At 31.6% G+C, this 71,196-nt stretch overlaps 8 protein-coding genes across 10 annotated transcripts; 2 read left to right on the forward strand and 6 right to left on the reverse strand.

Moving 5' to 3' along the window:
• Positions 1 to 2,494: 2,494 nt before the first annotated feature.
• LOC105777008 (eukaryotic translation initiation factor 3 subunit F) lies at positions 2,495 to 5,751 on the reverse strand. Its single transcript, XM_012600038.2, has 6 exons — positions 5,444 to 5,751; positions 4,392 to 4,471; positions 3,926 to 4,155; positions 3,038 to 3,159; positions 2,842 to 2,955; positions 2,495 to 2,736 (listed from the first exon to the last, which is right to left on the reverse strand). The coding sequence occupies exons 1-6, from the start codon at positions 5,666 to 5,668 to the stop codon at positions 2,647 to 2,649; spliced, it is 861 nt and encodes a 286-aa protein (XP_012455492.1). The 5' UTR covers positions 5,669 to 5,751; the 3' UTR covers positions 2,495 to 2,646.
• A 7,912-nt stretch (positions 5,752 to 13,663) lies between these two features.
• LOC105777007 (probable aquaporin PIP-type 7a) lies at positions 13,664 to 15,038 on the forward strand. The gene is made up of 4 exons (XM_012600037.2): positions 13,664 to 14,082; positions 14,171 to 14,469; positions 14,552 to 14,692; positions 14,783 to 15,038. Exons 1-4 carry the CDS (start codon positions 13,749 to 13,751, stop codon positions 14,873 to 14,875), a joined length of 867 nt encoding a protein of 288 aa, XP_012455491.1. The 5' UTR covers positions 13,664 to 13,748; the 3' UTR covers positions 14,876 to 15,038.
• Positions 15,039 to 17,792: 2,754 nt separating this feature from the next.
• Positions 17,793 to 19,161, reverse strand: LOC105777110 (probable aquaporin PIP-type 7a). Its single transcript, XM_012600175.2, has 4 exons — positions 18,736 to 19,161; positions 18,349 to 18,647; positions 18,126 to 18,266; positions 17,793 to 18,035 (listed from the first exon to the last, which is right to left on the reverse strand). The coding sequence occupies exons 1-4, from the start codon at positions 19,067 to 19,069 to the stop codon at positions 17,943 to 17,945; spliced, it is 867 nt and encodes a 288-aa protein (XP_012455629.1). The 5' UTR covers positions 19,070 to 19,161; the 3' UTR covers positions 17,793 to 17,942.
• Positions 19,162 to 26,681: 7,520 nt separating this feature from the next.
• Positions 26,682 to 28,079, reverse strand: LOC128031857 (probable aquaporin PIP-type 7a). Of its 2 annotated transcripts, none has more exons than XM_052621797.1 (4): positions 27,660 to 28,079; positions 27,268 to 27,566; positions 27,043 to 27,187; positions 26,682 to 26,958 (listed from the first exon to the last, which is right to left on the reverse strand). In XM_052621797.1, the coding sequence occupies exons 1-4, from the start codon at positions 27,991 to 27,993 to the stop codon at positions 26,822 to 26,824; spliced, it is 915 nt and encodes a 304-aa protein (XP_052477757.1). In that variant the 5' UTR covers positions 27,994 to 28,079; the 3' UTR covers positions 26,682 to 26,821. The 2 variants fall into 2 exon arrangements, with proteins under 2 accessions (XP_052477757.1, XP_012455628.1); XM_012600174.2 differs by having other exon boundaries at positions 27,047 to 27,187; positions 27,660 to 28,075.
• Positions 28,080 to 33,651: 5,572 nt separating this feature from the next.
• On the reverse strand, positions 33,652 to 34,978 carry LOC105775065 (uncharacterized). The gene is made up of 2 exons (XM_012597605.2): positions 33,966 to 34,978; positions 33,652 to 33,877 (listed from the first exon to the last, which is right to left on the reverse strand). The coding sequence occupies exons 1-2, from the start codon at positions 34,976 to 34,978 to the stop codon at positions 33,652 to 33,654; spliced, it is 1,239 nt and encodes a 412-aa protein (XP_012453059.1).
• A 4,485-nt stretch (positions 34,979 to 39,463) lies between these two features.
• Positions 39,464 to 41,150, reverse strand: LOC105777989 (nematode resistance protein-like HSPRO2). Its single transcript, XM_012601527.2, has one exon. The coding sequence runs from the start codon at positions 41,070 to 41,072 to the stop codon at positions 39,651 to 39,653; it is 1,422 nt and encodes a 473-aa protein (XP_012456981.1). The 5' UTR covers positions 41,073 to 41,150; the 3' UTR covers positions 39,464 to 39,650.
• An 11,724-nt stretch (positions 41,151 to 52,874) lies between these two features.
• On the reverse strand, positions 52,875 to 55,366 carry LOC105777176 (60S acidic ribosomal protein P0). The gene is made up of 5 exons (XM_012600286.2): positions 54,973 to 55,366; positions 54,804 to 54,872; positions 53,742 to 53,840; positions 53,259 to 53,651; positions 52,875 to 53,175 (listed from the first exon to the last, which is right to left on the reverse strand). Exons 1-5 carry the CDS (start codon positions 55,228 to 55,230, stop codon positions 53,029 to 53,031), a joined length of 966 nt encoding a protein of 321 aa, XP_012455740.1. The 5' UTR covers positions 55,231 to 55,366; the 3' UTR covers positions 52,875 to 53,028.
• A 1,672-nt stretch (positions 55,367 to 57,038) lies between these two features.
• Positions 57,039 to 59,524, forward strand: LOC105778028 (syntaxin-31). 2 transcript variants are annotated; one of them, XR_008189909.1, is made up of 7 exons: positions 57,039 to 57,400; positions 57,633 to 57,883; positions 57,969 to 58,114; positions 58,420 to 58,458; positions 58,733 to 58,930; positions 59,081 to 59,299; positions 59,383 to 59,524. XR_008189909.1 is itself a non-coding variant. In XM_012601579.2 (6 exons), the coding sequence occupies exons 1-6, from the start codon at positions 57,169 to 57,171 to the stop codon at positions 59,238 to 59,240; spliced, it is 1,026 nt and encodes a 341-aa protein (XP_012457033.1). In that variant the 5' UTR covers positions 57,039 to 57,168; the 3' UTR covers positions 59,241 to 59,524. The 2 variants fall into 2 exon arrangements, 1 of the variants encoding a protein (XP_012457033.1); XM_012601579.2 differs by having other exon boundaries at positions 59,081 to 59,524.
• Positions 59,525 to 71,196: the final 11,672 nt, after the last annotated feature.

The following is a 71,196-nucleotide window of genomic DNA, read 5'->3' on the forward strand; positions in this document are numbered from 1 at the left end:
GCCAAAGGAGTGAGATTGGAAAAAGAGCCAAAAAATGTATGGCATGAATGTCGGGTATTGATGTACTCTGATCCTAAGCAAGTAAATCCAACCTCCAAAGACAAAATGGGTCTAAAAAGAAAATGTTAATCAGTGAGAAACTTAACCCTATACCCCTAAACCTAAACCTAAACCCTATAAGCCCTATAAAGAGAGATTTTACGTAGATACAGAAAAGAGCAATCGAGGGTGGGGGTGGGGGGGCACGCGTGAAATCTAGGTCATCCCCGAACCCAAGTTTTTTGCCACTTCTTTAAATTTTGTTTTGGCATTTTTCAATTGTCTCCACTCATGTTTGTCGGTAAATACATGAATGAGTTCTTCCTCCCCCCACTAAAAGGAAGATTGTATTTTGGAAGATGATTAAAAAGGTGATTTCAAGTAAAAGACAAAAAAGAAGTGGGTTGATCAATCTGATATCAGGCAGTGTAATCAGGGGCAAAAAGAAAACATTTTATATATATTGGGTTAATTGCGCTACAAGTCCTCAATTGGCTTAGATTTCAAACTAGTTCAAAAACTTCAAAATGTTCGAATTGAGTTCTAAAAGTATCAGTAATGTTGAGTTGTGCATATTTAAAGCAAGCAGGTCAAATAGGGAAAACGTTAGGGGGCGAGCAAGGACCTCCCTCCAAAATGGTAAAATTTAGTCCTTTTAAATCATGCTTAATACAATGATATAATTGTAGTTTGACCTCCTCAAAAAATTATAATTCAATTTTATCAGCTCCTAAAAGAAAATTGTATACACGAGTGTGTCTAACTTTTAATGATATTATATGTTTTTTTAACATGTCAAATATAAGTTATCTGTATAGCAAGTAAACACATGATTACAATTTGATCCGCATGTTTTAAAAATACTTCATGTCAAATCCGAACCGGAATTCAATGCCTAAACTACCCGATAGAGTGATGCAATAGCTTGGCTGATATGATATTGAATTTTGAGGACTCAATTAAGATGCTTTGAAGTTTAGGGGACAGTTTAGAATTTGGGTCATAATTTGGGGACGTTCAGTGAATTAACCCATAGATGTTTACGCGTGTGTATTTTATTGTAGTTGATCACCCAATCATGGAAAGGAAGCATTGTTGTAAAGCAATAACAAAGCTTAAATGGTGGAAATGAATGTGTAATGGGGACATAGGTAAACATGGGATGTTGATGATGACCATTTACAAGACAACTCCCCCCATGCTTCTTTTTTTAGCTCGAGGCCTTGTTTCATGGATTTAAGTGCTCTTTTCTATTTTTTTGGGTTGGTCATCGAGCACTTTAGGAGAGTAGATATGGCGTGGGATGAATCAAAAGGCAAAGTATGGTTAATTTGTTTGTTTGTTGAAACTTTCCATCTATAATTGAGCTAAGTGATCATATATTATTAGGTTATGCTATTTACAAATTATTCAAAAATAACGGTTAAATTTAATCTAACATTTAAAAATTTTATTTTTAATTCTCTAAAATAACTCACGCACCATTAACAAGAACAAATCACTATCACGCATACACATCATAAACAAATAATTCTATGATTCCAACCCATGATATAAAATGCCAAATGAATATATATGACTAACAAACCAAACATTAAGGTTGTTTTGTTGAGCATTATCCACCCATCCATCGTTATCCAAATTTAATCACTCATCCATCATTATTTTATTCTCAAGATATGACTAAAATATATTATTCATGTAATCTTAAATTTAGATGTTGAAAATAAATTATAATCAAGTATAATTTTTTTTAAAAAGTGCAAAACAGGACAACTGGCCCATGAAAAAATTGCAATTATTAAACTTGAACTCATCTTGAATTCCCAGTGATTTATATCATGTTTATATCAACTTAAGGTTTGGTTTAATAATTAGGGTGTTCACCCCACGTCATGGATTCGTATTTAATTTAATAGTCATTGGCTACAACTCATATCATGAATTCGAGTTGCAATATATAAACAGTGATTTGTTCTTGTCAAAAGCACGTAAATTGCAAGAAAACCATCCAAACATATTTGTATAATTATCGATTGAGTTTTAACTCAATTGAGTTACCTTAAAACGTATTATTTTTCTATTTAAAAATTAAATAAATATAATAAATATCTATAATAAGATTAATGTTAAAATATATATTTACGTAATCATAATACGTTCATAATTAATTAATGCAATAAATGTTTATAATTCTTCATTAAGAAAATTGTCATTCCATTTCATTTTGTCATAATCGAAACATGCCTAATTATTTTTCTAAGTCCAGTTCATGTAATATTTTCATCTATTTTAATATTTTTATATCCATTTTACAATTCACACTTGAAATTCGTGATTGCATCTTCCAACAATAAATAGTATCTGATAAGAAACTTTTTAGTTCAGGCTTAAAAAGATTATCCCATTTTGGGATGAACAGATAACTTTACAGCAAATACTAAACAAAGAGGAATTAAAAAACAATATATGGTAAATTAGACTCACTGAAACAAAGGTTATTCGTTAAAGGAAAAGAAGCATCTTGGCAAAACTACAGGCTATTAGTTAAAAATAAATCAAAAACTGAAAATGCCAGATCCAAAAATTAATCACTTGGAAGTAAGTTTACAGAATCTGAGCTGCCGTGTTCAACTTTTCGGCTAACCCGAGTTGAGTTCTAGCGATGCTCGATAAGTATAGTAACAGCAATTGATCCTGCATGAGAGGGCAAGAGTCGCAAGAATTAGAGTCAAACATCATTTCGAGACCATTAACAATGACTTTACCGGCATTGCACTGAAATTTGGAACTTGAACTTACCTGTAGGCTATCATTCATGAGTTTATCGAAAGCTGGGGGAGATAGTTTAGGTAAGGAAGCTACTGTTTCTGCTATAAATCTACCTATGTTGTTATCGGCTGGAACACGGCCTTCCTGAGAATGAAACAAAACCAACATTATATATAAGACAGCAGTTGAAAATAAGGTAATGAAGATGGAGAAATGTTTTACGTACCACAACATCATCAACGTATTTGTAGACATCGTCTATCAAAGCCAATAGCCTTCCCATTGTGACTTCCATTCCTTCCAAATCATTTGGAAGTTTGTCGACCGCTGTTTTCTTGAGAATGTCAACTGTTTTTACAATGAATTAATTTAATTAGATTGTCAACACAAAATTGTTGATGTTACATTGCACCAAGATTACTCAACAAGTAACATATACACATTCCTCTTCACTGAACACACACTAGAGGGTAAAAGTACCTTAGAGGCCAATGTACTAAGAGTTATATTGCATTTTGCTTCCTTTACATAAAAAATGGACAAATTAGTCCCTATACATTAAATCAAAAAAATAAACTTGGTCATTTCTGTTGTTAAAAACAAGCATGGCTGACAAAATAACAAGACAATTACACGTGACGTGCCACGTGTACCTCATTCTGAGGTATATGGACCAATTTTTAACTGTAGAAATAGATGGAATTTTTAATACAATGACCAGGTTGCTTTTTAATCTAATGTATAGGGACTACTTTTCCTATTTTTTGAGTAGAAAGGGTGAAATACAATCTGACTCCTAGTATAAGAGCCTCCATGATGCTTTTACCCACCCTAGAGTTGAAGAAATGTCTAACTTCTGGTACCGAGGCAATTTAGTTATCATTCTAAACACCCAAAGAGAAAAAAACAACATAATTCGAATCACCTGACTGATCTCAAACATTAGGCACTCCATTGCCAATTGCATCCACAAACATTCTTAAACATGCATTGAGCTAGGGGTGAAAATGTGCTCAAGTGAACATGCATGTGTTTGTGTTTTGTTAAGAGAAAGAGAGGACAATATATTAATGGAAATAAGGTTGTATATATAATATGGTTTGCGTATACATACATCCAACTCGCTCAGCTTCAACCATACATAGATCAAGAGGAATTTCTTGAAATTGAGCAGCAAGTTGTCGGTCTCCAAGAGCTAAATTGACAGAAACGAAAGCCTTTACGGTACCCTCTCCATTCCTAAACCCCGTATCCACCGTCAAATGAATAGGGTTAGGTACTTCTCTAGAATAAAAATCTTGGATCAATGCACTGCCCCCTGTGACTCCTAGCCCGGTAGAATACCTGCGAAGTTCGACAGAATCAAAGGCTAAGTTGGTACTAGGATGGAAATATGCATACTAGCATAAGATAGTCAATAAGTTCAACTGTGACAGTGTAAGATAGAACAGATAGAAGAGACGATTTTAATACTAGTATTACATTTGCACAAAACATAAAAGACTGATGAGCATCAACAACTATTAATTTTTACTTTTCCAAGAGAAAACAATAAAACTCAGTAGAACTATGAGAATTACCATCCAACAATCACTTCTTTGGGATTCACTTTTTGGTGGGAGACTAACATATTATGATGGTATTCAATATCCAAAGCAACCTGCAGCCATACCAAACTGAAATTACCAAAAGCAATTAAAAAGAAGAAAACTCAACTGAGTTATGCCACTAAAAACACATAACCTTTAGTATTACTTAGGCTTTGTTTACCATTGAGGTTGAAAAGCACTTTTCAACACAATCCTTGATTTTAAACTGAGATTTGAATCCAAGCCAAAAAAGACAACTTTTAGCTTTTGGCTTTCAGATAAGTGCTTTTCAATGAAGTTACCTTTTTATCCCCCATTAAATCTTCTACTTTACAATGTTATGTCTAAAATTGACAGTTTTATCTTCTCAAAAGCACTTTTTGACAGCAATGGTAAACATTATCAAACATTTCAAAAGCACTTTTCAACCTAAATGGTAAACTAGCGCTTAAAAGACTTGAGAGTTAACATAACCATACCACATCACTAAGAAAAAGTGAGCAATGAATAACATGAATACAAACCAAACAAGCAGATTACCAAATGTAAAAGATTCTAACTTCATCAGTCAGCAAATGCTAAGACATAATAACTTAACACTTTGATTTCGGTACAAGACCCACCACTTTCAATCCACTAAACCCGAATTCATAACACCATAGAATGAAAACCTAGCTGGAAATTTCAATTTTACAAAGCCTTCATATTATTTATGAAATTATTTCAATCCAAAGTAATTCATACTGCAATTGAAGCCTATCCTTGATCATTCATATTTCTAATAATATTAAGTATTAAGAAACAAATTCAATGTACAAAGAACAATTAAAAAGTTAAATACATTAAACTCTTATAATTCACTTAACAATACCTCAATATTTGCACCATCAATCTGTTGTTCTTTTCCTAAATTTCAGCATATTGTTCTAACAATAATACCTAATAATGAGATAAAACATCCACATTCACTCACAAGCTAAACAGATCTTAAGCCAAATTAATCTAAAAAATATACAATTTTTCAACGGAAAAATTCAAGAGACCTGTTCAGCGGACTCCGTGTGAGGAACTGCATAGGAGTTACGGATATCGACGGTGCCATCAGGGAGGACGGAGCCCAGGAGCGTGCCGATGACGCGCTCGGCTTGGTCGGGACGCCTGACGTAGCAATCGCAGATGTTAAATATGACGAGAGGGTGAACTTTCGCTGACAGGCTCGCCGATGACGGTGAGTTAAACTGCAAAACGGTGCGATCGCCGGCCGCCATATTTTCTCTCCGATCTTCTACTTACGGTTTCAGTGGAAGATGAGCAAAGAATTTAGGGTTTTGGATTAGAATTTTAATATAATTTGTATACCTTAGCCGAATTTTGGTCCCTTTTATATTGGCCAAATAATAGGCCTAATATTATCCATCTCAGCCCAATTATAACCCATTCTCCGGCCCAAATGTTATTGAAAATATAAGGGTAAACTGCACCCAAGGTCCACTAAACTATTAGTAAGTTTACGTTTTGATCACTCAACTTCAAAAGGTTATAAAATAATCACTGAACTATTAGAAAGTTTTTATTTAAGTCACTGAGCTGTTAAGTTTTTTTTATATAAATTTGGTTAGCAAGCTTCGAGCGATTATTCGATTATCAGTATGGTGGATCACTATCCATTAATAAGTAGAAGTACATACCTTAGATCCAAGTCAATCTGACAATCAGTGCTGAAAATCAAAGAAAAAATTTATTCGAATTTTAGCCCGTAGATTCATGACGTTTAAATTTGTTTCATAAAAAGAAAACTAAACTGTAGAAGATAAGAGGAATGAGAGATTTTGATTGATACAGGTGGTGTGAACAGAAAAGGCTATACAAAACAATTTTAACAACCCAATGGCTTAAATGAAAACTTTGAATAGTTTAGTGACTATTTTGTAACTTTTTGAAGTTGAGTGACCAAAATGTAAGCTTACTAATAGTTTAGTGACCTTAAATGTAATTTGCCCAGAATGTAATTTGAGTAAAATTTTATAATTTAAAATTTAAATTGAATAGTGGCAAAGAATGTAACACCCCAAAACCCTTCTCTGTCACCAGATTAGGGTTACGAGCATTACCGTACAATTGGAACATTTATAATTAATTTCATTCAAAAATCATAAAATAACTTAAACCATTCCTACATAGACATATCATCCCTAAATCGAGCGGTCGAGGCTCTAAAAATACTTTAGAAAGAAATCGGGACCAATTTGAAATAATTTGGAAAGCCTAGGAAAAATTCACACAACATGAAATTAAGGGTCACATGGCGGTGTAGCTAGGCTGTGTGCCTCACAGGCCGAGACTCACGCCCATGTCTTAGGCCATGTAACCTTCGAACTAGGGACACATGACCGTGTCTCAACTTGTGTCCTCACCCGTGTAACTCACTGAGTAAGGTCATACGGCCATGTCACACGCTCGTGTGCCAGGCCGTGTAACTCTCGAAATAGTCTCACACGCCCGTGTGTTAGGCCATGTAACTAATTGACTTGCACCTTAAGCATTCAACAAGTGACATACGACTGTGTCGCCAAACTGTGTGTCCCACACGACCGAGTCATACGCCCGTGTGGACCTAAAATGTACCTTAAACAACAAGTTTACCATTTCAAGCTTACTTGGGCCTTAAGCAATTCAAATATCAATCATTTAACCTATTCAAAATACGATTAAACATGCTCAAAACATGCCAGAACAACCATCCTAAGTGCCTAACCAATGTACCCTCATTGGTACCACATCTTATATCATCAAAACACATCAACAATGCATCATCCAAATCAAAGTTTAAAGTATGTCAAAATCACTCAATTTAGCCTAACATAAAGCTACTTAAGACATCAAGTTTTAAGTTTCATACACATATCAAGCCTTTGGTCAAAACACATACTAACATTTAGCTTCAAATATAAACATATACTTATAACTCAAATTACATCACATTCACAAAACAACTAACAACCAAAGACACCTTAGGTACATGCCATTACAAAATTAAACATCACCTCACTTGAGCTTGGGATTGTTGTTGGATGCTGAGTTAGCGATAAAAAAAGAGTACCTAACCTGCGCATGGAAAACAAAACCGCATGCTGAGTAAAACTCAGTGATATTCCTATAATCCGAACATTTCAAGACATAATATGATACATGAATGCTCAAATTGAATTATATCATCATACTACTATCTAAACATACAATTACAAGATATCGCCATTTCAATTTCATGCATTTCATCACATGATTTCATGCTATACTAAATTTTCACAAGTATTCACATTTAGTTGGTTTGAACAAATATATCAATTCACATCACTTGCTATATAAATAGCTTTGCATAGATCAATCAACAATTTTACTTATATTATGACACAAACCAATCCACATTAAACAACTTCACTTATTCGAATAACCACAAGTATATCTAAAGCATTTGAATTTATTTCACAACTTTAATAATCTAACTCAAGAATATATCATATCTTCTAATGAATAAATATATATAAGTAAATATAATTATTCCTTAGTAATACCTATAACCAACCTTCTTCAATGGTTTATATAACCTTGATGTATAGTTCAATCGATACATGACACCCACTGCCTAGCGGATAAATCACGGAAGAGTTTGCGCCCAGCGTTAGTCAGATAAACCGACAAATGTGTGCCCAGCACTAGTCAGATAAACTGACGGAAGTTGCGCCCAACGCTGGTCAGATAAACCAACGAATAAATAGTGAGCCCAGCTCTAGTTGGACATACCAACGATATTTGCGCCCAGCGCTAGTCGGATAAACCGACGAATAAATAATTATCTATTTATTTTCAATTTCCTTATTCATTAATTAACATCATCATTCAAATATGAACATAAGATTGTATATCGAGTATTTGAATAACATCTAATTATCAATTAAATAAATGATTAATAAAAAGATTAAGTTCGAGACTACGGACTTACCAAAATACGACAGATGCTACGAATCGAAGACGTCTACTTAGTGATCTTTTCCTTGCCACGGTTGATACCCGATCTATTCTTCTCTTTATCAAATTAACAAATTAATTCCACTATTTAATTTGAACACCATACTTGTTTTTAATTAAATCAATTAACCTTAGATCATAATTTATACTTTTACCCTCAACAATTGACATTTACTCAACTTAATCATTAACACAAAAGAAATTAATTTGATTGCATCTTCATCTAATTTCCATAACCAACCACATATACATAAAATTTATAACAATCCCTAAATTTTTTTAATTTTATAACTTAACACCATGCTAGTTTAATTTATAGCATTTAACTCCCTGAAAGCTAATACTAATAAAACTCATAATACAAAATATTTTACTTGCTCACTAAACTTAGTAATTCAACTCAAATTTCCAGCACAAAGAACAATCCACCAAAACAGTCCCTAGAGTTCACAAAAGTTAACAATTTAACCCCTAATTCTATCAAAACAACTTCAAACATTAGAGTTTTTCAACAATGGCAACTTGCACAAATATCATAATTTCTCTAAATTTCCACATAGTTAATCTACTACATGATTTTAAACTTCAAAAATGAAACTTAAAGGCCGAATGGTGCTAACCTTTTTCTTCTCCCAATCGGCATGCAAAAGAGATGAAGCTTTAATTTTGTTTCTCTTTCCTTTTTCTTTCCTCACTACACTATTTGTTTCTTTTCTTTTATTCATATTTTTATTTCATTTTCATTTTTATTATAACTTGACACATATAATACTTACAATATTTACTAAAACCGTCCACCATCACACACTTATATAAATAATGGCTTATTTATTTAATAAGTCCCTTAATATAGATTCACCTTATCATTTAGTTTTAATTCTTACTTTTATCACTTATTTGATTTAGTCCCTTTACTTTAATTAAACATTCTTTCGTCAAAATTACATAGCCAAAAATTTAATTCACTTCTAATATAACTCCGTAAATATTTAGTGAAAATATTTACGAGTCCAGTTCAGGGAAACCATCGACTTTTGAACCAATATACTTGTACCTTGTCTAACTTTCTAATAATTAAAATTATTAGATCAACCTCAATATAATACTGCAATACCTTCGAATTATGAATAAATAATATCCACTAATTCTATCTTCGGAAAATAATATTCCGAAACCACCGTTTTTGACTCCACTAACTTTTAGGTCGTTACAAAAAAAAAACTTGTATTGCATTGATGTTAAGTCATCATTCTTCTGTTGTGTGTTGAAAAAATATTTAGTATTTAAATTTGTTTATAATTATATGTGTGAAAATCATTGTAATTAGATAAATACCATTTACACCTCTTAGCATTTTTTTGAAGTAATTAGATCGGGGTATAAGTGTGGAGAATAGTATTTAAATGGTTAGCTAATAAATCGGTATGAATCAATTGAACTGGCTAAGAGACTTGCTGAATCAACGATTCAATAATATTTTTTAAATATATTTTTATTTTTATGATTTTTAATTGAATCGATGAACCGATAATTTGACTTGTTCGATCACTAATCCAGTTCTAAAAACATTGATTAAAATTTCTGTCGTTTCCATTTGCGTGCATACCCTAATCTCCTTCTTTTTCATTTTTTAAGATTTTCACTGACTTGAATCATGCACATTACACTTTTAAGAAAAGAATTTAGATTTAAATTTCAGTGACGACATTATTAGAAGAAATAATTACGAATTTAATAAAATAATCTTTATAAACTATAAAAACAGACATGAATAATATCTTAACCATACCTAAATTTTATATAATGATGCCTCTAACCTAAAGGTTGTGCCAGCTTATATATATAAAATGATGAAAGCTAAAATATTATGAATTTGATTAATATGTTACAGTAGATGCCCATTATTTTATGTTATCCTTTATGTCATTACAATGACATAAACTATTTAAATAAATGGGATTAGGTTAAATAATTAAATATTAATCCCCAATTAGTCCATCATTATCTTCCAAAACCGATCTAGCCTGGATTATATATTGCCATCTTTTCTGCATTGTTTTGGCACGTTTAGGTCAAAATCATTAGCTCATATGATCACGTAAACAACAAAAAAATTTGTTAATTTTGATAAGAGCATCATGAAAATTTTTATATGACGAGTTAAATTATATTTTATCTCATTTATTTTTAGAAAATGGGTAAATTAATTCATATATGTTAAATCAAAGAGTAAATTGATTATTTCTGTTAAAAATTTCATCTATTTTTACTGTTAAAATCCGGTCTCTGTATGTCTACATGAGGAACACATGGCACGCCATGCGTCACTGTTTTGTTATTTTGTTAGCCATGCCGGTTTTTAACGGTAAAAATGAATAAAATTTTCAATAGAAATGATCAATTTGCTCTTTGATCTAATGTATAATGAATAATTTTCCTATTTTTTAATAAAGAGGGCAAAATACAGTTTAACACCCAATAAATGAGCTTCTATGATTTTTTACCATTAATTAAATAACCAGGTAAAATTTGATCCGTGAACAACCCTAGGGTGGTAAAAGTGGTAAAAGTATTAACATCGAAGGAGCTGGAAGTATATTTTTAATTAGAGACGTAGATTTGAATTGAGTTAAATGAGGTTTCAAAATTTTTAGATTATTTTGAGTTGATTAATTTTGAGTTTAGATTGTTTTAAGTTGAAGTTATTTTGAGTTCAGATTATTTTGGTCGGGTCATTATAAATTCAAATAGTTTTGAGTTAAGATTGTTTCAAGCAGTAAGGATGACAATTCAGATTGCAGATTTGGATATATGTAGATATTTAATCCCTTTTTTGTAAACTCGGATATTACAATTCAGATTTTAAAATTATTATCCACTTTAAATTCAAAACAGATGGGATAGATACCTATATATCCATTATTGAATCCACAGTGCTTATTTTAATAATGGTTGTGAATTTGGATATTTGAATCCATTGGTTATACAAAATATTTATAATTTTGATTATATATATAAATTTTGGGCAAACTACACCTAAAGTCACTAAAGTAATAGTAAGTTTACATTTTGATCAATTAAATTTAAAAAGTTACAAGATGGCCACTTAATGATTCAAAAGTTTTAATTTAAGTCACTAAACTATTTGAAATTTTTTATTCAAGTCATAGGATTGTTAAGCGTTTTTAAAAAATGTCTGACTAGTGAGTTCCAAGCGATAATTCGATGATTGGTACAGTTGGATCAATACCAATTGAGGAGTAGAAGAACATACCATAGGTTTAAGTTGATCTAACGGTCAATGTTGGAGATCAAAGAAGAAAATTCTTTAGATTTTGGTTTGCAGATTCGTAACGTTCAGAGTTGTTTCATGAAAAAAGAAATTGAATTGTAGAAGAGAACGGGAAAGATAGCTCTTAATTAGTGCAAACAATACGAATAGAGAAAGCCATACACCAACAAATTTAAACAATCCAATGACTTAAATGAAAACTTTCAAATAGTTCAACGACCATTTTGTAACTTTTTGAAGTTGAGTGTTCTAAACGAAAATTTTATTTTTTTGCTCAGTAATAATAATATATTTAGAAGCTACTTAAATGTAAACTCACTAATAGTTTAGTTATCTTGGGTGTAATTTACCCAAAAGTTTTAATAGATTCAAAATTAGATTTTTATATCGAAAAATTCGAGATTCGAGTGTTTAGACTATTTCAAATTTAGATTGTTGCAAGGTTGAGATGTTTTGAGTTCGACTTAATTTGGATTTGAGTAAATTGATGTTCAAATTAAGCATATTTAATTTTTATGATTAAATAAATTGAATTAAATTTGAATTTGATTTTATCGAATGGGATGTTGGAATTTTCAAATTACTAACAAGAAATTAAGGAAGGTGGTGAAATGAAAAAGACATAGGACAAAATCATAGCCACAAAAAGAGGAGTCAAATCGAAAATAGATGCCACTGCTTCACCACCCCCACGAGCTAACCATGGCGATTTCAACACAGCCGAAAAACTTGACCATCTTTCAATGGAACTATAATCGCAATCGTCCTACTCTCACCATTGTTCACGTCTCAATTATTGTCCTTAACATTTTCACCTGTCTCCCCAATCCCATGGTAATGCTGCGAAGGAAAACACACACACACACACACAAGGCTTTTATTACCTATAGTTTATTTACTGTAAATGCATTTCTTCACTAAACAGAATATATAAGTATTGTTTTTTCCTTTGGTATAATAGCAAATTTAATGCTTAATGCTTATATATTTGTTTAATTTAGTCTTTTTTAAATCAACAAATTTAACCTTTAAAGTTTATACATTCAGCCAATTTAGTCCTAGTTCTAAAACCCCAAAAACAGTTATAAATAAAATTTTATTTAAAAAAGTATATATTATAAAATTTTATAATTGACCAAATTGATAGAATATGTAAACAATGAGAGTTAATCTATCAATTTTTAAAAATTAGGACTAAGTTAATAAAATATGTAAATATTTGAGATTAAATTTACTACATTAGCAACAAAAATAACGTCAACATTTTAACGATATAGAGTGATTAGAATTTGAAATTGACTAAGCAGAGATGAAATTATCAAAATAAAAAATTTCGATAACCAAAATAGGAACATCTACTTCAAATAACCTAAATACAACTTTCTTTATTTTAGCCGAAACCAAGGTATTTATTTTCACTAACATTGACTAATTCATCCGTCGTGGATATTTTTTTAAAAATAAACCAATAAATATTCATTCCATGAACAAAGATAAAAGATAGTGAGTAATGATTTTACCATATAGTGTTTAAACACAGCTAACTTAAACTTTATTGTAAGTTTCCAATTTTGACATGATTTTTATTCAAGCTTTCACCATTTTTAAACACACAAAAAACACTGTCCAATCATTTACCCTTCCCTCAGTCTGGCAATGGGGCGGTAGCTATAAAAATCGTCAGCTCACAAATTTGTGGCCAAATTTAAGCCAACTAAACAAAGGTGTCTCACTAGCCACCCCACCATTGTCTCATTCCCATATAATAAGCACTCCAATGAAGTTTATTCATGTCATTTTCCCTTAAACAAAAAAAAATGCCAGAAAACAATTGGTCGGCCATAATTCATTATATTTAAATATCCCCAAAAATTAAAATTTCAACAATTAATTTATTCATTTATACTCATCCTTCTTCCTATATAAAAAACACCCCATTAACTCACAAAAACCATAGAGAATTTGGTTTCTTTTAGCTTACAGCTTCCATTGTTTTTCAGTAGTGAAGAGCTAAAAAAGAAGGGAAATCAATGGAGGGGAAAGAAGAAGATGTTAGATTGGGAGCCAACAAGTTCCCAGAGAGGCAACCTATTGGGACAGCAGCTCAGTCCCAAGATGATAAGGATTACACTGAGCCACCACCAGCACCCTTGTTTGAGCCTAGTGAGTTGACCTCATGGTCTTTTTACCGAGCTGGAATCGCTGAGTTCGTTGCTACTTTCCTTTTCTTGTATATCTCGGTATTGACCGTGATGGGAGTTGTTAAGGACAAAACCAAGTGTACAACTGTTGGGATTCAAGGGATTGCATGGGCTTTTGGTGGTATGATCTTTGCTCTTGTTTACTGCACTGCTGGTATCTCAGGTAACTATATGATCTTCTTTATCCCTTGTTTGTTTCTCCAGAAAATGATAGAAAAGTTTAGTATTGATGAGTTATGGTGGTGTTGTAGGTGGTCATATCAATCCAGCGGTGACATTTGGGCTGTTCTTGGGTAGGAAATTGTCGTTGACAAGGGCAATATACTACATGGTGATGCAGTGCTTGGGAGCCATATGTGGGGCTGGTGTGGTTAAAGGGTTCATGGGGAAGACAAGGTATGGTGCTTTGGGTGGTGGAGCTAACTCTGTGAATCATGGCTACACCAAGGGAGATGGGCTTGGTGCTGAAATTGTTGGCACCTTTGTGCTTGTTTACACTGTGTTCTCAGCCACTGATGCCAAGCGCAGTGCCAGAGACTCTCACGTCCCTGTAAGTTCAATTTTCTTCAATTGAATCATTCGATTGTCTAAACCATATATGAGATTTTTAACCATAACCATGTGTTTGGTAGATTCTGGCACCATTGCCAATTGGGTTCGCAGTGTTCTTGGTGCACTTAGCCACCATCCCAATCACAGGAACCGGTATTAACCCAGCTCGTAGTCTTGGTGCAGCCATCATTTTCAACAAGGACAAGGGCTGGGATGACCATGTAAGCCCCAATTCTTTCGCCATCTTCACTATTATTTTTTTCTAACTATGAATGATATACTTATCTACTTTGGGTCATGTTTTGCTGCAGTGGATTTTCTGGGTGGGTCCATTCATAGGAGCAGCACTAGCAGCACTCTACCACGTTGTTGTGATCAGAGCCATTCCTTTCAAGTCAAAATGATCAAAATCAACGGTCCATATGATCATATGATCTCAACAAAATGAAAAATTTCACCCATGCACCCTTTCAGTTTGTGTATTTCCCATTTTATCCTTTTGTTTTTGCATGCCCTTTGTGATTTTGTATATGTAAGAATGTGTGTAATATATATTATTTACTTCAATGGGGGGAGAGCCTTTGTGTCCTTTTTTTACTTGTTTTTTTTTTTAAGCTAAAAAAAGGAGAGGGTGTTGATTGCAAATATTGGACCCATTTGTAATTTGCATGGCTATGATTTGTGAAAACAAATATCATTTTCATAATAACACCGACCAATACCTACTTTCAATGGCTATGACTTGGCATGATTTGTGTGTTTCTTGTATTATATTTGCTGCACTGAGGTGTGATAATGATATAATTATATGGTAATAATTGAGATAAGGAAAGGGACTGCTTTGCTATATTTTTTATATAAAAATATTGTCACTATTTTCTTGGTTAAGATTGTTAATAGTCATATCAATTTTATAAGTAAATCAAATCATTATATCAAATACATTTGTTCTTAAAAGTGATAATCACTTGAACAAACTGCATTTTTCACATAATTTTCATTTTTATTAATTTGGTATTTAAATTTTTAAAATATTATGCAAATTGCCCCAAAACATTAACAGTATTATATTTTATGAGAGGCATAAATAATTAATGTATGACCAATATGTGACAGATGATGTGAAATTTAATGGTAAAAATGATTACATTTGTTTGGAGTTTCTTTTGTTTAGCTAAAAGCACGCTTAAAATTTACTTTTCGTAGGGGTTAAGATTATTTTGATGGTTAATGACACGGACGCTCAAAATACATTTCATAGAGTCACCCCACCTAAGCATGTTGATACAAGAAAAATTATTAAGTAGGTCTTTCTTACCACGTCAACCATGTTCCCATCCAATTATTTAATGTCACATAAAAATATTTTTCGTTGGTACAATGTACTAGTGTACCTAAACCCCAATAGTAACTCGGCATGTGGTGTCTTGGAATTAAGGGAACTCATGTATAAAAGCTAAGGCCCTAACTAGCATAACTAGAGAGGCAAGCAACCTAACACTAAAAACCTATTTGCCAAAATCCTCACCTCTGACTTGAAGGATGTGATTGGTTGGATGGAAAAATGGAAGGTCGGGAGGATGAAGTGGAAAAGTGAAAAGAAAATAAATTTTAAGTGTGCAGAGTAAGAGGAAAGAAAATAGAAAAGATGATCATTTTCCAAATTAGAAAAATGAAAGGAGAGAAAATAAGAAAGATGTGAATGTTAGTTCAAAATTATGCATTTTTCGAATCTTTTATTTTTTTTTCTAACTCTACCAAGCAACGGAAAGAAAGAAATTTTTCCTACCAAGCACACCAATTGAAAGAAAATTTATGCTTTTCATCCTTTTAGCTTTCTACCACTTCAATTTTCCATCCTTCTAAGTTTCTTTTTACCCTACCAAGTAAAGCCTGAGCTAAATACATCCAACCGCCATACGACTCTTCTGTCGATCCCGTGAACCGTTTTGAACCACTGTAGCCTCCTCTGTGCATAAACAAGTGTGATAATATTTCAATGGTAGTATGATACATATTATTTTTTTCAAGGAAATTTTATTTATAAATAAGAGTTCTTATTTCAAACATATTCAAACATAACTGATAAAAAGTATTACATGAGACACTAAAATATGATATCAAATGTATAAATATATTATCTTAAAATAAAATATAATTTTTGGAAGAAAAAAAACCATGTCTATAATTTTGGTCCAATCAATTTGATTAAAAATATATTAAAAATAAAAAATTCAATAAAAATAATAAATCCGATTCAATTGGGTTTTTAGCCGGTTCAACTAATCAGTACCGATTTCTGATTTAATGGATTCTGTTGGGAAAGCTGCTGCTACTCGTTCCATGTCCTGTTATAACAAAATTGTTTCTCTACTTGAGTCATCGACTTAGGCTTTGAATAGGTTTTGTTTGTGTTGAGTTCAATCCATTTGAATATGACATATTTGACAAAACTAGAAGCATGGGTTGACTAGGGTGCTAAGACTTCCAACCCAACCGCTTGAAATGATTGGATAAGTATGAAAGTTTTATTATTAAAATGCTATTTTTTAGATAAATATTAGATTTATTCAAGAGAATTTCTAAACAGTTGGAAGATAGATTTATGAAGACTTTATGTGATAAATACTCAAGATAATTAATATGATAATTTTAGGTTATAAATAGGAGTTTAAAGCCTATCAAAATGTTGTTGATTGACCACTTGAAAAGGCCTATAAATAGTCTGTTTTGTGCACATATTTAGGAGTGTCATTGTTGATAGCTATGAATAAGCTCGTAAATTATGGGATAATTTCAGGTTTTTGGGTGAGTGACTTGTGACAATTGAGACCTTAATTACTTTTTTGTGTAATGATAAATTGGACTTAAGCTAATAAGTAATCTGGACGATTGTTGAATAAAATCATGCACTAGGCAATACTATACAAATGTAGGAGCATTGTGTCTGAATTGCGTTAACAAATATCAGTTGTGTCGATTTTTTTCTGCTCTTAATTTTTATGCTGCCTATTTTCATTTTAATTATTTTTTTAAGTTCAAAACCATTCTTCGAACCAATACTCCGATTACTTTCCAATTTGACCAGTTGGTTTAATCGGTTCAAACATCCTTGGCCCTGGTATAATAATGGGGATATTTGCATGGCATTGTTCTCCCACATGAAATTAAATTTTCAAAAGAGTTGTGTGACAGCCATTGAATTGCTAAAGCTCAAAGGTGTTCCATATGTTGTTTAGCTTCTTGTGGTTGTCTTAAACTAGGGTTCATATTCTTCAAAAGAGAATATATATATATATATATATATATATATATATTGGATTTCACTTAAATTGGAGCAATATATTACAAATTCTTACACACAAATACAAAGGAAACAAACAAAAGAAAAATGGTGAAAATAAACAAACTGGAAGGGTGCATGAGTGGAATTTTTCATTTTGTTCAGATCATATGGACCGTTAATTTTGATCATTTTGATTTGAAAGGAATGGCTCTGATCACAACAACATGGTAGAGTGCTGCTAGTGCTGCTCCTATGAATGGACCCACCCAGAAAATCCACTGCAGCAAAACATGACCCAAAGTAGATAAGTATATCATTCATAGTTAGAAAAAAATAATAGTGAAGATGGCGAAAGAATTGGGGCTTACATGGTCATCCCAGCCCTTGTCCTTGTTGAAAATAATGGCTGCACCGAGACTACGAGCTGGGTTAATACCGGTTCCAGTGATTGGGATGGTGGCTAAGTGCACCAAGAACACTGCGAACCCAATTGGCAATGGTGCCAGAATCTACCAAACACATGGTTATGGTTAAAAATCTCATATATGGTTTAGACAATCGAATGATTCAATTGAAGAAAATTGAACTTACAGGGACGTGAGAGTCTCTGGCACTGCGCTTGGCATCAGTGGCTGAGAACACAGTGTAAACAAGCACAAAGGTGCCAACAATTTCAGCACCAAGCCCATCTCCCTTGGTGTAGCCATGATTCACAGAGTTAGCTCCACCACCCAAAGCACCATACCTTGTCTTCCCCATGAACCCTTTAACCACACCAGCCCCACATATGGCTCCCAAGCACTGCATCACCATGTAGTATATTGCCCTTGTCAACGACAATTTCCTACCCAAGAACAGCCCAAATGTCACCGCTGGATTGATATGACCACCTACAACACCACCATAACTCATCAATACTAAACTTTTCTATCATTTTCTGGAGAAACAAACAAGGGATAAAGAAGATCATATAGTTACCTGAGATACCAGCAGTGCAGTAAACAAGAGCAAAGATCATACCACCAAAAGCCCAAGCAATCCCTTGAATCCCAACAGTTGTACACTTGGTTTTGTCCTTAACAACTCCCATCACAGTCAATACCGAGATATACAAGAAAAGGAAAGTAGCAACGAACTCAGCGATTCCAGCTCGGTAAAAAGACCATGAGGTCAACTCACTAGGCTCAAACAAGGGTGCTGGTGGTGGCTCAGTGTAATCCTTATCATCTTGGGACTGAGCTGCTGTCCCAATAGGCTGCCTCTCTGAGAACTTGTTAGCTCCCAATCTAACATCTTCTTCTTTCCCTTCCATTGATTTCCCTTCTGTTTTTTGCTCTTTACTACTGAAAAACAATGGAACCTGTGAGCTAAAGAAACTAAATTCTCTATGGCTTTTATGAGTTAATGGGGTATGTGTTTTATATACTATGTTTGGATGAGTATAAATGAATAAATTATTTGTTAGAATTCAATATTTATATTTAAATATAATGAATTATGACCGACCAATCGTTTTTGGGAAAATGACATGAAATAAACACAATTGGAATAATTATTATTAGTGAAGGACAATGGTGGGGTGGCTGCTGGGAGACCTTAGTTGGCTTAATTTTGGCCACAAATTTGTAAGCTGACGATGATCCCAGCCACCGCCCCATTGCCAGAACGAAGGGAGTGTAAATGATTGGATTAATGTTTTTGTGTTTCAAAAATGGCGAAAGCTTAGTCAAAAATTGAATAACAGAATGCCAAGGTTTAATTCGATATAAATATTTTGGAAGAAAGAATTTTTTAAGTAAAAATATAATATAAGTAAAATATAATAATAATTACAAGTACTGAGTAAGTAAATGTTGGAGTAACTTTAAAATAGTAATGTTTTTTAAATTGGATTGATGGTTGAATAGATTTGATTATCGGTTCATCGATTTAATTGGTTTAACTGGTTTAATTAAAAAATTTTAAAAAAATTTGATTCGCCCGATTCAACTATCGGTTCAATCGATTCATACTAATTTTCAATCTAAGCAATTCAAAACCACTTTTTAAACCAATCCGATTCAAACAAAACTGCAAAATAAATCAAATCATTATAAGTTTACTACACACAGACAGACGAAGAACATTCAAACTAAAACTCACCGATAGGATAGGAGACTTATACATGCACAGTTATAGGTGATAGGACTTAAACCTGAATATTTAGGATTCAAGACCTCAGCCTTTTGCAACAGTGAGAAGATTTCATTGACTTAATTTAATATAAATTGGTTTTATTTTATCGAGAAAATATATGACAAATTGTAAGTGGAATTTTTAAACTCCAAATGAAAAGTCGAGATGATAATAAGTGTATTATAAATTATAGTAAAATATTAAAAATATAAATAAAATAAATAAGATATATGACAATTTTTAAATCTGAACTGAGTGTATTAAATATTAATCTTTATTTTATTAGTAATATATTTTTAGAGATTTATTATTAATATTATACCTTACCCAAGACTAACACTTTCTTTAAAAAATCCAAATATTGAGATTATAGGGAAAATCTTGGCTTTATATGAGCCAATGATTTTCACCTAAAATTGGAAAAGGAAAAATGCAGAAAAGTGAGAATCTGTAATCCAGGCTATATTGGGAATTTATTTATAATTAATTTCCTTAACCTAATCTTGTTTGTTTAAATAATTTTGTCATCTAATGACTAATGTAACAGATTAATCAAATTCAGAATCTTTCAGCTTTCATCATTATATATATATATATATATAAAAGCTGGCAAAACCTTTAGGTTAGAGGCATCATTATTCTCATTTTATAGTTTATATTCAAGTTTTGCAGTTAAGAGTGAAAAGAGAAAAGTTATTTTTATTTTACCGTTTATATTTAAGATTCATGATTAGGGTAGAGAGAGGGGCTGGAAGGGGCCCTGACCCTCCTAAAATATAAATTTTAATTTTTAGTTTTTTAAATTTTATATATTTTTAAGTTGATAAATAGTAAAATTACACTTTGCCCTGTCTTTTAAAAATTGAAAAGATATGAGTTATTAAAATAGTAAAATTACATTTTAACCCTTATTTGTGATTGCCTTTTTCAACAATATTATTTTCAAAGTTCTCTACTTAAAAGTGCAACGCCCTTACCATTACAACCAACACTTATTGATTTGAACACTTTAGTTTTGAAAATGCCTAAGAAAATTAATGTCATAAATCATAGTTTTGAAAATCAATTCATATGTTTGAATATATATATATATATATATATATATATTTGAATTTTGAAAATATGTAAGAAAATTAATATCATAACTTTCAAATTCAATCCATATGTTTGAATACATGTATTTGAATTAATCAAATTCTAATATATGAAACTTTTTAATAAAAAGAACATGGTATATTAAAAAATTTAAAAACTATAAAACATAAAAATATTCAAAATTTCTTAAAATTATAGAAAATAAAAATCATAAAAATTTTAAAATAAACAAAATTTTCCAAAGTTTCACCAAAACATAAAATTACTAAGATTTTTTAAAAGTTAAACATATGCTTCAAGTCCTTGTATTTTTTTGGATTTGAAATGTAGTCTCTCTACTTTTATTTCGAGCAATTCAATCATTATTTAAGTCTATTTTTGCACGATTAAAATTTTAAGTTAAATTCATTGGTTTGACATTTTAGGATAAACAAAATATTCATTTGGTAGTCATGTAACAAAAAAATGATATTGTAATGAATCTAAATTTAACAGAAGAATTTTTAACGATGTTAACAATTAGAGTTGCATTTTATAATTTGAAAAGTGGAGGGACTAAATTTCAAATGTATAACTATATTGTCTTAAAAGAAAATATGATTTTCGAAAAAAAAAAGAATCATGTTCGCATTAATTATTATGTGTTAATGTAATGTCTACAATTGTTGTAACACCCCTTACCCGAGACCGTTGCCGGAATCGAGTACGAGATGTCATCCAATTTAACTTACCAATTCGGAGCATAAAAATTTGCTTTTAAAATTAAATTCACTGTTCACAGCAAAACCGTCTACCTGTATAACTGTCACTAATTTAATTATAACTCGAGTTACAGAACTCAAAATTTAAATCCGTAAATTTTCCCTGAAACTAGACTCATATTACTACTTACCATAAATTTTTCAGAATTTTTGACTTGGCCAATTAGTACAGTTTATTCATTAAAGTATCCCCTGTTTCACAGCTCGACAGATCTGACCTCTCGGCACTAAAAATCAATTATCTCTTTGTACAGAATATATATAAGGTTATCGTTTTTTTATTTTGAAAATAGACTCACTAATAAATCTACACATATAAATTATGACCCATAATTCTTTCTGTACAATTTATAATGATTTTTCAAAGTCAGAACAGGGGACTTCAAAAACCATTCTGACCCTATCTCACTAAAATTAAAATATCTCAAAATACAGAATTTCTTTGCCTACACCGTTTCTTTCATGTAAAAATAGACTTGATAAGCTTTAATTCCATATATAATTCACTCTCTAATTCCATTTCTACTATTTATGGTGATTTTTCACATTCACGTCACTGCTGCTGTCAAAGAAACTACTTCTTTGAATTAGTTACCATTTACACATACATAATACCAAAACATAATCTTTACTAACCATTTCAATAGCTAATCTTAGCCATATCATTTGAACATGCTCAAAATGATTAAGACTCTATACATGCCATAGTTCAAACATTTTGAAAAGCACATAATACCGAGATGGCTATGATAGTGTGATACGAGCTCCGACGGTCCACTATTCGATCAAGTTCAAATCACTATAAAACAAAGGAAAGAAAGAGATGTGTAAGCTATAAATAGCTTAGTAAGGTACATGTAAACAATAATTACTCATTTAATAATTAACACTTTTAACATATAACTAATCAAAACATTTCTTAGCAATTTCAATCACTTACACATGCACAATCTTACCAATTCACTTGCATATACATTTTCACACTTAACATTTCATATTCACTTTAATTCATTATTAATCCCGTTGAACAGTTGGAATATACACGGATACGTAGAGATTTAGCACATAAGTGCAACACTGATATGTAGCCGAAGCTACCACTGTTATGTAGCCGAAGCTACCACTGAAATGTAGCCGGCTACCATCGAAACGTAGCCAAGCTACCACCGATCAATAACACTAGAAATGTCCACGGGCTGCTCACACAAGTCGTCAGTGTTCGCAACACATGCTTGGATCACCCAACACCGGGACTCACTGTAACACTGTAACATCGATCTCTAGTGACATGTCACTTGTATCCACTTCTATTCCTAAGTTCAACCGAATTTACACTTAACACTTTATTTTCAACACTTTAACACTTGAATAATTCATGAATAATTTTCCTTCCACATTGAATATTAATTCACATATCAAATATAATTCACAATTTATAAAAATATAACTATTATTTACACGTAACTTACCTCGGATGCAAAACGACTATTTTTTGTAATTTAGTCGATAACTTTCTCTTTTCCCCGATCACTTCCACTATTTCTTCTTTCTTGATAATTGAGCTTAGGAAGTTCAAGAACCCTAGCTATGGTGACATGAATTTTTTTGGCAGCAAACGTCTGATTTTAAGAAGATGAACACTTGTTTTCATCTTTATTTTGTCTTTTATTCAATTTGGACAAAAATGCCCTTAACCCATTACTTAGATATTTTTCTAGAAATACCCTTTTGTGTCCATAACACTAATTCATGGTCTAATTGCCACATAAACACTTCCAATTTCACGCAATAATTCAATTAAGTCATTTAATCACTAATTAGACACACTTTGCATTTTTCTCAATTTAGTCCTAAAAATTCAATTAAGCACTAAAGCATTAAAATTTTCTATCCATATTTTCACGCAATATTTCAATCAATCAGTAACTAATAAAAATTTATAAAATTAAACTATTTCACTTCGGATTTGTGGTTACGAAACCACTATTCCGATTAGGCCTTATTTCGGGCTATCACAATTGTGACATCATAATTGCAATTTGATACTATGGTTCCAACACAATAATAGGCGGAGCCATATTGCATGGTTCTTCGACATGAGTTTTGTTGAAAGAGAAAATATGGTAGAGGTAGATGTAGTGATTCACCCTATAGGCGGAGAGTTGCAAAGTAAAGATGGTGAAGCTGGGTATAGAGGAAGGAAGAACTGATGAAAGGAAGGCTTGGAGAAGAGGAGGAGAGATAATTTGGGAGCTTAAACCAAAAATGAGAAAGAGGTTCCCCATCATCGAGGAGTAAGAGGAGTATATGAATAGGTTGGCCCCCTTACCATGTGACGTGTTCTAATTGGTCGGCTTGCCATTCAATGGTTCCTTGTTAGGTTAGCAAGATGATCTGATGTTTTTAAGTTGCAAGGTGTGTGGATGATAAGTGATAGGTGGGTTGTTAGAGTAGTTAGGCTATCAGGGGTAGCTAACTTATGTACTCCTAACAACCTTGTGGAATAGTTCTATTGGCGAAGGATGAGGACATGGCGAACTAGGTCAGGCGACGGAGGTGGTGGTCTAATGGAGTTCAGTGCTATTCATCCTTTTGGCGAGGGAGTCAGTCGTGGAGAAGGAGGCCTTAACAAGGTATATGTAACAATTGTCCCTAGTCGAAAAAAATGTTGCAAAATGGCCTTCCTTGATACATGAATTCCTGTAAGGCAAATATTACTTACCCATTTTTGTGGGACATTTTCATCAATATAAGGTACAAATATTCATAATTTTCAAAATTTTAGATTTCAAACTTTGTAACAGATGACTTAAGTGCTAACTTGATGATTAAGCGTGATCTAGGGAAGCACTATTTAAGACATTGCTTGAGTCGTGTGAATTTTTAGGATGATGATGAAATGTAGGACACAAGGCAATGCTTGTTTTGGTATTGCAATGGTTTCTTGAGAAATATGTGCACAATTGATGTATTTAGCAATAGTTTTTTGAGAAATGTGCATGAAATTTATGTATGTGACAAATGGAGGTTAGTTAGGTTCTTTTGGAAATAAGGTAGCAATTTTACCTTATTGGTTCTTCAATGCGAGTTTTTTTTCCACTTTCCTTCTTTGATTCTCTACTTTCTTTCTTCATTTTCATGTTGGGAGTTTTTGAGATTCTTTTCTTCATAGAGTGGTCAGCAATAATAGGTATAAGCATATTGTTAAGAAGAAAGGTAATAGGAAGAAGGGGTCAATTGACATATTTGTCAGTACTGACAATTTTGAGTGCACACAATGGAGGAGATGAGGGTGTTATTAAAATGTTATGGTTTGCAATTGGACAACTACCAATACGAATTTTTTATTCCAACCAAGGAGAAAACTTTGAGTATGGTGTTCGTGAAGGGTAAAGGTAAGCTAGCCTTTTTATACCATTATACATGTTTGAGGCTAGATTCCATCTTCCTTGCATTCCTTTTTTGTGAAGGTTTTGAGCTCTTATGGAATTGCATGGGGTAGTTAGTGGGGACCTTGTGGTAGGATCTTATAACATATTTCCTTTATTGTTAATGGTGAGGTGAATAACTTTTGGTGGGAGTGTTCTGGAAGATTTATATTGTGTCTCCCATTAATGGAAGGTATTAGATAGGGTTTGTATTCTTCATGGCACACAAGGGTTGTCAGGTCATGTTGGATAACACTAAGAGCAACATGCATCTAATGAAGGAAAAGTATATTATGAGAAAAAGATTGTATGAAACTGTGATTCCATGTGATCCCTATCCCTTTCCAATAGGAGAATGACAAATTAGATTTTTCCTCCTAATTTTTAGCATTTTTAGTTGAATTTGAATTTTTTCAAAAGGAAAAATCTGATTTGTCATTCTCCTAGGAAAGGGATAGGGATGACGTGGAATCACAGTTTTATACAATCCCTTGCCGTATTTGTTAGTCCACCACTACTTTATTAGGAACTTTCATTTCCTTAAAAGGTGGATGTTACCACCAAGCGATATGTGTACAACGAACCCTACTCCACTCTCGAAAAATGCTTGTCAATGATACCTACGCCTTAAAAAAAGTTTTTTATTAAAGGTTAAAAGGACAATTGCCCTTCATAAATTAATTTGGTGTTATTGTTTTGAAGAGAAGAGTTCTAACAAGTTTTGAAGAGTTAACTTATGTGCGGGCCTTCAAACAAGCGAAGGTTTTAATCATGTGGAGAAAGTTGGATGCATAGGGGCATTGATGTTGTTGGAAAGATTTTTCCGAGGTAGAAAAATAACTTGTAGATATGTTGGTCAAATATGTCCATTGCCCCTACCGAAAATGGGAGTGTAGGAGGAAGAAGGTGCCAATCTAGAAAAGGAAAAAGAAAGTTGGAACCTCTAGTTTGTAGGAGGAGAAGAGAGAGGTGTGTGAAAGCTTGAACCATAATACAAGAGGTCCCCTTGTTGAGGAGTAAAAGGAGTACATGAATAGGTTAGCCCCTTACACGTGGTGCATTCTGATTGGCCAACTCGATATTCAATTATTCCTAACTATGTCAACAACATGACGTGCTATTACTAAGATATAAGGTATTTGGGTGACCAATGATAAGTGTCTTGTCAGAGTGGTTAGATTGTCATGGTAGCTAACTTGCGTACTCATGGAGGAATAGTTCTTCTAGAGAAGGATGGATTCCTTGGTGAATTAGGTTAGGTACTGAAGGTGGTGGTCTATCAAAGTTCAATGTCGTGCATGCTTTTGGTGAGGGTGTTAGCCGTGGCGAAGGGAGTCCTTGCATGGGATATGTAACAAGTTTAAACTTCAAAAAAGAAAATTGTGGGTCAACCATTGAAGTTCAACCTCAAAGTTGTTCCATTTGTTGTTTGACTTCTCATGGTTGCCTTAAACTATCCTTCAAATTCTTTGAAAGAGAGCAAATTTATATTGGACTTTACTTAAATTGGAGCAATATATTACAGATTCTTACATCCAAATACAAGAGGCATGCAAACAAAAGAAAAATGGAAAAACAAACTGAAAGGGTGCATGAGTGGAACTTTCACTTTCTTGAAATCATATGATCATGACCATTGATAATGTAGATCATTTTGATTTGAAAGGAATGGCTCTGATCACAACAACGTGGTAAAGTGCTGCTAGTGCTGCACCAATGAATGGACCCACCCAGAAAATCCACTGCAATCAAACCAGACCCAAAGTAGATAAGTATATTATTCATGATTAAAAATAATAATAGTGAAAAATGGTGAAACAATTGACTTACATGGTCATCCCATCCCTTGTCCTTGTTGAAAATGATGGCCGCACCAAGGCTACGAGCTGGGTTAATACCAGTTCCTGTGATTGGGATGGTGGCTAAGTGTACCAAGAACACTGCGAACCCAATTGGCAATGGTGCCAAAATCTACCAAACACATGGTCATGGTTAAAAATCTGGGTTTTTAATGGTTTAAACAATTCAATCATTCATTTGATGAAACTTACAGGGACGTGAGAGTCTCTGGCACTGCGCTTGGCATCAGTGGCTGAGAACACAGTGTAAACAAGAACAAAGGTACCAACAATTTCAGCACCAAGCCCATCTCCCTTGGTGTAGCCATGATTCACAGAGTTAGCTCCACCACCCAAAGCACCATACCTTGTCTTCCCCATGAACCCTTTAACCACACCAGCCCCACATATAGCTCCCAAGCACTGCATCACCATGTAGAATATTGCCCTTGTCAAAGACAATTTCCTTGCCAAGAACAGCCCAAATGTCACCGCCGGATTGATATGACCACCTATAACATCACCATAACTCATCAATATATACTATACTTTTCTATCATTTTCCTGAGAAACAAACAAGGGATAAAGAAGATCATATAGTTTACCTGAGATACCAGCAGTGCAGTAAACAAGGGCAAAGATCATACCACCAAAAGCCCAAGCAATCCCTTGAATCCCAACAGTTGTACACTTGGTTTTGTCCTTAACAACTCCCATCACAGTCAACACCGAGATGTACAAGAATAGGAAAGTAGCAACGAACTCAGCGATTCCAGCTCGGTAAAACGACCATGAAGTCAACTCACTAGGCTCAAAGAAGGGTGCTGGTGGTGGCTCAGTGTAATCCTTATCATCTTGGGACTGAGCTGCTGTCCCAATAGGTTGCCTTTCTGAGAACTTGTTAGCTCCCAGTCTAACATCTTCTTCTTTCCCTTCCATTTTCCCTTCTTTTTCTTGCTCTGATAAACAATGGAACTTGTAAGCCAAGGGAAGAAAACTCTACGGTTTTGGTGAGTTAATGGGGGTGTTTTTTATATCCCAACTCCCAAGTAGGATAAGTATAAATGAATAAATTAATTGTTGAAATTATAATTTCCAGGATATTTAAATATAATGAATTATGGCCGACCAATTGTTTTCTGGCATGGGAAAATGACATGAATAAAACCCATTGGAATGATTGGCTTAAATTTTGGCCACATATTTGTGAGCCAACGATTTTTAGCAACCGCCCCATTGCATCTATGAAGCGAGAGTTAATGATTATAGTGTTTTGTGTGTTGTTTTACATTGATTTTTTATCGACTCATAAATAAGAGGATAATATATTTTAACATATTTGAATTCATGTCTTTCTACCTTGATAACAATGTTCATATCAATCGAATTAAGACTCAATTGACAATATTTTATATATTTTAAAATAGTAAAATCGTAATAAATTTAATCATATATAAATATTTAGGGTTAATTTTACTATTATATCCATTTAAAAAATTTTCAAGTTTTCTTGAATGATAAAAAGATAATAAGAGTGAAAATTTTTGAATGAAACCTGTGTAGAATATTTGTTAGGGGAATTAATTGAGACGACGACAATGATGGGATCGATCCCAAGTATAGAACAATTGCCATTAATGTTGGAGCAAAGTTCCATGAATTTGGCTGTGTTGAGAAACTGGGAAATCAACCATGTTTAGCTCGTGGGGCGGTGAAGTAGTACTGGAAAATTCAAACTATCAATTCTTGATTTAATCAATTCATAATTAGTTTAATTTAATATTTTAATTAATTTTTAATTTAATTAATAAATTGACTGATTCAATTTAATTCTAAAATTAGTGATGAAATTATGATTTTTATTTCTTAAATTTAAAATTTTATTTCATTGATTGACTCGATAATTAAGGTATCACAATAAGAATACCTCATTATATTAAATCAAAAATATATATAAATACTAAATTCTCCAATTAATATAATACAAGGACTAAACTATAAATTTTTCAATTTTGAAGGAGATAAAACTAAAATTTAAATTTCAAGAGATCAAAATATATTTTTATCATTGAATTAAATTAAAATTTTATAATTTTAAAAAGATTAAAGGAAATTTTTTTATTTTGGGAGCAACGTCTCCTGAGAGCACCTCTAGTGCTACGCTTAAAATCTTAAGACTTCATTCTTTTGCAATAATGTCAAGAATTCATTAACATCATGCAGGGACGAAGGCGGGAGAGGCAGTGGTCGATAAAATTTTATAATAATAAAATTACATTTATATCGAATAATTTATGATTCATCTCTGATTTTCTTTAAATAATTTTATAATTTTGCGATTGACATTATGATTGAAATTTATTTGATTGTTTAATTAACGAAATTTTGATTAGGTTTGATATGAGCTAATGATTTTCACCTAAAAGTGCAAAAGAAATGCAGAAAACTGACAATCTGTAATCCAGACTATATTGTTTTTAGAAGATAATGATGAACTAAATGGGATTTTATTAATATTTACTTTCGTTAACCTAATCTCATTTATTTAAATAATTCCTGTCATTGTAATACATGTAAAAGGATAACATAAAATAATGGCATCTAATGTAACATCTTAATCAAATTCAGAATCTTTCATCATTATATATATATATATGCTGGAAATTACCCTTTAGGTTAGAGACATCATCATATTTTATAATTTTTGGATTTATATAATTTGTTTAAACATGCAAATTTGGGTCCCACTCACCCATTTTTTGCAAAATTTCAAAGTTCACATTAAGCTTAATGATATTAGGTGTTGAAATCATAGTGTCATAGGTTCAAATAAGCTTATTTGTTGTTGGGAGTTAACCATGATTTACTCTTGTCAGAAGTGTAAGTAAATTGCAATTGATTTTCCTTAGTAATTAGTCACAAGTGTAGCCATAAATAATTTGTTTTATTTAAATCTTTGTTAACATCAGGTCTTGGGTTCCAACCTGGACAACCCTTTTTTTATTTCTCTCGATAAAATAAAATAATCATAAATTTGATTTGAATTGAATATTTAACTTGAACTCTTTTTTTCGATTTTATTATCTCACTGAATTTAGTATCATTATCGATTTTTAGTTCAACATTCTGATTTTTTTTTCTATTCAATGAGTGTTGTTGAAGCATTTGGGTTATACGAGAGGATTTCTTTGCATTTCATGGTCCTCCAACATGAGATATGTTTCAAAAATAAGTGGTGGGTCACCTTGAAGCTCAAATTGTTCCATCTGTTGTTTAGCTTCTCCTCAATTTCTTAATCTAGGGTGTCAAAGAAAGATGTTATACATATAAATTTTTTTTGAACAATCTCATTTATCATATTTTCTTTTTACTTAATATCTAAAACTATCCATAACCCCTCCCCAATCTATAAATAGGAAGATAATATGTTTCAACGCATTCAAACCCACATCCTCCTGCATTGACAACAATGCTATGCCTATTAAATATTTCTCTTCAAAGAAAAAAAAAGACTTTTTTTTTTAAATATGGTATCTTTCACTTATGTTTGGTTGATAATGGCCACTAATTAAAGTAAAAAAGGTTATTAATTTCTCTCTATCTTAGTATTGAGTAGGATGCAAGCTAAGACTATAAGACTATGTACTTAATAATTGAGAACATGCATTCAATTTATGTTAATCTACTAATTAAAGTGCTACCATTTCTAAATAAACTAGTAAAAGAAATGGACCACATAAATCATCCCCAAAAATGTATTTAAAGCAATATTTGGGTGGCTAGGTGTTCATTCTTCAATGATGATTTCATACCTAAAATCATATTATATATATAAAAAATTTTAAAAATGTTTAAAAAAATAGGATAAGATTAAATATCAAACCCCAACCGCCCATTTAATTAAGACCACAGTTTATGTTGATGGTATGTCCCAATCATAGAGCCTCACAAAATGGCTGCTGATGATCTAAAACTTTCATCACAATAAACTAAAAATTTAAATATAAAAAAAAAGGTGTTCAAGTCTTTTTCATTTCAGTAAATAAAGTCTTTTGAGAAAAGGATCGGTTTGAAGCTGAAATGGAATTTAATTATTTTGGAATAAATGTTGTTTTGTACCACATCTTTAGATTGAAATTCCATTTGTCAATGGGTCACATTGTTTGCTTATCATGATGGGTTAAAAGGGAATTATAGTTTCATTGATATGGGTATTGTATTTAATATAAAATGATATGGGTTCGAGTGCGCTGAAACGCTTTATCCTCTTTATTTATAGATTAGAGAGGGAATATGGATAGTTCTAGGTATTGTGTAAAAAAAACCAGATATGATCAGAAGCTATAAGTTTAATAAATTAGGTTTTTAAAATTTTCGAAAAAAATCAAACGATGTGTCATCGGATTCTAACCTTTCAAAGAATTATACACTATCAATGAAACGATAGAGTGTAGATAAGGGGTTAAGGCCACTGCTCGAAAAAAAGGAGAGTTTTTTAGTGCTTTTGAAATTTATGAAATTATATTTTGGTCTCTAAAAATTTATAATTCATTTTTAGTCCTTTTAGAACAGTTTTTTAATTTCAACCCTAATTTGATGTGCATAATTCTATGCAATATCAATAGACTGGAATATGATATCATCAAAAAAATTTAAAATTTCAATTTCATTTTTAATAATGTCGTTATCATTCGATTCATTAACATTGCATCAAATATTAATTAAATTTGAGATTTTATGATAGAAATGCTGTTGGTGACAAAGCAATGCAATAAGATGAGTAAAAACTTTATATATTTCATTTCACCAGCTTTTGCTTGATATATTATGTCCCTTCTATAAATCCCAGTTTGAAGTAACCTTGCTTTAGTTTCCATGGAGTTCAATGATGGTATCTTTGATATCTCAATCTCTCAGCAGCCATTTATAAATACAGGAACATGGCTAATCCAAAATCCGCGACGTGTATTACCATGTCATCGTCGAGAAGGACGTTGGAAAAGCTTTAGATCGCGTGACGAACAATCGTTGTCTCGCAAACATCATGAAGGTAATCTAGAGCAATGTCTTTAACCTTTAAGAACAAAGTTCAAACACTTTGATTGATCATGTAACTAGCTTTCTAAACTCCCATTAGGCATGAACTTGGAAACTAAAGCCTTGAATTCATTGCCTTGGTAATCAATGCTTAAGCAACAAGTTACGACCTCGAGAAGATTCCGATGTCAAACTTTTCTATAAAGCCTTATATTTCGTTACGAAGCTCTTTGAACAATAAATGCAAGTTGCCGTTGACGTACAAAGCTTAGGGAATATAAGTTTTCGATCGGCAGAGATATGGTGCTGATTAATTTTAAGCTACGTTCAAAAAGACTATTCTAAGGTGCCAACAACCACATTGACCACCAAGGGTGAGTGCTAGAAATTTTTTCGAGGGAAGGGCCGGAATTAAGTTACATATTTTTAGGAGAGCTAAAATATAATTTCACCATTTTATTAACTTATATTTTTATAAGTTTTTAAATGACTAAATTAAAATTCTATCATTTTTGGAAGGTTAAAGTGTAATTTTACTATATACTAAATTATAATTTTATAGATTTTAAAGGACCAAAAATGCAATTTCACATTTTAGAGGCTAAGCCCCTTGCCAATCCTGGTTGCCACTGTTGACTACCTTGCTATTGTCAATAATGGAGGGAAGCCCAAAAGAAAGTAAAATGGGTACTTTTTTATCCACAAGCCCAATCCGCCCAAATTTAAATTAAATAATTTTTAAATTATTTTATTTGAATTTAATTATAAAATATATAAATATTAATCTATTTTCTTCATATTTTATTTTAAAAAAATAAACAAGCCACTTGGCTAATCTGTATGGGCCAAACTTGAGCTTTTGACCTGAAATTTTCTTTAGAATGGAGTTATGGCTCGCCCATGGATACTTTACACTACAAATTTTTTAAGTTTTTACCACCTTCTTGTATTTTTATAAGTTTCAGACCTTAAACATAACGCTCAAATTTGTGTGCTTTTATAAAAACGAATCGGAAGCATTCAAAACAAACAATTTCCATTATGCTCTCATGAATTTGTTCAACGAGTTGGATCTAATTGTAACATAATTTGAACACCATGTGTATCCACATATAAGTCAACCACCTAAAATCAACTAACTTGCATGGTATTCGTTTTACCGGTAATTAGCTCAAAGTTATAATTAAATAATATTCAAACGTTTTATTTCTTTAAATATATGTAGAAACTTAAAAAAGATTAAATTCGTATTGAATATATACTCTTATTCGACACTCACCCAAATTGAAGTATATATATTATGGTAAACACAAACAAAAGAAAATTCAAGGAAAGTTTCAATATTGCCAGGTTTTATCCCAATTAGACATCTGATATCTCTATGATTTTATCCCAAAAAAAATGGACAAAACAACCCATGAAAAAAAACACTTAGTAAAGGGTAGAAGTTATCCACAGATTGAACCTGAGACTGGTAAAATCATTTGTCGCTTCACCTATGATTTAGTCGACACTATTACCATAATTTGTAGTTGTCCCTTAGATTAAACTTTATTATAACTATCTAAGAGGATAACAAGTTTCTTCACCACCAGTGCTCCGTAGGAAATTAGCATACTTCGATGCACAAAAAGGGTTTTCTATATCAACGGCGGTTGCTTGTAAGTACCATTCTTCGGCCTCAGGGAGGTTGTTCCTCACCTTCCATAAGAACTCCGCGTATAGCTCTAATGCCTCCACCTCTTGCGGTTCAACCCGAACCGCACGTTTGAAGTATTCCTCCGCCCTATCGAGTTCCAAACATTGATAACCGAACAAAATTAGCAAACTTTTTTCTATCAATTAGGCCATCATATGCAGTGTAATCAAGTTACCTATCATGGTTCTTGATAACGAAGGAAAGAAACTGAGCATAATTCGAGAGCAAAAAAGGATTATACGGCTCCTCGGCGATACGCATCTGATAAATGAGGTTCATTCTCAAACGCATCCCATGGTTATCATCTAGTTTCAACCGCATGTTTAGAGGAGACACCATTACCTTATAATATACCCCTCCTTGCATCCTTGAAGCTTCAGCCACCATTGATTTCCATAACCCTAATTCATCGGTCTCCGCCACGACCACATTCTCGTAGAGTCTCGGGTATTGGAAAACGCCGATGAAGGCCTTGTTAGTCATCGAATGGACCGAATAATTAGCCAAAAGGAGCATCACATAAACCATAAGAGTAGGTGTTGTGGAAAACACTTGTTGAAATAGCCACACAAATGTTATTGTCATGTCCCTTTGCATTTTATTCATAAGATCTATTAAATCTTCACAATTTAATCCTTCCTTTATAACCAATGTGTAACTTTGAAGCTCTCTAATGATCAACACAAGTGAAGAAAAAGCCTTTTTAACAGAGCAATATGCAAACTCCCCTGCATCAACAAACCCTTCTTTCCATCTTTGCTTCCGCTTTATCATCTGCAACGAATGGGGAATACCGAAACTGTTCGCTTTCTGCTCGATACTAATCCGGCAAACCTTGTCTTTTTCAGGCCAATCCGGCCATATTCCGAGCAAATTAGGGTCAAGTAACTCAACTGGCAATGAAGAATCCATTCTTTGTTCATCATTGGCATTGGTATTGGCATCATCGAATGGATGAACCTCGGCTCCATCAGAGAAACCGTTGAATTGGGCATGGCGAAAGAGTTTCAGGCTATGCCATTCGAAGTTTCTTGAGCTAAAAAGAGTTGAATGATGAACCAAGCTATAGGTCAAACGTTGTTGGTTGAATCCACTATGAATTGCTAACCATGCAGCAGAGATTAAAGAAGCTGATTTTAGTGGATCTTTGATTATGAACATACTTTTTGGTGCAAAATTTAGTGTCATATTTTATAAAATATGGTCTTTTATCTGCTAAAACAAGATCAAAAACCAAAAAAAGAAATCACCATTAAAGCTATGAAGGGATTTAAGCTAGCAAATAATAAGAAATAAGAAATTGATATATCAATTATTGTATCAATCAGTTCCTTCTATTAATTCGTGTCAAGCATTAATTTTCGATACACATCTAACTTGAAGTTTTCTTAAAATTCATTGATCAAATTGTAAATATGAATCGGTGTGTTAAGAAAAAGACCTTATTTTAAAATTTAGTAAGACTATTTCTTTTACACATCACTATATTCAATCAGTACAAATATTTGTAATTTTAACCCGTTTCAAATTTGAACTAATATTTAATACTTAAGCTATTGAATAAAAATATATATGATTGATACTATTAGAATACCTTAAATATTTAATTAAAATGTTTTAAATATTGACATCAATTTAAAATTTAGACTATAATATAGAGACGGAATTAGCCCTATGATATAAGATCAACCTAGAACATCAAATGATATTAACAAGACATATATGGAGAAGTCTCCATTGTGTCTTTCTTTCATAGTTGTCATTGCTTTTCATGCAATCCAACCTAAAAGTTGTGATTGTTGAGGAAGTCAATTTTGTAGTGAAAAGTTTACAAAATAAGTTTGTTGATCAGTCAATTAATTCTCAGTAATCGAAGATATTGTTCTTTGGTGGAGGATTTGTCTCTCATACCTTATTGAGAGTCAGTAGTTATTCTGAAAATTTGATTCACAAAGTTGAGAGTGCCTCAATTGTATAGAGGCATACGACCACCTACCAAGGGGACATGTGCTCTCAACATTGTGAACCATGCTCTTAGGGCAGTCACTCATGACACGCTAGCTTTCGATAGAGCACAGAAAACAAAACCCTCCATCAAGAGACAAACCTTCGATTGTAAAAAACTGATCAACTGCCTAATGGATGTCACTTAAAAGATTTGTTCTAAAAAAACCAACCCCTCAACGCTGATAAAGAAACAACACATCACAATCTTCAAATGAGACATTTTCGAATCCGATCGATTCAAACAAATCGAGCATTTATTCAAAAACGTCCAATAGAGTTGAAAAGCTTACCAGAATGTGTGAAGATTAAAAACCAAACAAAAATTGGGTTTCAATTGTCAAAATAACAGATGGGATTAAAGAATCAAATCAAAAGAATGAATAGGGAGTTTCCATATCTAGCAGTGGTTGTCCAAGGTCGTGAAATTCGGTGGTTTGAGAATTTACACCACGTGGGTTGAGTTCATGCTTTGCTGATATATGTGCTAGAAAATCGCAGGAAAAAAAGCTTTGAACTTTGCAAACAAACAAATAAATAAAAACATTAGGGTTTTGATGTGTTGACACTTGGCATTATTACCAAAGACATCATGTTGTTGGATTTTAATGTATTTGATTACCAAAATTTGGGATTTAACCCCATTAGGGTAAGTGGCGTTGTAATGAAACCTACGCTGTGTGACTCGAGCGATGATGACCCGTCAATCAACAGAAGTACGTACGTGACTTGTCGACATTTTAAATACATCTATGAAGTTAATGAAACCAGGACAACTCTCCCAACTACCATCTTCGTCCTCCTTTTTAAAACGTTTTTATGATTCTCCATTAATTGAATACAATTACGAAGTCATAAAATAATTGTTTAAGGGGATCGAAATTAAATTTTAATTTTTACTATAAGAAAAAATATAATTTCGTTATTAAATCATTATTTTTATATTTTTTAAATAATTAAATCAAATGTTTATAATTAAAGGGGTCAAAATATAATTTTACCTTTACTAATTTAAATTTTTTAAAAAATTAAATAAAAAAATTTCCATTTTAAAGGGTCGAGGCCGTGCCAACCCTTTAACTACGCTCCTGATTGAGTGAATTGTTTCTTTGAACTCTTTCATTTATGATATATAGTAGAAGTTTTAGGAAATTTAGATATTGAATTTTTGGAACATCCATCTTTTTTTTTTTTTTTTGAAAATTTGTTCGAGTCTAGTTCAGTCTATGAATAAATCTACTTTCTATTAGAGGTATTAGTGGGTTGAGCCTAAACAACTTAAAATATATGCCTAAAATTTTGCTCAAACTTACTCATATTTGTTAAACCCGAATCCAACCTATATTCTAAATAAACCTAATTTTATCTAAACCCATTTTTAAACCTTCAAAATGAATAACTCAAATAAATCAAATTGAGTTCGGATTAAATTGAAGATCATATATAATATCAGTACTCAAATTTTGATAAGTCCATTTAAATTTGTGAATGATTAATTTTTTTTTAGACGTTCAATTTTTTAATCTAATATTTTCATTCAAATCTTATTACATATTAAAGTCGAATAACTTTGAAATGTGCAAACCACGTTTTTATCTGACAAGAAAAGCAATGTTCTTTGGAGAAAGTTGTGTTGAGGATTACCATTTTGATCCATAATGTTTGCGTGCTTTGACGTGATGTCTTTAAGCTGTATTATTATCCAGTTTATAGCAATTGATGGAAAACTACTGCCAAAATTTTAATTTCACATGCAACAATATACCTTGTTTAACTCTTCGAGTTGGAAAATGGGCCAAAGGAAAGTCAATGTCCATTACTATAATAAATGGTTTTAGGAAATAAAACGTTTTTTAAAAAAATTAGCCACGTGAATTGAATTCAAAGGAAATATCACATAAAATATTTCCAAAAATAGTCACATTTATATAAAATTGGAAAGTTTTTATTTAAGGTTGAGTTTAGATGGATGGTGCGTTTACCTGTCATTAGTGTAAAAAAAATAGTGGTGACGGTGAGATTAGATATTGTAGTGGTATTATGGCGTGAGACAAAAAGTAAATTAAACGCACCCCACCGCTCATCCAAACCCACCCTAAGTCACTATATTGTTAAAATCGTTATTGTATAGTCTTCTCTGCTCGCACTGTTTGTACCAATTGACAGCTTTCAATCAACTTCTCTTTTACAATTCAGTTTTTTTCATAAAACAATTTTGAACATCACAAATCTATGAACCAAAATCCAAACAACTTTCTTTTCTGATTTCCGACATTAACCATTAGATCGACTTGATCTAAGGTATCTTCTTCTAGTCGTTAATAGATATTGATCTACCATACCAGTCGTTGAACCGTCTCTTGAAGATTGCTAGTCAAATTTTTTTCAAAAAAAAATAACAATCTAGTGACTTAAATATATTTTTTTGAATAGTTCAATGACTTAAATGAAAACTTTCTAATAGTTTAGTTATAATTTTATAAATTTTTTAAGTCGAGTGGCCAAAATGTAAATTTATTAATAATTTAGTGACCATGAGTGTAATTTACCAAAATTCTGTTATAGTGAGATCTCGTGGATCTTTTTAAATCAACAGTTGAAATAAAAGAAAAAGAAAAAGAAACAACAATCCACCCTTGATCATGCTATGTAGTATTTGCATTGAGAAATGTGAGTATATCTTTTAACTAATTCAACTGGTTTCCACACTAAAGAAGGGGAAACTAATTTTTAGAGAAAAATAATGTATTCGGTAATCGATTTAACATGTTCCAAGTCACTAGCACAATTTCCTAATTTCTAAAGTGGCTTGATCAAACAACTACAATCTTTTCATTTTAGTCTTTTAACCACAGTGGTTGATTTAAAAAGGATATCATGGGATCCCACTATAATAAGGTCTCACCTTACATGTTACCCAAAAATAGATTCCCTAAATATTTTTCATATCTAAAGGAAGCTCAACTAATTACGAAATTTGATACTTATTATACCAAATCATGATTAAAAATAAACATGTTTAATAAACAATAGATTATGTTATACTCACAATGTAAGTGAAAGAAAAAAATATGTTAAATTATAGATGGAGTGGTAAAGTCTTCATCAATTTGGGATACAATCTTTAGATGTTTCGTTTATATATTTGATACGATGATATGTGTGGAGGATGACGGTAACATGATTCAAATCCATATCAAATGGGTATTTGACAAAAGTTTTAACCATTGCTCTATATTAGTCAAGATAAAAATATCAAAACAAGGAGAGGAGAGCCACCTTAAAGGGTATTCCAAATTGAGATGGAATTAAGGTGAAGTAAGAAAGTTGAATGTGAGGAGAGAGAGAGAGCGTCCCCTCTCTGTCAAAGTTGAGGATTTTTATACTCTTAGCTCTTTAAGTACCATATGTCGCTTCCTTATTAATGGGTAAGAGATAAATGACTGAGTGGTCGACCATTATGGATTTGGGTAAGTAGGGTGAAGATTAAACGTGCTTTCAATCATTTCAGAAGACACGTAACAATTGAGGTCAAAAGTCATGATTATTAAATGGAATTCACATGAACTATATAAATGTTAAACTGAATATTTTTCAAGGATGTGCTTTAAAAGTAAATCTAAGAAATATGTCCAAAAGGATGTATCCGTTGAAGATATAACAACAACATTTTTCTAGTAATTTAAGCTGAATTTTCCATTTTAATTGTACAAAATTTGTATGATATACACAATAATTGACTCCCAAACATCAACACTACAAAGAATAATTAATTTTTTTTTAATTTTTGTTTTATCTCTTAAACCAAATTAAAATTTTAAACCTTCCAAAATCAAAATGAGAATGCCGAGGCAACTCACTTCTTCATCCACCGAGTCAACCCAGATGCACCCTGTCCACGACTCCAAAACTCGCCCAAAAACGTCTTGGCCGCATCCAAACTAGGGAAATAAGTAGGCTCCAAGAATATCTGACTCAACGAGTCACCCGAGTCAGAACTCGTCACGACTCGGTTCCCTTTAGCTTCCAAGCTCCCCATAACCACCACCAGCACTTGCTTGTACCCATAAAAGAACCGTTTCAAGGCTCCTTCGATGGCTTGCAAGGCTTGTACCAAAAACACCTTATTACCCTCCTCCTTCTCTGCGTACAGTTTCATCGCGGCTTCTTGTATCCTGGGTCCACCTTTAGGGTCCACTTCCACGCCCAAAATAAACGGAACCTTATGCTTCAACTCCTTGGACATTTTGGTAATTTCAACTAACCCTTTCGATCTGAAACAAAACGCTTCCGTTTCGTTAACCGATTTTATCATTAATTGGCTTTTGAGACGAAGGAAATCGTCAGGGTCCATTAACAAGTGGAGATCTTCGATTTCCGATAGAAGCTTCCAGATCTTTTCTGTCAAGTAACCGTCGTTCGCGGCGGTTTCGAAGTTACCGGCGTCGATTCTCGAAACGATGCGTTTCAACACTTGTTTCGCCGTTTGGATCCACGCTTCGAGGATCTGGTGTACGGTGTAAAGCGTCGCGTTCTCGTGGTTGTCGACGTGATCGTACGGACTCTTCTTCACCGCGTGGAGTTCGTTCGGCTTGCAAACGGCGTCGTAATCCAAGTTGGGCTTACCGGATAAGTTCGGTTCTCCTAATCCGAGAGTGTACGGACACCGCCTCATCTCACACTCAATGGAGTAAAGGATTTTCTCCGCCACATCCTCGGATTTCTGCCACGTGGCGAGCCGCGGTAGCAAGCTGGATTCGCTGGTCCGGTTCACCACCGTGGTTTCTCCATGGACCTTCCAAACCTCGGTGGAGCTACACTCACGAGCAAGCACACCGTTCGACGACGTCAAATCAACGATCGGAGCCGTTCCCGCCGTCGTTTTGTCTTCGTTTTCATCTTCACATATCATAGCGATGAGTTCGATCTGACTTGTGGCAAGCGACTCCAGTCGACGCGTCCACTCCCGGCGATTCGAATACGGTCTAGGATCCGATAAAACGATCGAAATGAACCGGAAGGTAGTCTCCAAAGCATGCAAAGCCGGTTTCAAAACGACCTCGTTTTGCCAATCCGGAAACTCCTTTGCCTCCCATAACATCCTCAGCTCCGGTAAACGAAGATAGTACTCATAAGCCGATGAAGCCGAAGCCGAAGTCGAAAGCGGAGACGACATATTCAACAACCGAAACGGCGCCGGAATGGACAATTTCGAGGATTTGTTGCTAATATCTGAAGAAACCATCTTTGCTTTCCAATCTAGATCAACCATTTTCATCAAACGAACAAAAAATGGAAATTTTCAGAAAATTATTTATTTATGATTTTAAGATTTTGTATTTTTTTGACTTAAAGAGATGAAGAGAGATTGGGTATTTATAAGGCAAGCAAAAAAGACGAGGCGTGTGGAAAGCAAGAAGAACAAGGATTTCTCAAATTTAATTAATTTTAATTTAATTTTTGAAATGAAGCTTATCCAGAATTGAATTTTCAGACCGAACCTTGGAACTGAACAGTGGTCGTGTTAGAAAGTGATGTCATGAGGTGTGTGTTCGGAAAAGTGGAAGCGAACGGTTCCAAATTGGACTTTGGTCGTTTTATTTTGTTTATTTTTAATTAATTAATTAATTAAAAGTCCGAATTAATGGCCAAGAAATTCAAAGAGTCAGGCTTTTTGGGCTAGTCGATCAACTACATTTATACTTGGCTTATCTCATTTGTCTCTCCACCAATATTCTATTGCCACTTGGTTTTTATTATTTCGATTGTGGATAAAGTTTTAGTTCGGTTGACACTATCCTTGTTACAATAATTTAGAAATTACATTTTTTAGCGTGTCCGTAATGTCCTTTTATTTAGTTAACTTAGGGTGATGGGTGAAGTCAGAAATTCTTTTCAGGGGAGTTAAAATTAAATTATAATTTTTACGACAGAAAAGATATAATTTCGTCATTCTAAAAGCCTACATTTTTATAAATTTTAAAGGACTAAATCAATTTTTATCATTTTAAGGACGGCCAAGTGCAATTTTACCTTTATTAATTTAAAATTTTAAAGGGTTTAAATAATTTTTTTCTATTTTAGAGAGGGTCGGAGCCTCTGCCATAACTACGCCCTTGCTTGAGGTTTGAAGGGTTTATGGATAGTTTCATAAATATATCGAAAAATAATTTATTCTTTAACTAATAATGTTTTGCTCAACGATAAGTTTGAGGCCGTGAGAACTTAATTTCACCCTTTCTGATTTAAGTTCAATCATGTGGGTCGTGTCCATATTTATATTTTTAACTCTTTTTTCGTTGTTTAGAATTAATATTTAGGTTTTTTAAGTTAAAAGAAAAACCCTAAATTTTTTAGAGAGAATCGAGTTACAAAGAAAAACTTAAGTTTCATCCTACAATTGAATAACTTAATTTCCTCTAAAACCCAAATTTTTTATTAAAAATTAATTTTTATTAAAGTTGTACAATAAAAATGAAAATGATAATTAGCCGAAATTGCCCAAAATGGAAGTTATGAAGTTGAATAAAATTTGTATAATTGATCTCAAAACAAAAACGTGGGACTAACAATTATTTTCAGAAAAGCAAAGAGGATTACAAACACATGTTTCGCATTTTATAACTTGATTATTTTTGTCAATTTTAAAATCTTTTGATATTACATCAAATCCAATTAGAAGTTCTATATTTGTATAATTATATTATTTGAATCTAATATTATTGATATAATTAGTCAATAATTTTGTACATTTGAATGTTTTCTTATAAAATGAAATATCCACATTTGTTGGAAAGGCCAAATTAACATTCAAAAGAAGAGTCAAAGTAATAATTCCCAAAACATATAATTCAATTAGATTTTTTTTTGGAAGAAAATTTATCATAATCAGTATATATGAAAAATATTTAGTACAGTATCAAAGAAAAGTTAAGGGGTTGACAAGTACTGTATACAGGTATAATAAAAGTGAGGATAAGTTACGAGGCGCCTCATCACTGGTTGTTCTTAATATGTATCAGTAGGTACCGCTTAACCATCGACCATGGTGGTCTTGAATAATTATACCTGATCGTGCTGTATTTGGATTTTCAATCGACAATCTATCAGAGTTTAGTTTCGTCCAACCTTGATACCTACATCAATTGTAATAATTAACATTGTTGTCGATTTAAATCTACTGATAAAATTATAAAAGTAGAAAAATTAAAATAAAAGGATTAAATTTCATATCTTAGCATAGTAAAAGGACTAAAATCAGAATAAGTCCAAACATTTATTCCTAAGCAATTCATGGGATTGCTTCCTCAATCTTCGGTCAGTGTTCTCGCAAACAGACAAGTCCTCCTTTGAGTCAAATGTCAACAACTTACCTGCTGACTTATCCAAAAACCATCCAATCTTCATCAACTATTTACGACTATGCCATTCCCTACCTTATTTATTGACTTGAAAGCTGCCTAAAAAAAACACAGTTCATATTTTTTGTTTTTCTGGCAAACGAACAAAGTTTTTGTAGCTAACATTGGACCAAATAAATGATGAAAAGTCAAATTCATATAAGATTTAATTGAAAGGTTTAATTGATGGCCAAATTAGTCAAATAAGATTTAACTCGCTAGTTGATGTTGGCCAACTTGGAGACATTTGTAGCATGGATTATGACATTGTAATTCATCAAATATTGTATGCATTAAGAACCCGTGTGTTGGTCTGATAGTCAATGTCTTCACTGTCTTAAATATGGCTTGGGTTTGAGTCGCGTTAATCTCGTTGCTGTTAAGTCTTTACCCTCCTCTTATAATTCACCAAAAAAAATATTGAATGCATTAATTTTAATTTGATTCTAAATAACACAAATAATAATTTTTTTGAAAGTTTTTTTTTTTGAAGAATAATAAAATCGAACAAAACCCATCCGTGATAGTAGTACAATTTGGGTACCTAAAACTTAGAATCTCAATTTTTTTTTATTTCTCAAGTTATCTATCGGAGTGAGCCTAGTAACTAATCTTCCACATTCTGTAGACCCATTAAAGGGTAAATACTAATCACGAGTTTTAAATACTAATCCAATGCATTCAAAATTCTAACATGTGATTTTTTATTCATAAATGGATTGGATTTGAAACAAATTGTTTATCTACTAATTTTGGCTTATTTTCCCATTTTAGCTCAAAGAAAAGAAGAATCATGAAAGAGGCTTAAATGCATGGACCAACCCCCACACTATTTTGTAGTGTATTAGTTGTATTGCATTTGGAATATGTAAATATTCTATGATGTATATGTTCAACATGTCTTGCCCAATTTTTATCCACAAATTCCCATACATTCTAATATTCTTGTGTGATAAGTTATGCAAATAAATTACTTGATGCTCATGGTTAACATGTGTTGTACGTTTAATAAGTTTGACAAGATGTTGTTCATTCATAGTGTTAGAAGGGAATTTTGATTCTTTACAATGTGTTAAAAAGAGTTTAAAATTTTTCTATTTCTAACCATTGGTTGAAAAGTAGGATGAATGATTTAATTTTGATAAATAATACTTTTTGTTTTGAATAATCTTATTATAGTTTCTGATCATATCTGTTATTTCTGACATAATGTCTAGAACTGTTTATAACCCCTCCCCAACGCATAAATAGGAGGATAATGCGTTTCAGCGCACTCAAACCCACATCCTTTTGCATTGGCAACAATGCCTATGCCAATCGAACTAACACTCAATCGGCAATAATACTTAAATACGGCGGTGAATGTAAAGGAGATAAGCAGAAGCTTTGGCCTCTTAAAAATGGAAATTTTCGATTAAGTCTCTTTAAGAATTATTAAATTTATAAATTTATATATGGTAAATTTGCACTTTGAGCTCGAAAATGAAACAATTCTGTTTAGACATTTTTGGAAATGATGAAATCATAAACTAATACATGATAGAAATATATTTTAACCTCTTAAAAACTTATAATTTAATTCGGTTCCTACTAAAATATTTTTAAAATTAGCCCTACTTAAATAAGATTTATATGGTAAAAAATTAGTTATATATTTTAATTTTTGTCAAATGTTTATTTGTATATTTAAATTTTTAATCTTTTATTCTTGTATTAAAAATTATTCAATTTGCAAAGGTGTCTTGAATGTCGAGTTCGAGTCTTATTATATCATGTGTGAGGTTTCTTTTAGGTTATTCTGGGTTTATGTCATATTATGCGCAGATTCGTCTAGACTTATTTTAATATAACTTTAGATATATTCTAATTTTAATTCATTATATTTTTGTATTGAGTTTATTTTAGTTCTAGTTAAATTTGCTTTAAAATAAAATTTCATTTATTATCTATCCAAATTAATTAAATTATCCTTTAAATATTAGAACGTGCTAAATATCTGTATTTACTAAATAAAATTTATTTAAATAAATATTTCAAAAAGTAAAATAGTTCGATTGACACTGTTGCAGCACCTTAGAAAACATGGGTCAAGAGTTTCAGACTTGAAACAGTGATTGAACCATTAGTTCACCGGTTCGATTAAACAAATCATTAACAATTTAAAATATTGAAAAATAAAAGATATCTGATTCAATTGATTTTTTTTTGTCTGATTCAACTGATCCATATCGATTCCCAAATCAGTTGATCTAATAACTTTCTTCAAATTGATACTCTGAACGATTTGTAGTTCGATCAATTAATTCGATCTAATTTAAACATCAATTTTTTATTCAATAGATGAAACTGATTTGAAATATGGTGGATAAATCATCCACCATTCCATTAGTTTATTTGCCCATTGAAGCTTCCATTAATTAGACTCAATCTCCGCGTTTACCGCCTCAAAACCGCCATATCCGCCCAAAAGCACCGCCTTTTACTCAAAACACGTGTCTTTTTCTTATTGCCCTTTCAGGAGCCGACTCGGCCCCGTATTGCCCTCCAACTCAGCCACGCTTTGTTTCCCAAATTACCACGCGCCGCACTACACGCTGTCGCCGTTTATATAAAATGGGGGGCAATGTTGATAGAAAATGTGAACGCACCGCCCTTTTTTTCTTCAATTATCCACTTTTAAATTTAAATTTTATTTTATAACAATATGTTTTATTTTATATATAAAAGAGAAATCTGTGGACTATTACCGCATTCTTTTCTATAATAACTAAATGGTAATATTTCGATTAAATTTTAGCACAGTTGAATTTTAATATGATTGATAACGTTAAGGGTAAAGTCAGAAAATATTTTTAGAGGAGTCCGAAATTAAATTGTAATTTTTATGATAATAAAAATATAATTTCACCATTTGAATAGCCTATATTTTATAATATTTAAAGGATTAAATAGTTATTTTATTATTTTTACGGGACAAAGTATAATTTAACCTTTATTAATTTAAAATTTTAAAGGACTTCAATGAAAAAAATCTATTTTAGGAGCCCCTGTCAGCACCCCTAGATATGCCCCTGGATAACGTTATTGTACTTAAGTCTTAATTTAATTAGTATTCTTGCTATTATAATGGTTAAGAGAAACATTATCCTTTGATTTAAATGTTGGGACAAAATCAGAGTCAGAAACTTTATAAAGAAGGCTAAGATAAAATTTTAAAATTTTGAGAAACGGAAATAAAAAATTTATTCTAAAAAAACTTAAATTTCATATATGTTTTTTTTTACACAATGCCTATAATTACCCATAGTCTCTCCCAACCTATAAATAGGAGGATAATGCGTTTCATCACACTCGAACTCACGTCTTCTTACATTGACAACAATACACATACCAATTAAACTAATACTCAATCGGACATACATAATTAAACTTAAATCAAAAGAATTCTAAAATGAAAACCTCCATCATACTCAAATTTAGATGAGGAAGAATAAAAAAAGAGGGGTTATAATTCACTTATTTATAGATGCTTTGCTGTGAGGTTAAGCAAAGGCTCCAATTTATGGAAATTCGTATTTATTAACTTTTTTAAAATTTGTCTGAAAAAAACACAAAGATTTGGCTTAACCGTCATTACATGTTTTTCTTTATTTAAAGAAAAGAATTTGAATCTTCTCACCTTTAATAAAAAAAGAAATTAAAAAATAATAATCTGAAAATTGGTTTGCAATAAAATAATATTATGATGAAAAAGACTAAAAAGTAAAACGGCTAAAAGAGCAACATGATTATCAACTCAAATGTTTTGCTTTACTTTTTTTTAAATTTTAATGTTGTTATTATTATAATAATATAAGAGAATTTTTGTTTCATGTTTTGTCGATTTCTGTCTGATTTAGTTCCCATTCTTGCTAACCTGTCTCCTTTATCCAAAATTAACTTTGTCGTGTTAAAGTTAAAATTAAGCTTATCAATTATATTATCCATAACTTTTCCTCTAATTTGCTGCTTTTTTAATTTTATTTTAAATATATATAAATATATAAATTAGAATCGTTCACGATATAATTTGAATTGAATTAATTCGGGTTTTAAAATTTTCAAATAATTTTAGTTCGGGTTAATTTGAATTCATATAATTTTGTGTCTAATTAGGATTTGGATTCAAATCATTTTGAGTTTGAATTGTTTTGGATTCGAGTTACTCGGCTTTGAGGTTCGGAACTTTCAGGTCATCTTATTACGAGTTTAAAACATATCAAGTTTCAATCCCTTTAATTTTAAGTTAGTTTGAGTTTCGATCAATTTTAAATTTGAATTTAGCATGCTATTAATTTTTATCTTAAAATTGAATTGAATTATATTTAATATTTAATATTTAATTAAAACTAATAAGATTAACATATTTATTGTCAATGCAGGAGGATATAGGTTCGAGTGTGCTGAAACGCATTATTCTCCTATTTATGAGTTAAGAAGGGGCTATGGGTAATTCTTGATATTGTGTTAAAAAGAGCAGATATGATCAGAACCTATAATATTTTTTTTAAATCATTTGATTATTGAGATTAAATTAGGGTTTATTTCAAAAGGAGGACATTTTCATTGGAAATCGTCTAAAAACAACAAAAGCAAGCAAACTATATATATAATTAATATTGTTTTGGGGTTTGATTTGTTGATGCTTTCAACAACCAAAAGATCTAGAAGTTTCTTTTGAGTCAAAATTCAAAAAAAAAAAAAAACAAAACAAAAGAACGACTTGTCTTAACGTTGAACACATCCCTAAGTTAGATGTTAATTATACTTATCTTGAAGTTACCTAAGATGAGGTTAAGCATGCAATTTAAAATTAATTTTGAGAACTTAAAATAAATAGAATTCGAGATTTAATTAATGTAATCTTCCTCAATCCATTTGTAACTTTAATGCCCCTTTGGTTAGGTTAGGTTAGGTTGGTTTCCCTCCGATTAAATTTGAGTTGAGTTAATTTTGATTTTAATTTTTAAATTTTTAAATTTCTCCTTTTAGGTTTAGGATGTTTGGGTTTAAGTTATTTTGGGTTTCGATCATTTAAGTTTAAGGTTCAATTTTTTCATACTGATCCATTACGGGTTCAAGTCATTTTACTTGTGGTTAGTGTAAAAACAGCGGTGATGGTGAGATTAGATACTGTAGCGTGAGACAAAAAGTAAGCTAAATGCATCGTACCGCACTCCATCGCCCATCCAACCCACCCTGAGTTTTGATCACTTTAAGTTAAAGGCTTTTTATTTATTTATTTAAGGCAATTTTTGATTTAGTTCGATTTGAAATTCCTAATTCTTTTTATAATCAAATCAAATTAATGAGATAATTTTGTTTAAAAATTAATATTTAATGGTGGATAGGCATTGAAGAGAAAATTGTTGCGATTTGCCTCTAAAATCTTAAACAACTTTAAATTGATGGGACCCCAAGTGTTAATGAAGAATTAGGCAAAGAGCCCATCTTTTTAGCAGGCTTTCTATAGGTTATGCACTTAACACAAATTTTAACTTTAATTAGTGTTGTTTACCGATTAAAATCAAACCAAAATAATTAGTGTGCTTAATTGGGGTTTAATCATAATTCTTCTACACCCTTGAATTACAACTTCATTATTATGTACCAATAAAGAAATCAACTAAAACCCAATGTATTTGATAGTTTTGGCAAAAGTTAAGATTCCGAGACTTTCCTTTTAAATTATAGTGGGTTTAAATCGTACCATATGTGGGTCACGTTCGAATATATTGCGATTTTCAGTCTATTTTTCTTTGTATTGAGTTAATTTTTAATTCTAATTGATCAGTCGATTGAGTCTTAACTCAATTGATACTGTTGTTATTGCAATAATCAGGAAGACGATGGTTTAAGCACATTATGGATAGAACTAAGTTTGGTATTAAAAGAAACTAATTAATCAAACATGTATTATTTGTGATTTGTACTATACTTAGGATGGGTTTAGATTGGCGATGTGTTTACCTGCGGTTAGTGTAAAAACAGCGGTGGCAGTGAGATTAAATACTGTAGAGATACTGTAACATGAGACAAAAAAGTAAACAAAACGCACCGCATCGTACCCCACTACCGATCCAAACCCACCCTTATACTTAAAAAAATAAAATTAGTCAAATATGTTTTTAAATTCTAACCTCTCATATGCCCAAAGTCCAAACTACCACTACCCTATTATGTAAAAAAATGAAAATAGATATGATCCCACTTTGAAAATTTTGCCCATCCTCACAAATCAATTGAGTCAATTTGGTAAGTTGATTATCATAGGACCAATGCCACTTGGTAAATAAATTGGGCCATTAGGAAGCTAGACTTGTAGGACAAGTGTCCTAATTAAGACCTAGAAAATTATTAGAATAATTGGACCAAACTTTAGCCTAATCAATATTAATGAGCAATTATTTTAATCCAAATCAAGTTGATTATTAATTATGCTAATTTTCAATGTTCTTGATCACGGTTTGATATCCAAAACAAGGTTTAATTTAGGTGTACTTAAACCATTTGTCAAAATTAATACTATGATTTGAGCTCGATTTGAAATTCGTTGCTGATAGTTTAATGATATACTAATAAAATAGTATCATTTAATTTTAAACTTAATTAGAAGTTAATTTAATTATTCAAAATTGACTTGCTTAAATGTTAAAAATACATTTATAAATGATAATAAAAAGTTCAACTAGACCCATTTGATGTTCAAACTGAATATTAAGATATTTGAATTTGGCTAACTCGATAGCTCGAGTTGCTTATCTTGAGAATGAATAAATAGGATTTTAATTCTCTTTTTAATCCAACTCAAGTAATTTACTAGCACAAAATTCTCATTTACATCCTTAGTCAAAACCATCTTCTTAATTCTTATAGTTGCTTAATTTTAAGCTCTTTCGAGAGGTTAGAATTAGATAAACATTATTTACATAATTTCTAATTCGAATTTGAGTAATTTGTAGAAATTAAAAAAAAATAATTTGGGTTTGTATCATTATCCAACTTTTGAATTTATGTATTAGATAATAATGAGTTGGATTTGATCTATTTGTAGGTATTTAGAGCAAAAACATTGAGTTTTAGGCTGGTGGGCAATATGGCTTGGGATTAGATCAATGTCTAGCTTTGAGTTCATATGTGGAACTTTGTGGCCAATAATTGCCCCTTTCATGCCAAAGATTATTTTAACAACTTGGACAAGAGGTTCAAGTCATCTCTTCTTCTTACGTTCCACCAAGTGATTCTATTACTTTATAATAATATATTTCGATTATCTTTTCATAAATACAAAAAGGAGTAAAAATTCATGATTTAATTCTATTTATTATAATTATTTATAAGAGATGATATATATATATATATATATATATATATATATATATATATAATCCGAGAGATGATTTTAATTGACTTGGTAATGTTGAGATTCTAGATCTTTGAGTATTTAGGTTTGAGTCTCACCATATGTGAGTTATTCTCAAATTTTTTTCGGGTTTAAATCTACCATGTGTGAACGTTTGGATATATTATTACACATGTATTATTTGTGATTTTACTTGTAATTGTACTAATAAAAAAACACATTAAAAACTATTCTAAAATTAAAAACAAACCAATCCCAGAGTTTATTTCTTAATCTAAAACCTAAAAAAGAAGTTATAGATTGATTTTGGTTAAGCCTGCCAATTAATTGTGTCGAGTTGGATTTAGATCAAGTCAATTTGCATTTTAAAATTTTCGAGTTAGTTTCAAGTTCAGGTCACTTAAGTTTGAGTCAGTTACGAATTCAAATTGTTCCAATTTCATGTCATTTCAAGTTTAGAGTTGTTCTGGATTCAAATCGTTCAGGTACGAGGCTCGAGTATTCTAGGTCAAATCATTACAGGTTAAAGATCATTCACTTTAAGTTTGAATTATTTCGAAATTAGATTATATTAAATTCGAATCATTTATCTTTTATAACCAAATTGGATTGGATGGAGTTGATTGATTCAACTTCCTTTTTTATGATCCATACCCATGCATTAGATAAACAAACGTAGCCTAGCACTACAAAAACTCGTCATCTTTTACCACAAAAAAATAAAGGATTAGAGTTGTTGGGGTCACTACTTCTAAATTCAAAAAAGGGCATCAATAATGCAACATATCATAGACTTTTTTGAACCAAATGAAATAAAATTTAGGACATTGCGTCACCTTGCTTGCTTGCTTCCTTGTTCCAACTTTGTTCCTAGATTTTGTTATTTCAACTTCTTAACTTATGGGGAAATAATAGATGGAGACTTTACAATTATTATTATAGTAAGTCAAGAAAGGCCCAAATGCCATGAAGTTAGGGATGGATGGTAAAATAACCCAGGCCTGATGGGCTTTAACCCGACTTGATTTTATAGGATCGACCTTTTAGAAATGGAGATGGGTTTTAATTATTAATTCTTCAACTAGTCAAGTCGAATCAAGGTCAAAATTAGAAAAAACCCATTCCACCTTAAGATATTTACCAAAATACTTTTATATAATTTAAGTTTAAAATATATGATAATAAAATTAATATAATATTTACTTTAGCATAATTATATCTAAAAAGAATTAGTAGTATCATTAAAAGAATAAGTATTCTATTTTGATAAAATTATAAAAGTTAAAAGAAAAGTAAGATATAAATTTAATTTTTGGGTTATTTAAAACAAACAAATTAATATTTAAATTTGAATCAAATCAAGATTGAATTGCTAATGATAAACACTTCAAAGTTCAAAAAATTTGACTTCAACATTGAATTTAATTTCCGAAATTTTTTAATCCCATTTTAATACTTTAAATTGTCTTCAATATCCCCCTAGGTACTTGAAAATTGAAATGAATCTTTTTTATGCTTCAAGATTATAGTTACCACTATTAATTTGGTACTTGAATTTTTTTTAGTTAATTCGCAAACAACGGTTGTTCACCAATTTAGAACGAGTACAAAGAGGGATCGACCAAAACACTTCCTATTTGGCTTGTCAACACCCGACAGCTAGCTGAATCTCATTCTTATAAGCTGGCAATCTCAATTCTTTTTAAGTAATATTCTTGACTGGGCTAGGATAAATACCTTTTTTGGGTTGATAGGATAACGTATATGAAAGAATAAAAATCTATTTATCTTTTAAATTTTATTATAGAGTTCAATAAAAACTATTAAGATATCAATTTGTTAAACAAGACAGTATATTACTACCCATGCATTGGATCCGTCTAAAGCTTCAAATGAAGAGTGTAAGCAAATCTTAGGAGCAATTGTAGGATGAGCCGATAGATATAGGTTTTAGTATGTTTTTTTAGTTTTCCACCAAAAATAAAATAAAATTACATGATATTATTTGATATTATTTAATCCAAGTACCAAAAGGTACATTAACCCTTCATTATAAATACAAATTTCAAACACAAAAACCCAACATAATCCTATAACTCAAACCTGACACAATAATATTTGATCATAAAAAATAAAAAAACTTGACCATCCTAAACCCTATTTGACAAAAACTAAAACTAACACTAGAACCCAAATCCAAAGCAATCCACGCAGTTGACAGATCTATAATATATTATATTATGAAAGGAAGCACTTTCACAAAATGGAAACTGAGATGTAGATAGAACAGGCGAAAAGACTAAATTAAGACTTCATAAATCATCCAAAACTTAGAGCAATCAAAGTACATCAACGAGAACTATGAGAAACAATAAAGCAGATAATGTAACCTGTCAACAATCCTATATGTTTATGCTTTAACACAAATAAACTTAGTCGAAGAGACTGAATCCCATATCGTCATCAGACTCTTCTTCAGGTTCGGGTTTCTTTTCCTCCTCGGCAGGGGCAGCAGCAGGAGCAGCACCACCACCAGCAGCAGCAACAGGGGCAGCGGCAACAGCAAACTTACTTGGATCCTGGATTTATGCAGAACTTAATTTAGATAACAACATTATGGAATTCCAAAAGTATAAAACGAAATAAAGGGTGAATTCCATACCGCCAAGTACTCCTTCACTTTATCAGCCTGAGGGAAGGAATACTCAGTTGCGACAGCAACGGCCAATATGTTCTTGTAGCCATTGATGAACATGTGTGGTGCAGCAGCCAGGGTTGGGTACGAGATGGCGAGAGACAATGCCGTAACCATGGAGACACCAGTAGCGAATTTCTCAATCAGGTCATCCTCGGTAAGGTCAAGCACCTCAGGGCTAAAGACTGACCCATTGTCATAAACAGACAAGACAACAAGACCGTATGAGAATGGTCTGATTCCGAGCTTGGCAAGAAGTGCAGCCTCGGAAGAACCAACCTTCTCACCCTTCTTGATAAGCTCAACGGGAGTGATAATTTCAACAGTACCTTTGTTAATCTTGGTGGGAATATTGAGCACCTACAACGTAATCAAAAATTGATAATAAGAATTAAGCAATCATGAAGAACAGACGTAACAAGCAAAACACTACCAGGATATAGCCAGTACCTGGAAGAAAGAGGTCTGTGATGGGTCAAGACCAGTGTTTCCAGGTGGAACGACCACATCAATAGGCGCAACCAGACCAACACGAGCAGGAGCTCCAACCTGTTCATAAAATAATATGATATTAGAACAAACACACAAAAGTGACAGCAAGAAACAACTACTAGATCAAGTGAGATTGAACTTCACAACATCGAACATCAAAAACCACAATTGCTAAGTTTAAAACTGTTAAAACAAAACTGTGAAAACACACAAAATACAACTCAACAATGAGAATGGAAACTTTATCTGTTGGTTAATTCAAGCATAAACAAGTACACTAATGAATCAACTTACAAATTCAAAATAACAGCAGGCCAAATAGCATAATATGAGCTTCCATTGATAAAAGTAGCATGAAAGCCCATTTACTAGAAGTCAGATTGCATTTTGCCTCTTCTACTAAAAAAATAGGCAAATTAGTCCTTATACATTAAATCAAAAAACAAAAGAGTCCTGTCAAAAATTTCATTTCATCTATTTATCCCTTTCGAAACTGATCCATGCACGTCAACATCATCAACACATGGTACAAGTAGCACATCATGAATACTTGTCTGGTTATTCCCTCAACCACACCAAATTTTTTACAGTAAAATGGATGAAAAATTTAACAAAAAAAAATCAGTTTGCTTTTTTATCTAAAGTACATGTACTAATTTAGCTATGTTTTGAATAAAGAAGACAAAATGCAATCCAACTCCTAGTGCAGAGTCACCATGATACTTTTACCAAATAGCATAATATGAGCTTAAATTCAATCTTAAAATTCTAAAATTTGATTTTTTATCAATGAGAAAACTATAAATACCTAAACCATTCATGTGGCTAACCATACTAAATTATAAATTACATAACAATAACTTTAGCCTCCTATGACTAAATGTTCTACAGATATAACAAAATCAAGTATTCCAAATTTCCACCAAATATATAGACCCTAAAAGAATTGCCAAAACAATTCTAATATCAAATATCGAAACTTCCATTAATGAATAAAAGATTAACGTAAAAGTAATATACCTTGTATTTAGCAACTTCCTCACTGACTTCCTTCAAATCACCCTTAGTAAAGATCAAACCCACATTTCCCTGATTCAAAAACAACCAAAAAAGGGGTTACTTCAATTCATTCATTAAACACTAAAAAACCCAAAATTTATATACAAAAAGATTGAAACTTTTGAAGTACCTGAAGCAAAGGGATAAGGTTAAGGAAAGCTTCGTTCCCAGTCTTCTCAGCATGCATCCTAACAGACCTTTTCATCATAGTGTTCTTACCCATTAAAACAACTGAGTCACCTCGGAGACCTTTCCGAATGTTCTGGAGCTGCTTCGAGCCAACATTGTCGGCTGCGGCGATCAAGATCTGCGTGTACTCATCTAAGAGCTGGCACAGTTTCGCGTCGTACGCGATTTTCTTATCGGCCTTGGAGGGTTTCACTGCCATTTCGGGAATTGGTGAAAAATGGTTTACAAAAGGGCAAAATCGAGGGCCAAGACGATGCCGGACGGTCAGTCAAGGCGGACAGCTGTTTGGCGCCGTCTCTTTAACCTCTGATTTCGATGTTAGTGAAGAATGGAGGTTAGGGTTACAGTTGGATTATATAGTAGGAAGGGAAATGAAAGGGGTATTAGGGTTTTGGAGGTTGTGATTGGATCGAACGGTTGAGATTAGTTCCGGGTATTTTTAATTGTTGGATTTGGTTCGGGTTTTGGGACTTTTTGTTATATGGGCTTGGGCTAGGTTTTTAGGGTTTGGAGTAAAATAAGGAAAATGACATGTTAGTAAATTTGGTTTTAGTCCCTCTAGTATATATAGTTTTTTATGGAAACCCATCCAAAAATTAAAGGTGCAAGCAACCTACACAACGTTAGTCCTTGACCGTTTTCATTAGGGGTGTAATTAAGTCAAGCCGAGTCTGAATACTGTCAAGTTTGAGCTCGAAATTTAGAATTTGATACTCAATTCAAGTGAGCTCAATCGAACATTTGTTTTTGAGCTCGAGCTCGATTGAGTTCGTTTATCAATTTTTATACTCAATCTCGAACTAAACTTGATAATTAAGCTAAGGAATATATATTGAGGCTTACGAGCTATTCGAGATAAGTATTACTAACCTCGAATTCGGCTCGATCGATAACAAGAGCTATTCAAGCTCGAGCTCAGCTTAATAATTATGGAATCGAGTTCGAATTTTTTTCGAGTCAAACTTTAATATCTTGCGGGCACCAATATCTCATTTACACTTTTACCGTTATATGCTCCCCATGATTCTACTTCCACTATAGTAAGTCCATCGAACCATATTGGCATCTTTTTATTTACGAAACATTTTTCTAGATTATCGACATAATTATCCCAAGTTGTTAACTTCCTTAACTATTTTTATTAAAATATTGATATTTATTTATTTATTTAATAAACATCTTTTTTTAGAAAAAGTTGTGCATGCATGATGAGTTAGAAAAGAAAAAGTGCTTTTAAGATGATAAAAAAAATCATGTAAAAAATTTGATTCAAATAATTTAGTGTATTAACTATTTAGGTTAATTAACACCATTATAAATATCGAGAACTAAATGATATAAATTAAACTATAAATTTTAAAGCTTAATTTGAATATAAAATGTTAGATGACGAGTCATATTCATTGAGCTAAAATGGCATCATCACACCGGACCATGTTAACATCAGAAGATCTCACTAAATCAAGGTTGGTTGAACTGGATTAGATCACGAGTCAGTTGGGTTGTCAGTCTAGAGAAGGGCATTGAACCGATTGATCCAGAAATCAATACAAATCAATTGAACTGGGCCAAAATATTTGAACCATGCGGATAGACCGATTGAACCGAATTTAAAATATTTTAATTTTTTATAAATGTTTTAATGATTTATCTAATCAAACTAGACAGACTGACGGACCGGTGATTTGACCGATTTAATCATCTATTCAACTATGAAAACCTTTAACTAAAACTATCGAAAACCACCTATTGTTTTATATTATCATTAGTTAGACTGAATAGTTAATGCAATGAGTTAGAATGAATATTATTTTTCTTTAACTTTCGGAATGACATCATAGAACTAAAAATTAAATTTCTTATAGAGATTAAATATTAAATTTGGGAATAATAGAGGGATTAAAACCTAAATTTAACCAAATATTGTAAGATGGCGGGCAGAATTCATGAAGCTGACATGGCAACACCTCATTGGACCACGCTAACAACAGAAGAAACCACCCGAATGAATTTTGTTCTGATTTTTTCTCAGGTAACCGTTTCTCTCCAATTCCTTAATATAAATCCTTTCACCGGCAGCCGCCAACCAAATCTCCCTTTCTCCGGCCGACTTAAACGGCGCCGTTTCCCTCCGCCCATGGGGTCCCCGTACAGAGATCGGACCGCCGAGTTCCGATCACTATCCCAAACGCTTCAAAAGCTCGGCGGAGGGATCTCAACCGTCAATCATAATAATAATCATCTCCAAGACGACCACGTTTCTAAACTACTGCCGTCTCCATCCTCCAGATCTGAGTTCAATAAAAAGGCTTCTTTAATCGGGTCGGGTATCCATGAAACCTCTCAAAAGATTGGTCGACTTGCTAAATGTAAGCCCTTTCTTTTAATTGTTTTCTTAGCTTAATTTTTTAAAAAGTTTTGCTTGTTATTCGATCCAATTCAAATATACAGTAATCCAGGTTTTAGCTCTTAAGAATAAAGAAATTTGATTAATTTAAGTGCTATAGGTATAAATCCTAAGGATCAGATTAGTAGCTAGTTTTCAATTGGGATTTTGAAATGTTGTGATTTTTTTTATTGTTTTTAATGTAATTGTTGCAGTGGCGAAAAGGTCATCAATGTTCGATGATCCGCTTGTTGAAATACAAGAACTGACTGCTTTGATAAAAACTGATATTACCACCTTGAATATGGCACTTTCTGATTTACAAACACTTCAAAACATGGAGATTGCCGATGGGAATTACTCCGAGGATCGAATTGTTCATTCGACGACTGTTTGTGATGACTTGAAGAACAAGTTAATGGGTGCTACAAAGCATTTTCAAGAAGTGTTGACTGCAAGAACTGAGGTTTCTTTATTATCTTGACTATACTAGAATTGTAGTTTGTTTAATGAGAGTAGGAACTAATGAAGCATTATTTGTGGTTATGCAGAATATTAAAGCTCATGAAAATAGGAAACAGTTATTCTCCAAAAGTACAATAAGAGAGAACCCGTTTCAACATCAAACGAGATCCGTAGCTGAGCCACCTCCTTGGTCTAGTTCTTCAAAGGTCCCCACGAGTTCACCACTGTTAGGGTAGGTACTCTCATTTCTTGGTGCTGCATTTAGGATATATAAATGAACATTGGAATAGGAAACTACTATGGTAGCTTTTACCCTGTCTTCATGTATAGGTGGCTGGATCAAGTCGTTTTCCGGCCATTATTTCTGAATCTAAAAGAATCTTTTCATTTGGCACACTGCACTAGAATTTACTCGATAACATTGACTATTATATTTTGTTAGACATTTAAGTTTCCTGATGTGCCAGTTTTTGCAAGTGCTAAATGATAGCTACTACTTTTGTTGTTTGACTAATGTATGTATTTTGTTTTAACCAGACCGCCACCAAATGGAGTTCAAGCTGGAAGCCAACTGAGGTGTGTGTATTTGTTATATTTGATTGAAGCCCGAAGTTTATTTATTTTTTCCCATAAATCAAGTGTTCTACTTATTGGTCATAATACTGAACTAGTTGCAGCAACATCTTTATGTCATCTTATGAAATATAGACGTCTTGGTACTTATCCTTTACCACGCATTCAGATCGAACTCATGCTCCCTTTTTTAACTTTTATTTTATTTTATTTCTATGGGCCTGATTATGGTTTTGTTTTTCCCTATTTGTTATATTTTCCTCTATGAAACTTGTAGACGAAGGCCAGCTGTGGATGGCACGCCTTCAAACCACATGGAAATGCCTATGTTGCAACAGGTAGTTCCCAGGCAAGAGGAATACTCTCAAGGTAGAGCAGTTGCACTTCAAAATGTCGAATCTACAATTTCAGAACTTAGTGGGATCTTTACACATCTAGCTACAATGGTTGCACATCAAGGAGAACTAGCTATCAGGTCTCTGCTCCTTTTACTCATATTTATTTGCTTATTTCCTTAAGGTTTAGAAATGGCAACTTACTACATCATTTCTCTTAGCATATCATTAGCTTGATATGCATTTTTAGTCGTTCAAGAATCTGCCTAATTGATATGACTTGTGAGCAGGATTGATGAAGATATGGATCAATCATTAGCTAATGTCGAAGGTGCTCGTAGTGCTCTATTGAGGCATCTTAACCAAATATCATCAAATAGATGGCTTTTAATCAAGATATTTGCTGCAATCATCTTTTTTCTAGTGATCTTCATCATCTTTGTAGCTTGAAGTGGTGACTTTGAGATTCCGACGTATACTTCTTATAACCACATGGCTTCGAGATTCTTGTAAGTGTTACTTTGTCATATTTTGTATATTCAATTGGCTCTGCCGTGATTTTCATATGGTCCTAACTTGTAAAAAGTTGCAGGCATCTAGCTATGTTGAAAGTAGCAAAACTCCACCATACCTTAGTGCTTGTAACCATGCCATCTTGTGCTTAAAGAGCTTGTTCGCGATAATTTGATATCATGTCATATGATTATTATAATCCAAAATGATTCATTTTCTTATCCCATCTTTCATACTAGTTTTTATTGATCAATTGTAGGTTCTTGTTAGTGTTATATCTGACAATAGGTGATTTGTAGATATGTAACTTTAGAAATCCTTTTGCCAAGGGTGTCATAAATTGAATACACTATGTGCTCATTGAATAGTAAAGATGTCTGGGCATAAAGCCCCCACTGCCAGTCCAAGAAGCCAAAACCTGTCAACCCCGAGGTAGAAGATTCCTTTGTCGAGTCTGTATCGATATGTTCGGTCTTATGGCTGTAGAAGAAGACCCTTTGCCTATATCCCAAGAACAAGGATCTATCACCCAATGAAAGAATCTTCTCCCACTTGTGATCATGTTTAGTTTGAAAATCACAAATTCAACCACCATTAGTTCTGGTGGTTTAATTACAATATTGTGAGACGCCACACAAAGATTTCCAACCAAATCAAAAAGATATTTCCTCTCAGAGGCATTACATGAAATCGGTGAGACAAAGTTCACATCGAAGCTTACAATTTTCCATTGAAATAAATGGCATCAACTACTGGACCAAGATTCGAATTCGGAGTCCATGCTTTATCCCCAGGTTTCGCAAAAGCTAAGGAGTTATAAAGCGAATAAATCGCTACAACTATACAATCCGTGTCGGACTCATCAAGTCTTGAACGTGATATTAGTTTGCTTATACAGAACTTACACGCTTCTTCTAGCGAACAATTTACTGAGTAGGTGAAATCGAGTGAATCAAGTGAAAGAAGGGAAAGACTAGCTCTTGACAATGGATTAAACAGTTGAACTTCGAGATGTTAATTGTTACAATCCAACCAATAGGACTTCTCTGACATCTCTTTCATCATAACTCACAAATCGAGCTCGACAAAGATTTCTTCCAATATACTATAGAAACAATGTTTGATATTATGAAGAACAAGTTAATTATTTTTAAAAGATTTGATATATTTAAAAAACGTTGAAAGACAAATTTAACTAATAAAGAATAAATATCAAATTGATATCCTAAACAAAATTAGATATTAAAATAAGATACAAAAAATTTAGGCGACAACAATGTAACTCAATGCTCCTCAAGGCAATAAGATAAAAAGAAATTTGTGGAATTTTTGCGATCTGATAGTTCCATGTGAGACTGAAACTGAGAGAAATTGCTATCACATTTTAAATTCCATCTAGGGTTTAAGCATACTTATTTGATTTGCAAAATGATAGGAAATCAAAGATACTACTCTTTTAAAGTAAATTGCAGATTTGTAAATAGTATTTTTTTTGTTCATTAAATTGCAGCTTAAAAATGTATAAATTGCCAATGTTATCTTCTGAATCAGCAAATTTGGATCACGACGTCGCACCACATTCACAGGTGTGTAGCCCCTCTAGGCTTTGCTTTTTGACAAACTTTTTACAAAAGAAACATAACAGGACAAGCAAGGGCATAAAGGAACACTAGCCAGAGATAAAAATAAACAAGGGCAACCCACACCCCACCTCAGGCTCAAGACCCTAAACCCCCAAACAGCAGAATAAAAAAGCAGAGCCCACCAGGAACAAAATTTGTCATGCTCCATTTATCCATTTATGTAATGAGTGGAGTACTATAGGATAGTGAAAGTTTGAGTTTCTTTGGTAGCATTTTATATGCTTCTTTGCATAATAAAAGATACTAATCACAAAACTCAGTTACAGATTTGATGATTTCTGCATGGATGGACATCTCATGCAAATCAACTTTTCTGAAATCGAAGGGATATACATTGACGTACTTAGTCTCTTCTTCGATATCATCCTTGTAGAATACTCTGACCAATTTTTCGGTCTTCAAACAATAAGTTGCAACATGGCTAGGTATTTCAAAATATGTGATTTTTAGGTCTCGTTAAAGGGTTGACAGATAGGATTGAATTTGGACTGATTTGAAAGGTGTCATATATCTCCTTATATAATTTAATGTAGTGCTGTGGACTACCATCTTTCTCGTATACTTGAAACCCTCCTTCAATGGAATTGCAATAATATAACTGATTATTGAGTTTCCATAATCGGTCGTGGTGAAGAGAAGGTTCGGGTGGCAATGGAATGAGCTTAAAACGCTGATTAAGATGCTCAAAGACCATGGCCCCTTCTTGGTTACAAGAACAAAGGGGGAAACTCTTGTAGTTCTCTTTCTCCATTTCCAATGTTTTGAAGAAAATATTATATAGTTGGTGGTGGACACATTGTGAATACTCTTGCCTTTCAAAATAGCTATTATACTTCCAATCCCTTGTCAAATCTTCATTCATTGAACTCGATTTTTCGTCATATCCGTATTGGTTTCCTAATTACCTACCTATAATCATTATTATTTAACATGATTAAATAAATTCTTCAACAAGTTAAACAAATAAAATAACAAAAAGAAAACACAAAACATGAAAAAGTAAAGTATTATCTAACCCCATCCTCTTTGGACTAATATTGTTCTTTTGAAACAACTAACATAAAAACACATTTACACCATTATAATCTCTGACAATGGTGCCAACAACTTCACCACGCCACGGCATACGTACATTGAGCAGAGAATTAACATAAAATATAAGTAACTAAAAACGATTTTTACTACAAGTGTAACTGATCAATTGTAATATTTATAAATGTTACAATAAAACACTCCGAGTATTTCAGGATCAAACCCAATGGATTGCTAAATTGGTAAATGCATTTATCAAGTTATTACAAGTTAAGTAATTACTAGTATATTGAGTTAGAAATTATTAGTGCAAATTCAAATATAAATTGTTTATAAACTAAATTTAAATTATCAATTAAACTATTTTTTTTCCTATTGCATGTTTTAGACAATGTAAATGATTAAAACGATAGATACGATTGATTCTTTAATCGCTACTAAGCTAATAAACATATACCGATTATATTATTTGTCACTCTTAGCTAGAAATTTCCTCTAGATCTCACCTAGGCATATAGATCTCCTCTCGGTCTCACTATTCGACACAATTATATCGAACTATCTAATGATAAATTTTCCTTTCAACCCCAATTCTCTAGATTTTCCACTAGAGACATCAATTCTAGCATATGAAACATTTCAATATAACAATCAATTCATCTAACAATAGATGTTAACTTAATCTAACAATCGATTCATGAATTAACCAACAAGCAATATCAACACATAAGAAAGCTTAACATCCAAATAGGCATTTTATCGAACAGTTGATATGCACAATTTAAAGGTAAAAATAAGATATACTTATTTAGATGTGAAATCAATGACACCCAAAAGTTTGATTCATCTCCATTTACAAAAGTCTTTAACAAGAAAAAATGATTAAAACAACAAAAAATAAAATTGATTCTAAAAAGAAAGGAAAAGTCTGATGAAGACAATTATGCCCTCACTCTAACGAAGACAATTATGCCCTCACTTAAAATCTAACTTAAGCCTTGTTGGACTACAAAATTCCCTTCAGAATTTTGGTCTTGTCAAAGTCGATGTCAAGACACCCACATACTGGTGTGTCGCGACATGAGGAGCAGATTACTCCAGAGATGCTTTTGGGCTTCAATATCGCAACAACAACCCTTTGGTATCGTAACATTATCTTCAGGTAACTTGACTTCTTCAATTGCAAGGGTTGTGACTGGTGTTTTGACCTTGCTAGACCACCGTTGCGACCTTAGGAGCTAATGTCGTGACATCAACACCTTGATGTCGCGATTTCAAAGACAGTTCACTCAGATGTGCAATTTGGTGAAGTCCAACTCCTTGATTGATAGCAAAGCCATTGGTATCGCGACGTCAACATCTTGGTGTCATGACTTTGACTCTAGTTTAGGCTCTTCTCATTTTCACATCAATCAACTGCCTAAACAAGTTTAACTAAAAGATTAAGTTCTTAATGGCATAAACTTGTTGTTTTATTCTAAAAAGCATAAAAATACAATAAAAACTAAAATTAAATATGAAATCTAATAATCACGGAAAAGTAATAAAATACAATATAAAATACTCAAAGATAAACTCTTTAACCACTAATTTAACGTACATAAATACGACAAATGAACAAACAAAAGGCCTCGCAAGCTAATATTGTTTCCCTTTTTTTATAATGATTAGTTTGACAATTTTGTTGATTAAAAAACGAGAGTATCGGTGGAGTGGGGAGCCAACATTGAAGGGGAGACGAACTATTAAGTATGTTTTTTTTTTTTTTTGGGTTGGGGGGGGGGGATTTCTTTGGGATGATTGCAGTCCTAATTGCTACTCTTCACTCCACCATTTTGGTTGATATTGGTTTATTCTTCTTTTTAATGGATGGATATTTCTATTACTATTGATGCATTATTTCTTTATTTCATTTGTTTTCTAGTTATAATTATTATTGCTGCAATTCAGTTAATTTACTTAATTATTTTTTAAGTTAAATTTTTAAAACTAATGGAATGTGTTAAAAGGGAAGTTAAGGTTACTTGTTGATATAATTTTTCGTGTTGTATGTATTCTGTTCAAAAAATTGTCAAATGGGAGATTATTAAAAAATATGAAAATACTTGAGAAGTGTCTAAAGGAGTGTCCACCCCTTTAACCCCTACGTCAGAATGGCTTGTTTCTATATTTGTGTTATTGACAATTTATTGAAACAGATATTTAGGCCATGCTAAGATTGTGAATCATAACTAGCCCATCATTAAAGATCATATTTATTGAGGTAATTTATTGAGGTAATTTAGATCGAGTCTATCTAATCCCTTGGATCAAGAAAGTTGAATTAGTTTGGAGCGTTGAAGACTTAGCTGCCAACTATCCTTGTTTATTTTTACTCTATTATATTCGACTAGTTTAGTTGCTATTTAATAGGGATTGATATGGATGTTATTTATTTTAGCAAGTCTCAAAATATCTATATAATTGAGAGGCTTGTACAATTTTTTATACTGAGAGATATTACACTTAATCTGTTCAAGTAAGAAACTTTATTTTATGAGTGTATTGTGATAATAAAACCTGTTGTGTTATGGTTTTACTTGTTAAGTTTATAAAGGGTGAATTTAGTGGTAAGAGTATCAATCTTCAAGGTATAAATGTGAGGAAATTTTCACGAGTTTATGATAGATTTAACTTTACTTATTGTGAGTGTTGTAGATAGTGAATATTTTTCACTGAACTAGACTCCACATATGTAAGAAAGCTAAACTATATAAATAATTTTTATGCTCATTATTTTTATTCCTCCTATCACAGTGCTTAAAGAAGTACATATTCCTTTTTTCACTCTTCCGGCACGTAACTTAAATTTAGCAACTAATTGGGCCAACACATCTTCATTTTAAAATTTTGTATGCTTTTTAACTCTGTTAGGAGTAATCATAATTGAATCTTATTTTTATACATCATAATTTTTTTCATCAAATAGTACATTAGTTGTTTAGATTCAGGCCATGGCTGTAATCTTCAGTTTGTTTGACAAAGCGGTAGTGGAAATCAAAACAGACCTATTAAGTGCTCAGTAAATCCATGGAGACTTTGCACGGTTACGCATGTTAAGGAGCTATAAGCTATAATTAGATTGCTCCCATGTAATAACACTGTAGTGTAGGAAAGGTAACACCAAAAGGGCAAGGGCCCAAATTTGGTGAAGAATGGAGTTTGTAGTGGTGGACATATCAGCTTGTTGAATGGAAGTAGAATTGATTATAGGTCGGATTGAGTTTGGGTCAAGTTAATGTAAAATTTTAGGTTCGTTTTTTTATGTTCAGGTCCATAAAAAAAATAGACTTGAAATTTTGCTCAAACCTGATTCAGATAAAAAAATGCTAAACCCAAGCTCGATCCGTCCATTTAAATTTTTTTATATAAAAATAAATTTAAAAAATATAATATATTAAATACATTAAAAATATTGAAATAAATGATTCCCAACAAATTGAAAATACATTAAAAAAAAATTATACTTAAATAACATAAGATAGTTGCAACTTAACAAACAAATGTCTCTAAAATAGTAGCAAAATCAACAATAAAACAAGATTTATATAATATCCAAACAATAATAACAAAATAGTAATAATATAATAGTAAAACGATAGTAAAATAACAGTAAATAATAACAGAAAAAAATTTAGTCAGATTTGGGCCTGACCTATTACTAGCCTTATTTTCTGTTCAAACTCTTTTTCGAGTATACATCTATCTAAACTCTCTCATTTTTTTTATCACAACTTCAAATATGGACAGATGATTCGGCTTATGATTAAATCTTGGTGGAAGGATATTTAGGATTTTGTGAAGGATTTCAGTCAGCTGATGGTCTCTTGGCCTGCTTTGTTGTTTATCTCTTCATGCTTATCAATCTTAGCATTGTTAACTCTTCAATAGTTGCTTACAATATTGAGAGATGGGATGGGATGGTATGATTTGAATTTGTATCATTTAAATTTCGGACATAATTTTAACTATCGCTCTGATTTTTTATATATAAAAAATAAAAGATTATGTTTGATAAATTAAAAAATAATTATTAAAAATAAGTACTGAAAAATTAAGTACTAAAATCAGATTGGTAAATTATTTAAAATTAAATACTGAATATAGTTAGATTGTTTGATAAAGGATAATGTAATTTTGAGTGTATAAAAAATAATTGAATTTTTTCTATTAAGTGATAAGTAGATCTTTGTATCTACTTATCATTACACTTTTTGTAGGAAAAAATTATTTAGTTGTTTTCATTGTGCGTTATCAAATATGTTTAAAAAATTACAAGTTGAAAGTATTAATTTTCATGTTAATTCCATTTTTTCAACATTTTATCAAACAAAATCGAAGTTAGATTAGAACGCAAAATTAACCTAAATCGAAAAAAGTCTAAAAAAAATCAAAATTGAAATTCACTCGTTTTTTAATTGATCCGACTTAAAACTAATATCAACAGTTCAATTCACAGGTCTAGTTGGAGCCCTCTAAAATATAGACTCTTGATAAGATCAAGAATGCAAGTCTACAACGATGGGATGGGATGGGAACAATCATCGTTCTATAAATATTGAGTAAACTTAGGTAGTTGAATAAATCATCAGTAAGTTTGCGTTTTAGTTATATAAAATAATTATTGAATTATTCAAAAGTTTTCATTTAAATTATTTGGCTGTTAAAATTATTGTATGACTTTTTTTGTTCACACCGTCTGCACTAATCAAAAACTCTCATTCCTTTTCTCTTCTACAGTTCAGTTTTTTTTTACGAAATAACTTTAAATGTCATGAATCTACGAACCAAAATCCAAACAGCTTTCTTGTTCAATCTTCAACATTGACCGTTAGATCAATTTGGATCTCATGCATGTTATTCGGGTGCTTATCCACCATATCTATCATCAAATTTGTCTGGAGCTCACTAGTCGAATTTTAAAAATAAAAAAGCTTAACAACTTAGTGGCTTATAAAAAATTTTTCGAATAGTTCAGTAACTATTTTGTGACTTTTTAAAATTAAGTAACCAAAACATAAATTTACTAATAATTTAATTACCATGAATATAGTTTATTCATAAATATTTGGGTATCACATTTCTGGAGCTTCATGTTGCTTTTGAATTTATTGCTGAGTTTGGATTATGTAGATAATTTGACCAAAATTTTAAAAGACATTGAACTTTTGAAATAAATGGATTTTTCAACAATTGCGTGTGTGTTTTTCTTTTAATGAAACATTTTGATACTTGACTCCTCAAATTGGATAAGAAAATATTTTACGGTTTTTTTTTAATTACAGGAGGAGGGTAAAGTCCTAAATAATAACGTGATTAACGTGATTCGAACCTAAATCATACCTAGAATAGTAAACACCTAACCATCAGGTCAATATACGAGTTCAACATTTTAAGGTTTTTGATTATAATTATGATTAAATCAAATAAACAAAAACTATATATTAGCCTAAACTTTGAAATTTTATATTCGAGATTTATTTTATATAAATAATATATAGCTTTTTATGATATGTTTTTATAATTATAATCGTGTTTTTATAATATATATTAATTTAATCGTGTTTTATAATGATCGATTTTAATTATAATTATTTGAATATATTATTTGTAATTGTAATTGTAATAATAATAAAGATTTTCATAGTATTGCAATATAACATGGATTGGCTTTGATGAAGTTTGAGGTTGTGAATATTTGTCCTTTTCCTTGGCAAATTCAATGTTGACACATCTTGAAGCCCCCCTGAGAAGGAATTTTGCTCCACTAAGTTAGCTTTTATATGATTAAAAGAGTACTGCAAATAAATAAAATAAAATAAAGGTTTGTCCCCATCAATAATAATATTGTTGTTGTCACTTGATAGTATCTACCATTAGTGTTCCAATTACATCATCTAAATAGGGGTCCAACACTCTTGGCCAAAAAAATAACATGGGTCCAACACTCAAGTTTATTTATACAATATAATAGTTACAATTATTCAATTTCAATCATTGAATATATTTTTAAATTATGGTTAGATTTTATTTTAGTTTTCAACTTTAAAGCGTCTTCGAAGTATTAATATCATATTAATTAAGTTGTTGTGGCGACTTGGTTACAAGGGTGAAATTAGAAATTTTTTTTAGAGGAGTTACAATAAATTATAATTCTTTTGAAAGATTAAAATGTAATTTTATCATATGTTAAAATATATAATTCCATCATTTAAAGGGACTAAATAGAATATCTTCATATTTTGAGGGATCAAAGTATAATTTTACTATAAATTAACTTGTAATTTTAAATTGAATTTTTTAGGAGGGCCAAGACTACTGCCAACCCCCAAACCCTTGGCGTTGTCTCTACTTTGCTATTTGTTTGGGCACTAAATGTCAATTCAAATATGACATGGAGTATGTTTAAAACGTGTGAATACCTATCGCATGAACAACTTACATTTGACGTGTTAACAAAAAAACAATCTTCCTAAATTTTGACATTGTTTATGTCTTTTAATATGTTAGCTCTAAACTATCCGTGAAATAAGTATATATATATATATATATATATATATATATATATATATATATATATATATCTAAATATACACGTCGAATTTAAAATGATATTTTACGGCCAAAAAAAGACTTGATTAATAAGAGTTTTTTAAATTTGTAAGTTGATATATGCTTTTAAAACATATTAAAAATAATTGAAAAGGATATATGATAAATTATTTTATTTTATTTTTAGAATACAAAAGTTTCACTGATAATGTGCTCACATGGAACTCATGTATAAAGACAATTCAGATGAAATAATTGCAATAATGCATATATTTTCTCATTCTCATAATTAATTTTATTTTAAATCATATATTTATCCTACTATGGAAAATTAAGAGTGAGCAAATTTTGATTCGATTCAAAAATTCGATAAAATTTAAATTTCAATTAAATAGTTCGAGTTATTCGGTCAACTCAAATAAAAAAATTAAAATTTTCGATTTAACTCAAATATGAATTATACAATTCAAGCTATCTGAAAATCTGAATAAAAAATAAAATTATGTCGTTCTAATAAACGCTTACCTTTTCTAAAGTTAAAAGTTAAAATCTTTAAGCTAAAAGGCAAAATCATTTTATTGTTTATGTAGTTAAATAGTTTTGTACTTCGTCTGCTAGTAAAATAATCGGTCCATGTAAACACAACATTGAGTATAAATAATAGGATCCGTTAACTTGACTCGACTTGATTTGAAATTTTTTGACTCGATTTGATTCAAAAAAATTTCAAATAGAGTTCGATTGCTAAAATTGGATTTGTCAACTTGACTAACTCAAAATTTTTTGACTCAATTCAACTCAACTCGATCAAATGCTCACCTTATGAAAAACCCAACATACATGTACATTTTTTAACATTTTAAAAAATTCTTTGAATATTAATTATTAGTACTTTTACAAAATGGTGAAGATTGTATATATATATATATTTTTGTCTATGATTGCTAGACAATCCTAAACAATAGGTATGATAAGGCTATTTAAAATTAATTTTAAAATAAAAAGACACAATAATGTTTTATTTTATATATTTCTTTGAAATTATTCAAAATGATTAATTAAGTTTCTAAATTATGTCTTAAGAAATGACATAATTAAAATCTTATGTCCTACATTTTTTTTCATGGATAGGTTTCATTGCAATTTTAATCATCACTTTTATGTGTAAAAAGAAATGTGTAGGGTACATTGCTTAATGTTGAATGTATTAAAAAACTTTGTTAATTAAGATAAAAATTTAATCAAAATATGGATTTTTTATAACAAGATAATGGTTACATGATATAACTAGGATTTAAAGTCATTTACATTTATAGCATATACTCAAAAGTCTGATGAAAAAACAAGTTGAATAAGTGAAAAATAAAATTTTAATTGGTGTCGTCAATGTATCAAGCGACATCCCATTGATTAAATAAATAAATAAAATGGTTTCCTCTCTTTTTCTTTTCCCCGCGTTTGGTTTGGTAAATGTAAGGAAATGACATTAAAAGCCTGAAAGTAGAAGTGATTTTAAGAATTAATTGTAGGGAAAATGTATTAAGACAATAAATGCGGAGAAAATGCTATTGTGGTGTTGGAATCACAAATTAAATTTTTAAAATTTTTATCACTTTAATTTTTTAGCTTTTTTTCCTATTAAACTTTTTTTTTAATTTACCGGTGTCGCAAATGTGTCAGACAACACCGAAAGTTATTTTAGCAAACACCCATTTTCATAATTAATTTATTCCCCACCCTATTTATGTAATTAATTAATTTTTAATATCATTTTATAGAAAAAGCCGATATTTTAGTAGGAGTCAGGTAAGGCTTGGCCTCTCTAAAATAAAATTTATGCTTTGAGTCTCTTTAAAATTGTAATTTCATATGTGACCATATGATAAATTAACATTTTGACCACAAAATAATAATAATTTATTTAATATTTTTCAAAAATGTAAAATTATAAACTCATATTATATTAAAATACATTTTAACTCTCAACAAAATTTATAAGTTAACTTCAATCTTCCAAATTTTTTGACGGGCGTGATTAATACGAGGAGGATCAAAGTCAAAAAAAATTTTAGGGGCAGAAATTAAATTGTATAATTTTACGATAGTAAAAAGTAATTTTCTATTTTAATATCTATATCTTTATAATTTTTAAAAGATTAAATCAAATTTTTATCATTTTAGGGTCAAAGTGTAATTTTATTTTATTAATTTAAATTTTATAAACTTTAAAGGAGTCTAAATAGAAAATTTTCTATTTTAGGAAATGCTGGGTACTGCCAATCTCCTGACTAAGCCCTGAATACGAGAAAAACACGAAATGTGACGCACTAATTAAATCTAGAATTTATTAAACAACCCTTAGAAAGTTAAGGATAATAGATAAAAAAATTTTATTGATTTTTACGTATAATATAACAAAAGAAGCATATGACAGATTTATTAAACAACGTCATAAAAAGTTTCCATAATTGCATAACTCATAATTAAACAAAGTTTTATATATTTCTAAGTTCAAAAATATTATTTGTTAGGCTTATGATCACTACTAATTATTTTAAACTTTCTTAAGCAAAGAAAGAGGTTCCCAAATAGTCTTTTTCGATTCATCATTATCTTTCCCACTAACC

The sequence above is a fragment of the Gossypium raimondii genome, chromosome 10 (assembly GCF_025698545.1).
Source record: "Gossypium raimondii isolate GPD5lz chromosome 10, ASM2569854v1, whole genome shotgun sequence".
In the NCBI taxonomy this organism is placed as follows: domain Eukaryota; kingdom Viridiplantae; phylum Streptophyta; class Magnoliopsida; order Malvales; family Malvaceae; genus Gossypium; species Gossypium raimondii.

What these genes read in the sequence shown, in the direction of transcription:
- LOC105777007 (XM_012600037.2), top strand. Translation starts at nt 13,749, where the DNA reads ATGGAGGGGAAAGAAGAAGATGTTAGATTGGGAGCCAACAAGTTCCCA. An exon ending in CCAGAGACTCTCACGTCCCT is followed by an intron (nt 14,470 to 14,551) that starts GTAAGTTCAATT and finishes TGTGTTTGGTAG; the next exon opens with ATTCTGGCACCATTGCCAAT. An exon ending in ACAAGGGCTGGGATGACCAT is followed by an intron (nt 14,693 to 14,782) that starts GTAAGCCCCAAT and finishes GTTTTGCTGCAG; the next exon opens with TGGATTTTCTGGGTGGGTCC.
- LOC105777989 (XM_012601527.2), bottom strand. Translation starts at nt 41,072, where the DNA reads ATGAAAATGGTTGATCTAGATTGGAAAGCAAAGATGGTTTCTTCAGAT.
- LOC128031857 (XM_052621797.1), bottom strand. Translation starts at nt 27,993, where the DNA reads ATGGAAGGGAAAGAAGAAGATGTTAGACTGGGAGCTAACAAGTTCTCA. An exon ending in CTGCACTGCTGGTATCTCAG is followed by an intron (nt 27,567 to 27,659) that starts GTAAACTATATG and finishes GTGATGTTATAG; the next exon opens with GTGGTCATATCAATCCGGCG. An exon ending in CCAGAGACTCTCACGTCCCT is followed by an intron (nt 27,188 to 27,267) that starts GTAAGTTTCATC and finishes TGTGTTTGGTAG; the next exon opens with ATTTTGGCACCATTGCCAAT.
- LOC105778028 (XM_012601579.2), top strand. Translation starts at nt 57,169, where the DNA reads ATGGGGTCCCCGTACAGAGATCGGACCGCCGAGTTCCGATCACTATCC. An exon ending in GATTGGTCGACTTGCTAAAT is followed by an intron (nt 57,401 to 57,632) that starts GTAAGCCCTTTC and finishes TAATTGTTGCAG; the next exon opens with TGGCGAAAAGGTCATCAATG. An exon ending in TGTTGACTGCAAGAACTGAG is followed by an intron (nt 57,884 to 57,968) that starts GTTTCTTTATTA and finishes GTGGTTATGCAG; the next exon opens with AATATTAAAGCTCATGAAAA.
- LOC105777008 (XM_012600038.2), bottom strand. Translation starts at nt 5,668, where the DNA reads ATGGCGGCCGGCGATCGCACCGTTTTGCAGTTTAACTCACCGTCATCG. An exon ending in ACACGGAGTCCGCTGAACAG is followed by an intron (nt 4,472 to 5,443) that starts GTCTCTTGAATT and finishes GTATGGCTGCAG; the next exon opens with GTTGCTTTGGATATTGAATA. An exon ending in TCATGAATGATAGCCTACAG is followed by an intron (nt 2,737 to 2,841) that starts GTAAGTTCAAGT and finishes CCTCTCATGCAG; the next exon opens with GATCAATTGCTGTTACTATA.
- LOC105777110 (XM_012600175.2), bottom strand. Translation starts at nt 19,069, where the DNA reads ATGGAAGGGAAAGAAGAAGATGTTAGATTGGGAGCTAACAAGTTCTCA. An exon ending in CTGCACTGCTGGTATCTCAG is followed by an intron (nt 18,648 to 18,735) that starts GTAACTATATGA and finishes GTGGTGTTGTAG; the next exon opens with GTGGTCATATCAATCCAGCG. An exon ending in ACAAGGGCTGGGATGACCAT is followed by an intron (nt 18,036 to 18,125) that starts GTAAGCCCCAAT and finishes GTTTTGCTGCAG; the next exon opens with TGGATTTTCTGGGTGGGTCC.
- LOC105775065 (XM_012597605.2), bottom strand. Translation starts at nt 34,978, where the DNA reads ATGACACTAAATTTTGCACCAAAAAGTATGTTCATAATCAAAGATCCA. An exon ending in GTTATCAAGAACCATGATAG is followed by an intron (nt 33,878 to 33,965) that starts GTAACTTGATTA and finishes GGAACTCGATAG; the next exon opens with GGCGGAGGAATACTTCAAAC.
- LOC105777176 (XM_012600286.2), bottom strand. Translation starts at nt 55,230, where the DNA reads ATGGCAGTGAAACCCTCCAAGGCCGATAAGAAAATCGCGTACGACGCG. An exon ending in ACCTTATCCCTTTGCTTCAG is followed by an intron (nt 54,873 to 54,972) that starts GTACTTCAAAAG and finishes TTTTTGAATCAG; the next exon opens with GGAAATGTGGGTTTGATCTT. An exon ending in AAGTGAAGGAGTACTTGGCG is followed by an intron (nt 53,176 to 53,258) that starts GTATGGAATTCA and finishes GCATAAATCCAG; the next exon opens with GATCCAAGTAAGTTTGCTGT.